The sequence below is a fragment of the Bufo gargarizans genome, chromosome 5 (assembly GCF_014858855.1).
Source record: "Bufo gargarizans isolate SCDJY-AF-19 chromosome 5, ASM1485885v1, whole genome shotgun sequence".
Classification (NCBI taxonomy): domain Eukaryota; kingdom Metazoa; phylum Chordata; class Amphibia; order Anura; family Bufonidae; genus Bufo; species Bufo gargarizans.
The window spans coordinates 489,166,140-489,238,228 of NC_058084.1; the positions used below are offsets into that span (position 1 = coordinate 489,166,140).

The window sequence follows — 72,089 nt, forward strand, 5'->3', positions numbered from 1 at the left end:
ATCTGGGCACAGTGCACGTTTTTTTCCCCCCAGATAGCAAGGTATCGAAGCTGGCAAAGTGGCAAATATTGGCAATCTTGGTATGCTATCCGGCTAAAGTCTCTCTCACTAGAATTTCTGGCTGGTAACTGTAATCTAGCAATTACGGCTGAAGAGTCCACTGCAGCATACTGGTCTATAGAGGCATGTCGGGTGTCTTAACTGTAATCCTTTACAGGCAGCAAAGCCTGGTTATCTGTAGTTACAGGTTACCTTGCTGACTCCTATGCTTGACCATGCAGATTCTACGTTCTTCTTGCTTTCTCTTTTTCTTGCTGTAGCAAAGGCAGTAACTTTCACAGAGATCGGTTAGTCTCTGAATACTGAATCCTGAGGAGAAAGGAACACATTGACTTGCTACTTGCCTCTTCGCACACTAGTTTACTCTCTCTCTAGTCAGGAATGAGAACCAGCCCACTCCTGCCCCTCTAGAGAGCGGTGAAACAGGGTCATCAATCCTGTCCTTGACAACCATACCAGGTTATACTGGGGGTACATAACAATAAATTACATAACTTTACAAACCATTTTCAGTAGGGGTGTAGCTATAGGGGAAGCAGGAAAAGCGGCTGCTTTGGGGCCCAAACGTAGAAGAGGCCCAACCAGGATGAGAACTAAAAGGTTTTATTGTCAAGGCCCCCTCAACAGTATTACAATATGATATTATATACAGAGACACTATAGGAAATGGACAAAGTGGCTGCTGGGCCTCATCTGAGAGAATGATCTTGAATAGCCACAGGAGTGGGGGTTGCACAGGGGGGAGAGGTTTGCAAAAAAGTTTTTGGGGGTCCATTCAAAAATGTATCATTTTTAGGTACAGCACTGATTTGCAGATACACCCTTTACTGGGTTCAGCAATGGCACCAGTGTAAACGGACACTCAGACCAAACATGGATCCTTCATGGACAACTTCACAAAAAATCCCCTGACCATGAACATCCGTAACAAGGTGTGAATAAGGCCAAACAGTGACGACTCTATTTTATGGTTTCCTTAGCTGTATTTCTGCTTAAAGGGGTTCTGCAGTTTGTTCAAACTGATGATCTCGCTGTTTACCGCAGGCCCAGTGACGTCACAACTAGTATCAACTGGCCTGGACGTGGCTAAGCTCCGTTCACTTGAATGGAGCTTAGCTGCGCCCAAGCAAGTTGATACTAGTCGTGACGTCACTGGGCCAGCGGTAAACAGTGAGAAGGCCGCGGCGCTCCTGGAGTGCCACTGCCTTCTCAAACAGCTGATCGGCGGGGGTCCCGGGTGTCGGACCCCCGCCGATCAGATGCTGATGATCTATCCAGAGGATAGATCATCAGTTTAAACAAACTGCAGAACGCCTTTAAGGATGACTTCTTCATGCAAAGCCTGATAGAAGCTTCTGGTGGGTGTCTACTAATTGTGTTTTTTAATAATGATTAAAAAAAAATTCAGAAGATCCAAATGCTGATTTATATGAGTAGAGTACCAGGATGAACCTGAAGTTTATATCTACATCCATGTCTGTTGGTAGGAGGAGGATGTAGTCTGCAGTTCTTCATCGTGGGGCACCTGTCGTCATATAAGGGATAACATCTGGAGTTATGGCAAGTGGGAGAATGGACAGAACAGGCGTTAGATGAAATAGCAGCATTGTGTTACCATTCTGTTAGATAGCAGCCTAGCAACTACTCCTCGTAAGTGTTTGTCATCCATAACAGGCTGACGACATGAGGAGATTCTAAGGTCATAAAGCAAATCTCTATTACAGCATACAGTGACTTGTGCATTCCTATTACCTGCTGATAAACTTTGCCTTTTTCTGTGAATAAATATTTAAAAATAAGCAGTAAAAAATACAATTTCTGGATTATGAAAAACATTTTTCAATTAGGCTATCCTCAGTTAATAGAGGTTCCTGCCCGATCCTAGCATCAGTGTGAGGATTGCCACTGTGAATAACTGTTGCAGCCAGGGCCACTACCACTCCCATCCTCCCATCCTCCGCGGCTTGTGGCACATGGCCTATTGCAGCCCAGTCCCATTCAGGTGAATGACCCTGGGCTGCAATACCGAGCACAGCCACTATCCAATATATGGCACTGTGCTTTGGTTTGCTGTGAGAAGGCCACTGGAACGCTGTGGTCTCTTCACACAGTTAGGGCTCATGCACACAAACGTATTTTTTGTCCGTGTCAGTTTTTTTTTTGTTTGTTTTTTATTCTTCAGTGCACTGAGCTTTACTTACCCAGGTGCTCTTTAAACAGACAGCCCATTCATTTCAGTGGTAACGGTGTAATGCTTCATTTTGCCTGTGGTGGCGCTGCAGAGAAATTAAACCAGTCTCCTGCACAGATTACGGCCGATCCATGGATTTCCCAGCAGCCGTTGAACCTGTCATCAGCTCAGAGTTGTCAGACTTTTCTAATGAAAGCAGATTGGGGCGGAAGGAGGTGTCAGGGGATTCAAACTACTATTTTTTAGATAATCTATTACACCTGCTGTATAAGAGCTTTACCATAGGCCGCATGCACTTGCCTGGGAGTCCGATTACACGTAAGTGCTTGATAAATTGCATTAATGGCGGTTTATGCTCTGCAATTCCTCATACCATCAAATGACAGAGCAGCGCTGATTGCCACAGATTCCTGTATATACAGCTGCTGTTTAGACTCCTGAGAGCGGTGGGGGGTGGGGTGGGGGTGAGATGGCATTTTTTTCAGGTGTCATGGCATTAGCAGCCACTTTAGGAATCCCAGTTACATAGCAACAGTGAAATATTTTTTCCGTCCTCCCCGCTGTATGCTGACTACGGTAAAAGCAAGGAACCTGTTCATGTCTGATTAATAATTGATCGGTCTTTGATGGAAAATCTGGCAGTGATCAGCGGGCGTGCAAGCGCGTTATCGGGGGAAAAGGGGTGAAATACTGTGTAATTGGCACATCTTGGATAATATTTTATATTGTTGATCCCCTGACCAGGGCTGAACTGGGACTGAAATTCAGCTCACACATTTTACAGCCGAAAGGCCCACTTGCTGTGTGGTGAATGTGAAATATGTCTGTGCAACTGCCCCCCCCCCCTCCAATCCTTACGCCCACCCTCACCCCAGTGCTAATGGCATATTTGGATGGACCTTACATTCAGCACTACCAATGCAGCAAGCCCAGTGCGAGCCAGGACAGAGGATGGGAGTGCGAGTGGCTCTGGCTGTTACAGTCAATCACAGTGGCTTTACTAACATCGACATTGTGATCGGGCCCCCCCTTGCAAGTGGCGCACAAGCAATTACCGTATCTTCCAGTTTATAAGTAGTAATAATGCCTCATTGTAACCTAAGCAGCGATAAAGCTCCCTAAAGTGCCGAGGAGAAAAAAGGTCCTGTAAAATGCCCCACAGTAATACACTGAACAAAGATATAAACGCAACACTTTCGCTTTTGCTCCCATTTTGCATGAGCTGAACTCAAAGATCTGAAACATTTTCTACATACACAAAAGACCCATTACTCTCAAATATTGTTCACAAATCTGTCTAAATCTGTGTTAGTGAGCGCTTCTCCTTTGCCGAGATAATCCCTCCCACCTCACAGGTGTGGCATATCACGGTGCTGATTAGACAGCATGAATATTGCACAGGTGTGCCTTAGACTGCCCACAATAAAAGGCCACTCTGAAATGTGCACAGTTTTGCCTTATTGGGGGGGGGGGGGGGGGTGGGGGGGGAGGAAAACCATTTAGTATCTGGTGTGGCCACCATTTGCCTCACGAAGTGCAACACATCTCCATCGCATAGAGTTGATTGTGGCCTGTGGAGTATTGGTCCACTCCTCTTCAATAGCTGTGCGAAGTTGCAGAATATTGTCAGGAACTGGAACACGCTGTCGTATACGCCGACAACTTGATTGGGGGGGTTTCAGAAAACCATTTAGTATCTGGTGTGGCCACCATTTGCCTCACGAAGTGCAACACATCTCCATCGCATAGAGTTGATTGGGGCCTGTGGAAGGTTGGTCCACTCCTCTTCAATAGCTGTGCGAAGTTGCAGAATATTGTCAGGAACTGGAACACGCTGTCGTATACGCCGACAACTTGATGTATACACAGACAACTTGATATTCAGCCTTTGTTTTCCTAGGAAGGTCCATGAAATCGAAACCCCACAACTTCTTCTTCATCACATCTTCTTAAAGATATGTCCTTTCTGCTACAGCTCTCTCCCTATCATATTTCAGGAGGAGGTTTCTGCTGAAGCCCTCTCCCTATAACTGCCCCAGCTTCTAACAGTAGATAGGGCTGTTGGGAGTTGAAGCATGGAACTGAGCATGTGCGACCACCTCAGCCACATGAACAGAGAAGTAAGGGAAATAATAAACAGCAGGTGACGCTTTACAGATAGATTTTTCAGAATAACGCACTAGTTATACTAGATTTTTATTAAATACAAGTACATACGCATGCAGATCCAGGAACTGGTTTGAAAAACGTTGAATATTTTTTGTGGGAAAACCCTTTTAAGCGTATTAATAGCGCTGGGTGTACGGTTTCTTATTATGTGGCCAAAAGAGTCTGCATAGACCACCAGGGCCTTTGTGTGGCTGCGACTCCTGCACCCTCTGTAGATGCGTCCCTGAATGAATAAATGAATGAATTAATGAATAATACGAATTGGTGATTAGCTGTTAGTTGCTATGTGATGGCTGAATGGCAAGGAAATCCTTTTGTAGGAAACATGTCCCCTGTGTCACCACTTTGACTTAAGTGTCACTTGAACATGTCGAAGCTTCTCAGTGTCTTGTCACCGGACTTTACAAGAAGCAAAATTCCTAAGAGCGATAGGAGAGCCATTATTTGCTTTGTTCCATTGGAGATTCTGTTGAAAGGTCCATTCAGTGGTTTTGTGCAGAATAACTTTAAAGCCTTTAATTCTTGGATGTTCCTTCTGTTCGCAGACTCTCAGCACAGGCGAGGAATAACTTCACAGGGCTTTTTATTGGGGAGCCAGGACCAGTTGACTGAGTTGATTTAGGTAGAATTTGCTGCCCATTTATAAGAATTGTGCAGTAAAGTTCTGATAAATAATAGGTAGTGTTGGTCTAGCACCAAAGTGCTCGTGTGCTCGAATAGAACACCTTGGGATGCTCGGGTGCTCTACCGATCACCCGAGCCCAATGGAAGTCAACGGGAGAACCCGAGCATTAAACCAGGCACCCCCTGCTCTGAAGAGGGGAGGGTGTCTGGTTCACAGGAAAAGGTCAGAAATTGATAGAAACACCACTGAAATGGTTCGGGAACAGCATGGGGAGGATGTCTGGATGCTTCTTGGACTGGCAGGTCGCTGCTGGGAACAATGTTGTCCGAGTAGTACGCCACTTTTACAGACTGACAATAATACGCACAAAACCGAAGATAAAATCGATTTTATAGGAAAAATTGTTAGGAAACATTCTTTCCTATAAAGTGCAAGTGCTGCCAAAAATTACAAGGAAGAGGCACTCCAATACAGCCTGTATATTACATAAAGGAGGGCCTCATTCACATTGTGGTACAATTGTTCAGGTAGTGGGACTCCTACACTCATAAAACCTATGCACTAAGAGAAAGGGCTGCCAAAAATTACAAGGAACCAGCACTCCAATACACCCTTTATTACACATAAACAAGGGCATCATACACACCCTTCAAAAATCCTGATTGCTGGCCTGCTAGTAACCCTCATAAACATTAGGAGCAAGGGCCTGCTGGTGACCCTCTAAGACATTAGGGGCGAGGGCCTGCTGCTGATCTGACCATATAAAACATAAGGGTTGAGGGCCTGCTGCTAAACTGACCATTAAATAATTTTGTGGGCAAGGGCCTGCTGCCGAGCTGACCATCTAAAAAAAATTGTGGGCGAGGGCCTGCTGCCGAGCTGATCATCTAAAAAATTTTGTGGGTGAGGGCCTGCTGCCGAGCTGACCCTCTAAATCATTAGGAGCGAGGGCAGCCTAGTAAGCATGTTGATATGATGGAGGAGGAGGACACGAAAAGGGAGATTGAACCATATACCATTTTTAGTGGTGGAAGGGGTGCATGGGAATACAGTGTATTCAGTACACCATAAAAGCCACATTTAGAGTGCCTTAATATTCAGCCGCTTTTCTCTTGTGGAGTAGAGAAATCAGGGGCAATTCAGGCCTTGTTCATTTTTATAAGAATCAACCGTTCAGCATTTTCAGTTGACAGGCGGATGCGCTTATCAGTTATTATGCCCCCAGTAGCACTAAATACACGCTCTGACAGAACGCTTGTGGCGGGGCAGGTTAGCACCTCCAAGGCGTAGAGTGCCAGTTCGTGCCACGTGTTCAGCTTGGACACCCAATAGTTGTAAGGCACACAGGGATTATTGAGGATGCTGACACGGTCTGCTAAGTACTCCTTTACCATCTTCCAAAATGTTTCCCTCCTTGTGACACTAGGCCGCGCATCAGGTTGAGGGTGCTGGCGGGATGTCATAAAACTGTCCCAGGCCTTGGAGAGTGTTGCCCTGCCTCTGTTAAAACTGCTGTGTGTTCCCCTCGTCTCCCTTCTTCGGTTGGCCAAGGGACTACGTACTCTGCAGCCAGTGTTGTCAGCTGGAAATTTTTGGAGACATTTTTCCACAAGGACCTTCTGGTATTGCACAATTTTGCTTGTCTTCTCCACCACAGGAATGAGAGATGAGAAGTTCTCTTCGTAGCGGGGGTCGAGAAGGCTTAACAAACAGTAATCGGTGTTGGCCAAAATGTGCACAACGCGAGGGTCACGGGAAAGGCAGTCTAACATAAAGTCAGCCATGTGTGCCAGAGGCCCAACAGACAAGACTTCGCTGTCCTCATCTGGAGGATGACTCTCAATCTCCTCATCCTCCTCTTCTACTCATCCACTCTGAACAGATGGAATAAAACTTCCATGGGTACTACCCTCTGTAGCGGAGGCAACCGTCTGCTGCACCTTCTCCTCCTCATTATCCAGTTTGCGCTGAGAAGACGAACTGAGGGTGGTCTGGCTATCACCCTGAGTACTTTCTTCCCCAATTTCCACCTCTTCCACATGCAAAGCGTCGGCCTTAATTGTGAACAGCAAGCTTTTGAGTAGACACAGAAGTGGGATATGGTTACGCTGATAATAGCATTATCGCCGCTCACCATCTGTGTTAATTCCTCAAAGTTGCGTAAAACCTCACAGCGGTCAGACATCAATTCCGACTCGTCGCTTGTGAAGAGCGGAAGCTGACTGGAAAGGCGACGACCATATTGCAGCTGGTATTCCACTAATGCCCTCTGCTGCTCACAAAGCCTGGCCAACATGTGTAAGGTCGAGTTCCAGCACGTGCTCACAACGCACAACAGTCGGTGAGCTAGCAATTGCAAGCGCTGCTGCAGCGTTGCCAGACTGGCGGAAGCTGTCGATGACTTGCAGAAATGGGCACACACGTGGCACACCTTCACCAGTAGCTCAGGAAAATTGGGGTAGGTTTAGAGAAACCGCTGAACCACTAGGTTGAACACGTGGGCTAGGCATGGTATGTGTGTGAGCTTGCCGAGCTCCAAAGCCGCCACCAAATTACAGCCATTATCAGACACAACCATGTCTGGTTGTAGGTTGAGTGGCGAGAGCCACAGCTCAGTCTGGTCCCATATCCCCTGCCACAGGTCTGCGGCAGTGTGCTGTTTGTCACCTAAGCAGATTACTTTAAGCACGGCCTGTTGCCGCTTCCCCACTGCAGTGCTACACTTCTTCCAGCTACTGACTGATGGCTGACCCGTGCTGCAAGATGATAATTCAGAGGTGGAAGTGGAGGAGGAGGCGGAGTAGGAAAAGGGGGTGTTGCAGCCACTAACGTAGGTGGCGGCGGAAACCCTGATAGAAGTAGGGCCCGCAATCCTTGCCGTCGGTAGCACCTGTGCCATTCCAGGGTACAACTCGCTCCCGGCCTCCACAATGTTCACCCAGTGTGCCGTCAGGGAAATGTAGCGTCCCTGGCCAAAAGCACTTGTCCATGTGTCTGTCGTTAAGTGGACCTTCCCAATAAATGCATTGGTCAGGGCCACATGCTGGTGTATGGCTGGGACTGCACACGGTAAAAAATAATTACGGCTGGGGACAGAGTACTGCGGGAAAGCCTCAGTGTCCACAAGCCTAAATGGCAACATTTTCAGGGCCAACAATTTGGAAAGGTGCGCATTTAGTGCTTTGGTCTGTGGGTGGGTGGCTGGGTATTTGCACTTTCGTTTAAAGGCCTGGGGTATAGACATCTGTACGCTGCGCTGGGACACAGAAGTGGATGTGCTAGCTGATGGTGCTTGCAAAGGTCCAGGTGCAAGGCAGGAGGCATCCGGGCCTGCGTCTTAGACAGGGGATTGGCCAGCACGTAACACAGGGGAAGAGGAGGCAGTGGTGTGACCCGCAGACACTGGTTGTGGACCAAGGTGTTCGGCCCACCTATTAGGGTGCTTTGATGCCATGTGGCGGCTCATGCTGGTGGGGGTGAGATTGCTAATGTCCATGCCCCTGCTCATTTTGGTACGGCACATGTTGCAAATGACAATTGCGGTGCTGCGGATCCCTCCCCCTCTGTACTGCTGTCCTCGCTCGGCTTGCCACCTTCCCAAGTTGGGTCAGTGACTTCATCGTCCAGCACCTCCTCTTCCAGTTCCTCACTCTGGTCATCCTCCTGACTTGTTGACCTAACAACAACCTCAGTTATTGACAACTGTGTCTCATCCTCATCATGAACGTCTTGAGACACTAATTGTGGTTGACTTATTGGTAACTGTGTCTCATCATCATCATCCACCTCGTGAAACACTAATTGCCGTTCCCCACCATCATCTTCTTCTGACTGTGGATGCGAAAGAGTTTGGGAATCAGGGCACAAGATCGCCTCATGTCCCTCTTCAAGCGGGCTTGGCGAGAAGCCCAAATTAAGGAATGGCAATGAAAACAGCTCCTCGGAATATCCAAGTGTGGGATCACTTGTTTGCCAAGACTCTCCATGGTGGGTGGAAGGAGTATCAGGGTGAGGATTCTGTTGACCAGACTCTTGGCTACTGAGACTGGACTTTGTGGAAGACAGGGTGGTGCTTAACCGACTGGAAGCATTATCTGCTGCAATCCAACTGACCACCTGGTCGCGTTGGTCTGACTTCGAGAGTGGTGTCCTGCACCGCCCTGCAAACTGGGACATGAAACTAGGTATCGTGGATGAGTGTGTTTCTTGTGCTCTGGCAGCAGGCAAAGTTTCACCGTGCCCAGGAACACGGCCTCTGCATGCACCATCAGCAGACCGGCCACTTCCCTTACTGCTCGCCTTGCACATATTGAATGGTATATATGCTTGCAAGTATGTCACACGTACAGTAGTGCAGGTTTTGTAAGTGTATGCACAAATAAAGTACACAGAATATCACAGATATTTTTAGGATACGCACACGTTAAACAGGAGATATAGTGCAAGTAATGTCGCTGTTACCACCGGCTAATAAAAAAATTACACTTAATGAATGTCACTGATTTTTAGGATGCACAAACATTACAGGAAGTATAGCACAAGTAATGTCGCTGTCACCACCGGCAAATAAAAAATTACACTGGATTAATGTCACTGATATTTAGGATGTGCAAACGTTATACAAGAGGTATAGCGCAAGTAATGTCGCTGTCACCACCGCCAAATATGAAATTACAGTGAACTAATTTCCCTGATATTTAGGATGCGCACACATTAAACAGGAGGTAAATCGCAAGTAATGTCGCTGTCACCACCGGCTTATAAAAAATTTAACTGAATGAATGTCACTGATATATTTAGGATGGACAAACGTTATACAGGAAATGTAGCGCAGGTAATGTTGCTGCCACCAGCAGCAAAAAAATGTGACTGAATGTCACTGATATTTTGGATACGCAAACGTTATACAGGAGATGTAGCGGAGGTAATGTAACTGTCCGCAGCAGACACCGTTTACAGAAAAAGTACACTGAATGTCACAGATATTTTTAGGCTGCGCAAACGTTACACAGATAATGTCGCTGTCACTAGCGGCGAAAAAAATTACACTAAATGTCACTGATATTTCGGATGCGCTAACACAGATAATGTCGCTGTCTGCAGCGGCCAAACAATTGCAAGCTATTTAGCACAGGTTGCATTAAATATATATATTGCTGCCAGATACAACTATAGTCCTTAAAGGGACTTTTGGGTCTCTAACAAGTTTTAGTAATTTAGTGCAGGTTGTACTAAAAATATATATTGCTGCCACACACAATAGTCCTATTTTGGGCCTATAACAAGTATAAAAACTAAAATATTGCTATTTAAATCCCTAAACTATCTGTCCCTTCTGCTTTACAGCTCTCCCTGACTAAGACTGAGCCGAACACGTGTCATCGAGTGCTATATAGCACACGATGACGCGTTTCACGGACAGCCAATCACTGTAATGCTATCAGCCAACATGGCTCCGGCATTACAGTGAATGGCAGTACTTACCTGCACGTTTATTAACAAACGTGCGGGGAGGAGACTCGAGCATCGCGCTCGAGCACACGTGGTATTCGGCCGAACACTCGCCCAACACTAATAGTAGGCCATCGGATCAGTGGAGGTCCAAATCCTGGAACCGGATCATCTGACTGAAGGGGCCACGGCTCCTGTTGAATAGGACTTAGATGGAATCAGTACAAAATGTATGGCACTGTGTCTGGTAAACGAAGGGGATGTGGCACTGTGGTAGCGTTCAGATGTCCATAATTAATTTAAAGGGGTTTCCCTGATAATCTTCACTTTAAACTTATGGCCCTTAGCATCTATGACCTAATGAAAGGCTCATACTTACCTGCTACTCGGCACTCTGGTCCTGCACCCTGGCTTCCGTTCAGCCACCCTTCAATCCATAGCTTCTGGCTGGTGTAGATGAATTCAACAGTGACATATGCCATAGCGGTACATGTTGCAGAGAGCAAGGGTGTAGGATTGGGACAGCAAGGAGCAGGTAAGTATGAGTCTTTCATTAGGTCATACACGTTAGGGGCTATAAGTAAATAGTGAAAAATTCCCAGGAAAACCCCTTTAAGGTAGGATAAGCTTGTAAAGGCGTTTTCTGGGATTTTAATATTGATGACCTATCCTCCTGAGGATAGGTCATCAATATTAAAATCCTGGAAAACCCCTATAAGGGGGAGCTGTAACCTCCCTTGACATGTCTCTTTTTTTGACTATTTGCATCTCTTGTGTAATAACAATTCTATAGCATCTTATGGCTTTATGTTGTGCCTTTATTATTCCTTCTAGAAATGTATGAATGAATTACTAGCAGTTTACAGTAAAGGTCCAGATGGGTGTTACCAGCTGGGGGGGGTGTTACTGCACAGTCTGACATTATCCAATTAGTACTGCTATCAGTACTGTGTGAAACTGCGCAGGGACACACTTCCAGCTGGTAACACCTAGCTGAACCTTCATTGCAAACTGCTAGTAATTTATTCATAAAGGAATAATAGAGGAATGAAACAACATAGAGTCATAAGAACAGATGCTTCTGGATTGTTATTACATGGGGAATGCAAGTAGATACTAAACCAGAAATGTCAGGATAGGGGACAGCAGCTCTTTAATGAGTCCTTCATCTGGCAGGAGGATCATGGTTTACCACCATCTAAATGTCACGCCACCCTTAGTAGGGGAAAGAGAAGATTGGGAATAGATTTAGTAGAGTGTTCATGAGATTACTTGTAGTGTGTGCAAAACTAAAGAGCAGATATTAGTAACTGGCAATTGACACAGGAGGAGGGGTCGCTTTATTTGAGACTGTGTTGTCCCCACCTGGGTGCAACCCTAGGCACTAGACCTCTAGTACCTTGGGCAAAATACATGCCTAAACTGACCCTGTTCACCTATGCTAACGGGTTTGTGTATGATAATCCCATTGAAATTGCCAGCATATGTCATCATTACGACTATATTTATGACCTGATGATTTGGTTCTAATCTGATGAAAGTTTTGGCGTTTGCGAATAGAGTAACTGAACTCTTCAGAGGTTCATAGTCTTGTGGCAGAGCAGCAAGTCTAAAGTGCATCTCTATGTGCCAAATATGTGCTACAAATCGGACCGAAGTTAATTTAATTTATTCTGGGAGCTATCATGATCCCCAAGCAGCTAACTGTGAATTAGATTGACACATTGCTATAATTAGAAGCTATAGAGGCCACGGTAATATATATCTGTTGTGTAATTGTGTTCTGTTTCCACTGATAATATACATTTAGTAACGTTCACGTGCTGTGGCAATCCCTATTATATTTTTGCTGCAGATTAATGTATAATTTATTATATGGGCTGTGTCTTCATTGCTAGTTTCCAAAGGAATCTTGAGCAATCTCGTTGTACAAATTAGGACAGACCCCTTTAAATTAGGGCACCCACTAAGGAGTCCTCAGCAATCAATTTGTTGCAAATTAAATTTAGTGCCCTGCTGCTGTTTGGCTAGGTGTGACCAGGTGGCCACATCCACAGAACTTTACCATCTAAGGCTACTTTCACACTAGCGTTCATGGGTCCGTTCGTGAGCTCCGTTTGAAGGAGCTCACGAGCGGACCCAAACGCCTCCGTCCAGCCCTGATGCAGTCTGAATGGAGCGGATCCGCTCAGACTGCATCAGTCTGGCGGCGTTCAGCCTCCGCTCCGCTCGCCTCCGCACGGACAGGCGGACAGCTGAACGCTGCTTGCAGCGTTCAGCTGTCCGCCTGGCCGTGAGGAGGCGAGCGGATCCGTTCAGACTTACAATGTAAGTCAATGGGAACGGATCCGCTTGAAGATGTCACCATATGGCTCAATCTTCAAGCGGATCCGTCCCCCATTGACTTTACATTGAAAGTCTGAACGGATCCGCTCAGGCTGCTTTCACACTTAGAATTTTTTCTAAGTTATTAATGCAGACGGATCCGTACTGAACGGAGCCTCCGTCTGCATTAATATGATCGGATCCGTTCAGAACGGATCCGATCAAGCGCAAGTGTGAAAGTAGCCTAAGAAGTGTCATGAATTTGATCACGTAGTCCTAATGATCCAATGAGCACAGCTGGAACCTCAGGATATGTTCATACAGAGATTTTTTACTGTATGTTGCGATATTGATGCAATTTCCAGGCCAAACAACAGTTTCCGCATGGAAATCACACCAAGAATGAGCATGTCTATTTTGGTGGCCACGTGAGGTCCGGATTAACCCCATTGAACTAAATTTGTGGACAGATCTGCAACGTGCACAACTGATAATCCATGACAGAAATGGGAGTATGCCCTCAGTTTGCTCTTTAGTCATACCCCATATTGGAATTTGGAGTCATCTCAGCAGGGGTGGGAGCAAATGATCTGTCTACTAAAGCCGACTTCTGACCCCCCCCCCCCCCACCTATTAGGAGAATAAGGGTCTCTCTCTCCTCACTCTGGTGGCTGCATCCTGAATAAGTGGATAGGTGGTTGTGCATATGCATGACTTTATCTATTGAGGTCTTCATTTGTGGCCACCTCTCCATTTAGTCTTCTTCTAGATGTGTCCACTACCAGCTATCTTGGTTGGCAGAGGTAGAATTCCTCCCGACAAGCTTTGACTATGACATTTAAGGGGATATCCCATTATTAAAGGGGTTCTCGAGGATTTACATATTGATAGCCTATCCTCAAGAAAGGTTATCAATAGGAGATTGGTGGAGGGTCCGACTCTCGACACTCCTGACGATCAGCTGATTGAGGAAGCTATGTTGCTCACCAGAGCTCTATTAAGCACCATAGCCTCCTCCCAGCTTACCAAGTGCAGTGCCGTACATTGTATATCAGCTGTGCTTGGTATCGCAGCTCAGCCCGATTCACTTAAATGGGGCTTTGCTTTCAGGCCATGTGACCGATGAACATGATGTCACATGGCCTAGAAAGAGGCCTAAGCACTCACAGAGCACTGGGGCCTCTTGGTACAGGGAGTCGGATCCCCGCCAATCTGATATTGATGACCTATGCTGAGGATATTTTTGAGAGGATGGAGAACTGCACTCTACTTAGTAGGTTCTGGTGCCAACCAAGGGCTGGGAGCAGCCAGTATACACGTAGTAAAATTGAGGCACACAGTTTTCAGTGTTGCAATTTCAAAAGGATTTATTCATTCAAATCATATAGTAGTTTCATCCATTTGCCCAATATTTATATTAGGCTACTTTCACACTAGCGTTCGGGTTTCCGTTCGTGAGCTCCGTTTGAAGGAGCTCACGAGCGGACCCGAACGCAGCCGTCCAGCCCTGATGCAGTCTGAATGGAGGCGGATCCGCTCAGACTGCATCAGTCTGGCGGCGTTCAGCCTCCGCTCCGCTCGCCTCCGCACGGACAGGCGGACAGCTGAACGCTGCTTGCAGCGTTCGGGTGTCCGCCTGGCCGTTCGGAGGCGTGCGGATCCGTGCGGATCCGTCCAGACTTTCAATGTAAGTCAATGGGGACGGATCCGTTTGAAGATGCCACAATATGGCTCAATCTTCAAGCGGATCCGTCCCCCATTGACTTTACATTGAAAGTCTGGACGGATCCGTCCCAGGCTATTTTCACACTTAGCTTTTTTTTGCTAATATAATGCAGACGGATCCGTTCTGAACGGAGCCTCCGTCTGCATTATTATGAGCGGATCCGTTCAGAACGGATCCGCCCGAACGCTAGTGTGAAAGTAGCCTTAGTGAGTATGAACAGTATTCTTAGACCGGACGTTTCGGTCACATAGGACCTTCATCTGTGGTCAAATTTTTATCTGTTCTGACGGGTATGAAGGCTTGTGGGGCGCTGAGTGCTGTTCATACTCACTAATATAAATATTGGGCAAATGGATGAAACTACTATATGATTTAAATGAATACTGAAAACTGTGTGCCTCAATTTTACTACGTCTATGCTAAGGATAGGCCATCAATATGTAAGTCTGGTAATACCCCTTTCATTTTAAAGATGAAATTCAGACATCATACAGTACATGGCAACCTCTTTCTAACAAAGCTAGAACCAGCCCTGCACCTCACATGGATCCAGAGATCTCCACATTCATTGCTCCAATATCTCTTCAAGATTTATTCTAAGGTGGTAGTTCAGGGGCCATGTCCTTTCTAAGAGGGGCATGTTCTTTCTCAGAGGGCATGTCCTTTCTTCTGCAGCTCTTTTTTTGTAACTCTCACAACTTCTAACGGTAGATACAACCAGTTACAGTTGAAGGATGGAACTGAGCATGTGCGACCACCTTAGCAATGTGGGCAGAAAAATAAAGCAAAAAACAGACAGCAGGTGGTGCTATACAGACATAACTTTTTGAATAACTCTGTGGCTATAGTAAATAGTATAGTAAAGTAAAGTGTTCCGATCCAGGTGTTGGTTTGAGAAACATACAATATTTTTATGGCATAACCCTTGTAATGTCTAAGGTCTTTAATATAACAGCATAAATACATGCATATACAGGGCCGCTTCTGTCATGAGGCAGGATAAGGATCTTGCCTCAGGCAGAGGTATGCAGGGCCTTTGACGGGGAAGAATCGGCACAGAAGTTGACAAATACTGGCCAATATTTCCTCCTCTGTGCCTGCACACTGCCTTCACACCCTACAAGCGACAGGGCAGGCTTCCTAGTTCCTGCTCTCTGCCCTTTTCCACAGCGCTGACTCTATCAGCATGGGTGGATTATTTCCCTCCCTACCTCGATGACACCTACATCCAATTTGTAGAACAAAACTGATACGCCTTAGAATCTTGGAAAAGACAAGTTGACTGACTGCTGTGCCAAAAAAACATTGGTCGTCTACTCAACTCCTCCAGTAACATAGTGCAGACCCTCCACAGAGACAGACGGTGGGATTACTAGTAAGAACAGGCATGGGGAGTTGGGGGGGTTTGGTACATAGTTTACTTAATAGAAACTATTGGCAACGTATCTGAGCCAACGCTGTCTGTTAATGGTCCTCTGGAAGTGCCTAATCACTACGGGAAATTTTAATGAGCCTCAAGAAATTTTTTGCATAATTGTTCCTCTGATACCAGTGCTGGCACACCTTGCCTCTGGATTAGGAGCAGGGCATAGAAAAGTGATATTTTTTTTCCTAACGTCTTGTATTCTACTTGTGCTGATTAAACGAGAGCAATGCACTGAATTAATGAGATTTGGCAAGGAGACCTGAGCAGCCCACATACATTCACAGTTACCTAGCGTCTCCTCTGACGAGGCAGAGATTTCTCTGCTGGTTCACGGAAAGTGCACTTGGAATTGATTTTAATCAGATATCTGCCATATCCAGCCAAGGAATGTTGTACACCACAACGGCTTCGTGTCCCAAACTACCCGGGACCCCGCTAGACCATAGGAACACGCATTTTTTAAAGATGGTTTCATGTCAGCCAGCAGATTGTTAAAAGGATACATGGCCCAGGCACTGTCCACTGGGGCATCTTAAAGAAAGAAAAGCTGAAGGTTCTCCAACAAAGTGTTTACTTCCAAGATAAAGAGTAAAAAAAATAAAAAATCAGCTACTATTTGGAGGCCTCAATCAAGTCTCCCACAGCGCAGTTCACGAGCGAGTGGCCTCAGTCATAATAAGAATATGGTTAATTAAGGAAAGCCTTTGCTGCTGGATGCTTCTCGAAACTGAATAGTGGTCACAGATCCACAAGAATAATTGCAGTCTAGGAGATGGAAGCAACATACGGAGTCAATTCAAGTATTCATGATGAACTTTTGCTTTGCTGTGGTTATCATCTGCATAAAAGACAAAAGTAACACTGTAGCCATGTAACATCCATATTTGCTCCTTCCATAACAAATTTTAAATCCTTTAGCGCTTCCTGCGAATGGAGCCCACTTGCCTCTGGTGCTCATTTCTAGGTGCCCTCAAAACCATTTAGTAGCATTGATGACCTTTCCCTGTCATTTGCCTAAGATACAAAGGGAGGTCAGCTCACTAAAACCAGGCTTGGCAGTGCACGGAGAGAGGAATCCCAGGTCATCATGGGAGATAACAATGTCTAAAAGTTTGGTACAAATGCTCAGGAGTTTCGAACAGTATCATAGTAACATAGTTTATAAGGCTGAAAAAAGACATCTGTGCATCCAGTTCAGCCTGTTAGACTGAAGAGACGTTCAACATCCCACTCACACAGGGGGTTCTCTATCTATCAAACAAATCAACCGGACCTTATATTTGTGGTAAAAAGGTGGGGGGGAGGCCACAGCTTTATTACAAAGACAGGAGGACCTTGTCTACCCATAAATCCCAAGCCGCTGCACTTTCTTTGTCACCTCGTATGCCTGGTGAGCATGTCTTTGTGGAAACTTCCGGTTACTTCCACTTCTCCATCTTCTTCTTAGACAAGGTCCTCACTCCGCCAGCTGTGACATCTGAAATTACAGGTATATGAGTCAACAAACAACACAAACAATGTAAAGATCTGTAACATATCACTGCAGAATCGGGAAAAATAATAAAAAACACAGGGAGGGAGGGTGGGAAAACCACTTGTTTAGAGGAAGTGGAGGAGTTACCCCATATATACTCCTCCTGAGGCGCGTTCGGCCTGGCGAGACCTCCTCTAAAATTAACCCTTCCCTGCACCCCCTGCCCTTCAGTCAATGGCCCCCACGCTTACACAGCATGGGAGCCACATGACTGAAGAGACGTTCAACATCCCACTCACACAGGGGGTTCTCTATCTATCAAATAAATCAACCGAACCTTATATTTGTGGTAAAAAGGGGGGAGGCCACAGCTTTATTACAAAGACAGGAGGACCTAGTCTACCCATAAATCACAAGCCGCTGCACTTTCTTCGTCACCTTGTATGCCTGGTCACCGTGGCCACGGTGAGCATGTCTTTGTGGAAATTTCAGGTGACTTCCACTTCTCTATCTTCTTCTTAGACAAGGTCTTCCCTCCGCCACCGGAGCCGGGTTTAAGCCTACACCGAGCTCCGACCCCTCCCCCCCAACAAAATGAAGAGGGCTCGGTCAATGGCATCCTGCAACCCCAAAATAAATATGTCCAAATCTATGTCGTTAAGGTACACTGTCCCGTAGCATTAAGTTACGGTTTTCTCCCTCCAACTGACAGTGGCGAACCACTACCCCACCTTTCGACCTAACATGTGTAGACACCTGCATATTCAGCAAGCGGCGTGCCATCTCGATGCCACTGTTGTTCCTAGCGCCGCTCCACAATACACAGGGAACTTACTAGGACCAAACCACAAACAAATCATTAAAGAAGGCCGGGAAATGATCAAAGTACGACCGCATAACGGAAATCAACTCCAAAATCCGAACTGCACATAAATCGTTGCCACTGGCGTGGATAACCAGCACCGTGGACCACGGGATTCCAAACTAATTGTCACCACTTCCGGTAGCACCTGCAGCCATCTAAGACCCCGAACACCTCTCCAGGACACGTCTGCTTGCAAGAAACCCAATTGCAAGCCTCCCGGGCTGTATGATGCCATTTGCACGGCCCAGTAAATGTAAGAGTGACCAAGCAACCACACCGCTGGCCTCATAAAACGTAAAGGAAAAAACAAACAACTGTTAACCAATTAATAAATCAGGCCATATATATCTACGAAAACAATCAGATTTCCAACTCCCAAGTCTCTTAACTTGCGCCTCCGTCATACCCGCCGCATCCGCGACCGTAGCTGCCCCAATGCAAAACGAATGTGTACCAAATTCTGATGGGGACAAACCTGACTTAGCAATACAGTGCAATACAAAAGGAATGACGTCACAAAGTCTCCGTAGTAAAGCAAATGACACAGGTTTGTGAACTGGATGAGATTCCTTCCTCCACCCTTTTATAATCAAGGAAATGGCTAAATCTTTAGTGACGTCATGGATACCCAATAGACAAAATGCAAAGGAGACACCCGATAACCGCTTTTGAACCACGCCCGACGAACACCCCTTATCACCAAGATGACACAAATATAAATGTGTGACCTATGGCAATAGTCAGATGTAAGCAACACGTCCGCCTTAGGCTACTTTCACACTAGCGTTCGTCGGTCCGCTCGTGAGTTCCGTTTGAAGGGGCTCACGAGCGGACCCGAACGCAGCCGTCCAGCCCTGATGCAGTCTGAATGGAGCGGATCCGCTCAGACTGCATCAGTCTGGCGGCGTTCAGCCTCCGCTCCGCTCGCCTCCGCACGGACAGGCGGACAGCTGAACGCTGCTTGCAGCGTTCGGGTGTCCGCCTGGCCGTGCGGAGGCGTGCGGATCCGTGCGGATCCGTCCAGACTTACAATGTAAGTCAATGGGGACGGATCCGTTTGAAGATGCCACAATATGGCTCAATCTTCAGGCGGATCCGTCCCCCATTGACTTTACATTGAAAGTCTGGACGGATCCGTACGAGGCTATTTTCACACTTAGGCTGTTATATGCTAAAATAATGCAGACGGATCCGTACTGAACGGAGCCTCCGTCTGCATTATTATGATCGGATCCGTTCAGAACGGATCCGATCGAACGCTAGTGTGAAAGTAGCCTAAGCCAATGCCAATCATTCAAACCATGCCTTACCATGACTGGACCAGGTGGCAGGAGCCACTACATTCTGAATCAGCGGCCTTAACCACGCCTTGAAAACCACATTATGCAATAAACATGTTAGAACAAGCTGACGCAACAGCCCCAGTACAGGCAGAGAATGAGAGGTTAAACTATTAATCGCTATAACTGCCCCTTCATTGTCCGACCAAAAGTGAATACGCTTGTTCCTAATCTGAGGACCCCTTACTTCCATCGCCACCACAATCGGGAAGAGTTCCAAAAAGGTATGATTTTTTGTCAAACCGCGATCCAACCAATCTAAAGGTCAAGGCGCTGCCGACCAGCGATCTCCAAATATCGCAGCGTAGCCCAAAGAACCTGCCGCATCAGTAAAAAGGTGAAGTGCGTCGCTGTCGATTTCCGGTTCTGGAAAACACAAAACACCGTCGTAGAAATGCAGGAACCGCAACCAAACTTGAAGGTCATCCTTTAAAGGTTTTGGTAATCAGATAAAATGGTGGGGCTGCCGAACGCCCGCCGTCGCCAGCACCAAATGCTGTGAAAAAACACGCCCCATCGGAAAAATACGGCATGCAAAGGCTAACTGACCTAGGAGCAACTGCAATTCCCTAAGCGTAATATTTTGTGCATCCAGACAGTTATTGATGGCAGCACTCAAGCGCATCAGCTTATCCTGTGGCAAACTAAGCAAGCCCCTCTCTGTGTCAATTTGGATACCTAGGAAGGAAAGACAACGCGTGGGACCTTCAGTCTTTCCTCGGCTAACGGAACTCTGAACCGTGCTGCGAAAAAAACGAAAAGTCATCAGCGTTGACACCCAGACCTCAGACCCGCTCGGACCGTTAAAAAGGAAGTCGTCCAGATAATGTGCAACCAAAATATTCCCAGTCTCAACTTTTACTACCCACTCTAAAAAACAACTAAACATCTCAAAGTACTTACAAGAAATGGAGTAACCCATGGGAAGGCACATGTCGAAGTAGAAGAAACCATTTAACTGATAACCAAAGAGATGGAAGCAATCCAGGTGGACCGGCAGAAGCCGAAAGGCTGATTCTATGTCTGTTTTTGCCAAGCGGGCCCCCGGGCCAGCTTTCACGATTAGGCGTGAAGCCGCATCAAAAGAGGTATATGAGACAGCCGCCTCTTCCTTTGGGATCGCATCATTGACGGAATCGCCTTCCGGAAATGATAAATGGTGTATCAATCTAAATTTTCCCGGCTCTTTTTTTGGGCACCACGCCAAGAGGGGACACCCGTAAATTGTGAAACGGGGGCTCCTCGAAAGGACCAGCCATACGACCCAGAGCAACCTCCTTGCCTACTTTCACTTGCGCCTCCCCAGGGTGCTCCAAAACTGACTTCAGATTACCTGTGAACACAATCGAGTGATGGGGTAGATGTAAGGAATCCAGAAACCGGACTCAAAACCTTTAAGAAGCCTGAAGGCCTCCTGTCGCCTGGGATACCGTTCGACCCACTGGCGCATCCTTTGCACGTTTACTGGGGTCCTCCGCTCTGGTAGGAACCGCCCTGACCGCGAAAGTATTTTTTTTAAGCACCTGAGGGCCGAATGGGACCCACTGCAGAGGGAGCACTCATGCCGGAATTTGCATGATGCAAAGAAGCGACAGTGATCTTCGTTGAAGAGCCAACAAGCTCCAGGCCGGCGACCTCCTTCTGCGGGGTCATAGGAACCCACAGCGTGAGGTGTCTGAAAGAACGAGGAAGGGCTGGATGACAACATTAATTGGATCCAGACATCAGTGGCTTTTGACGCCCAACCAACCACGGGTCTCAATGCCAGATGGTGTCTGAACTCCTCGTCATAACGCCACCACGCCGTACCACCATGTAACTTGTGAGCCGAATAAATTGAGTCAACATAAGTGAATAAATCCCACGCTTTGTCTGGACTATATATCCCAGCCAATATAGAAAAAGCCTGTAACCAGTTGCCAAACGTCTTGGCGACCTTGGGCTTCCTATCATCAGATTGCTCTACATGTTTTTCCTTATCGACAGTCAATTGATCGACTGCCAACAAGGACCAAATATCCACGTACTCACAGTTACCTATTTATTCCTTAACCTCCTGAGTGACCTGACTACTTAACGGGGCCACTCCACAAAAATAAGCATCACGAAACAAAAGGCCGGATGCATCCAAACCACTCGCAGGCAGTGGAGGGGCCACCCCTGGCATCGGCACTGAACTTTCCAACTTGGCAACCAATGTATTAAAAACAGCATATCCCCGAACCAGATACACTCCCACCTACCCACAAGCAGACTGACCTCTTGGCGGTAGTGCGGCGGCAGCCAGAACGGGAACCGGAGGGGAAGGCAGCACAGGAGTGTCAGGAGCCATAACCACAGGCGCGGACCTAGTCACCTGCGAAGGGCTGTGAGAACGCCTCCCACGACTTCGTCTCCGTCTGCGACGATCCCTCCTGGAAGAATGACCACGATATTCCACACTGGAACACGAGGAAACCGACTGATCTCTGTGCCTCCTGGAGCAACGGGACCTGCGGTTTCTGTGACCAAGGCACAACTGCCCACCGTGGTCCGACCTCCGGCTGTAAGAACTACGGACTGCGCTCCGGCTGCGAGATACGCTACTGACCGAGTCCGATGATGATGATGCAGAGCGACGCGCGCCCCGACGACTTAGGCCACTGACTATGCTAAATCCCTGCACACCAACGTGCGGCTGTCTATAGGAATTGACGATGTCCTATCTTGTGGTGTGCCAGGGACAGCTTCAAATTCAAAGAATTCCTCACTGCTGTCATTAACAGCCGAGAGCTCTCTCTGGGGGCCAACAGGAGTAATTGCAGCCCCAGACTCAGAACGAGCAGGAGCTGCAACAGGAGGCGGTAAGTCACCCTGTGGGGCTGTTGCTGGGGGGGGGGGGCCAGAGGAGGGGTGGATTAAAAACAGCAGGTGGAGAAGGCACTGGTTGGCATCTAAACCATCTTGCCAGCCTGCCTGGTGGGTTCTTATCAGGCTGCACGGCCCCAGTAGGAAAAACAGGCTGTGCAACCTGCAACACAGCCGGGGGTTCCACAGCCACGCCGTCTCCCGGGGGACATGTAATCGGGGCTGTACATTGCTGGGCGGCAGGCCCGTAGGTGCCCTGGGCACGTCCATGCCGGCGACTGCCTGACTAGGGAAGTGGACAGGGGGGCGCGAGGATAGCACTGGGCGTGCGGCAGGAGGGGCAGCAGCCGCCTGAGGGGATACAGAGCTCCCCGGCGCACTGGCTGAGAGCAGGGGAGCTAACCATGAGGAACCTTTCCTGGCAACCTTCTCCTGTAGGGGAGCCAGGAGGTCCGCTTTGTTTAAATCTGCCATAATTGCTGCTTCACCTGGTGCAGAAAACCTTTGTAGGCTGAGCGCACACCAAGAAGAAGGGGAGGATGAGTTAACCCTATATATATACTCCCCCTGAGGCGCGCTCGGCGAGACCTTCCCTATAATTAACCCTTCCCTGCACCCACCTGCCCTTCAGTCAATGGCCCCCATGCTTACACAACATGGGAGTCACACTCCTGCAAGTTGATCCAGAGGAAGGCAAAAAAAAAAATGTGAGGTAGAAGCCAATTTTCCTCACTTCAGGGGAAAAAAATTCCTTCCCGACTCCAATCAGATCAAAAGCTAAAGGTTCTCCAGCAAAGTGTTCACTCTTTAAGAGTAAAAAAAAAACTGCTACTATTTGGAGGCCTCAATCAATCTCCCACAGGGCGGTTAACGAGCAGAATAATTCCCTAGGTCAACGATCTCTCTAGTATCTATAGCCTGTAATATTATTACACTTCAGAAATACATCCAGGCCCCTCTTGAATTCCTTTATTGTACTCACCATCACCACCTCCTCAGGCAGAGAGTTCCATAGTCTCACTGCTCTTACCGTAAAGAATCCTCTTCTATGTTTGTGTACAAACCTTCTTTCCTCCAGACGCAGAGGATGTCCCCTCGTCACAGTCACAGTCCTGGGGATAACCAGATGATGGGAGAGATCTCTGTACTGACCCCTGATATATTTATACATGGTTATTAGATCTCCCCTCAGTTGTCTTTTTTCTAAACTGAATAACCCTAATTTTGATAATCTTTCAGGGTACTGTAGTCCGCCAATTCCAGTTATTACTTTAATTGCCCTTCTCTGAACCCTCTCCAGCTCTGCTATGTTTGCCTTGTTCACAGGAGCCCAGAACTGTACACAGTCCTCCATGTGTGGTCTGACTAGTGTAAAGTGGCAGGACTATGTTCTCATCACGGCATCATTGCCCCTTTTGATGCAACCCAGTAAAATCCATTTTCTTAATCGTAGCAAAAGTGTGCCAATAAAGTGTAAAATAAAAGCTTGATATTTATTCTGGTGCTGGAAGGACCATCTTTTTGTTGTTTTGGACATTTGCAAGATGCAGAGAGGGCAAATGGGTTTAGCTATGGGGGGTGTTGAGGTAATAGTTGCACCAAGGCTCCTTTCTTTCCCAAACCAGTATTATAAACGTAGATATTGCATTAAAGTGGTTGTCCAGGCCTGGCTGCAGATATTAATGACTTATCCTCTGGCTAGCTCATCAACGTCAGATTGGTGGAGTCCAACACTTGACACCACCACCCATTAGCCTGTTTGGGCAGCAGCTGTGCCAGTACATGGTATAGTGGCCATACAGGGGTACTGCAGCTCAGCTCCCTTCCACTTCCGTTCCATACACTATATAGTTCCCAGCGCCACAGCTGCCCGAAACAGCTGATTGGTGGAGTTGCCGAGTTGTCCTTACAGGAAACTACCCTCAAATAGGGCACATCGCATGGCTGTCCAGATGGGATCCAGTTTAAACATGCAAAACGAACAAAAAACAGTCATTAAGAACCTAAATTGCTGTGATCATCACACTCTGGTAGCAGTATTATGATTTTTGCTCCGAAGCCAAGTATTTCTTCTCTTATCGTGCGTTATATGCTGCTTGTGAGGTCATGTGGTCACAATAGGGTCACTGTGACATTTCATCCCAATCTGGACCATTGGCTAGCGCGTTTTCCAGTCAGCCTGCGTCCGGGCTGGGGCTTTACGTGTGTTTTAAACACAAGACGCTTGGATCTTTTAAGGCAGTCATTCTTTCCTGTCTGCAGCTACTGCACAAATCTGGCACAAACACTTCAACTGTAGCCGCATTGTGTATTATACTTTGTTTCAAGAGATTCCACAGGCATTAAATAATGGGAACGACTCTCTGGATATCATTTTACATAGGTTTACGTTGCAAGGAGGAACAAAAAAAAAATGAAGTAATGCACAGTTCTCATATAGCACAACATATTGTGCTTTATATAGACATAAGTGCACTGATTCATACATTCACTCTAATTAAAGGGGCAGTAAATAATATTTCTTTAATATTACACCTTCAATGGCAGGTGAAACTGTCTTAAAAGAGAAGTTGCCTGTGTGGCCCATAGCAACCAATCACAGCACAGCTTTCAATTCACAGTCTGCTCTTGAAAAATGAAAGCTGCCCTGTGATTGGTTGCTATGGGCAATCCAGTTTCATACATTTGCCTCAATGTGTTTAATATAATATATGCTGCAAATGGGTTCCTGAGGGGAAATTTTAGAGGCCATAGGTTCTTTTGGGAAACGGGTTTAGGAGATATACATAAAGCATTGGGGGAGAGTTATCAAAAGTGGTGTAAAGGAAAACGTGCTTAGTTGCCCATAGCAACCAATCCGATTCCACCATTCATTTTTCAGAGCTCCTTGAGCGGGCAAATTAGTGACGGCCCATTTGGTTGCATTAAAGGGGTTCTCCGGGCTTTTAATAGTCATCAGGATAGGTCATTAATATCAGATCGGCGGGGATCGGACACCCAACACCCCCACCATTCAGCTATTTAAAGAGACGGCGTGTGAAGTGTGCACGTTCCGTCTCCCTTCTTTCTTCCTGCTGCTGTTATGTCTATGGCAAAGCAGCCAGCAGGAAGAGAGACAGCTGATCGGCAGGGATGCCAGGCGTCAGACCCCGGCGATCTAATATTGATGACCTAACCTGAGGTCATCAATATTAAAAGCCCGGAGAACCCCTTAAATAATGTCTTTCTTTACTGAATAGATAATGGGTGTAACAGTTCTTACAGCAGCAAAGGCACAGTTGTGAAGTATATCACAAAGTGGTATTTTCCCAATGGTTGTGTGTAAGCAGCAATAATGGTAGTAGTAGTACTCCCTGTCTCTTTCTAAGTACACTTTGCAGTCTCTTTAAATGACAATAGGCACCCAATCTCGTTCTTATTAGGCTACTTTCACACTGGCGTTTTGGCTTTCCGTTCCATTCAGGGCTCTCACAAGCGGTCCAAAACTGATCAGTTTTGATCTAATGCATTCGGAATGGAAAAAGATCTGTTCAGAATGCATCAGTTTGCCTCATTTTGCCTCTACGTTCCTTTTTTGGAGGCAGACACCAAAACGCTGCTTGCAGCGTTTTGGTGTCCGTCTGACGAGACTGAGCCAAACGGATCCATTCTGACACACAATGTAAGTCAATGGGGATGGATCCTTTTCTATGACACAATCTGGGACAATAGAAAACGGATCCGTCCTCCATTGACTTTCAATGGTGTTCAAGACGGATCTGTCTCGGCTATGTTAAAGATAATACAAACGGATCCGTTCTGAACGGATGCAGATGGATGTATTATCTGAACGGATCCGTCTGTACAGATCCATAACGGATCTGCACCAAAAGTGTGAATTACCTGTATGCAATTTCCAGTCTGAGGGGTGGAGATCTAAGATCCAGATGGCCAGTCCATCTCAAAGTGTGGTGGGCCCCAAAGCAATATATCTTTCCCTCAGCAGTGAAGTCTTTTGCCATAAACGATCAGTTACCTTACTGGCTTTTCCTGCATGGCCTTTATGGTTTTTGACCTTCTATGGTATTCTGTTCTCTTTCTCAGGGGTACTTTTCAGTCTCAGGATTGGTGTTTTCACGGACGAGTCTTCACTTCGAGCCTAGTCAGTAGGAGCTCAGACATGCACATCTTACATCTAGCTCTGAAGACTAGACACTCTCCAGGAGGTGGCACCAGTCCCATATCCAAGAAACTAACTACAAGCCTGTCAGACTTAACTCTACGCTGCCCATAATTAACCATTTGGGTTACATAGTGCATAAAGACAAACCATATTTTTTGGACTATAGGACGCACTTTTTTTGCAAGAAAAAAATCTTGCTAAAAAGTCCTTGTGCCTTATAGTACGCGGTCAGGATGCTACAGCAGTGCCAGACTTCCTGACTGCTTCCTTAAGGTTTCAGAAGCGCACTCATACAACACTCTGCTACTGGATTAATTAGAGAGGTGAGTGTCTGCACAATTTTCTCTTTCCCTGCCTGATGCTGTGCGATCAGTGCAGGCGGCAGAGAAGAATGACTGATCTGTTCAGCACATGGTGAGGAAGATCCTAACCTGCACTGAAAGGAGATAAAAACTCCAAGTTAGTGCAGCTGAAGTCCTTTAATGATGTCATCAGTAGGAGGGGCCAAACCAGGAAGAGGATAAATGGGAGTTTTTATTAAAGGGGTTTCCGCAAAATATTTTAAACCATCTCCTGGATCTGAATTCTTTTGTAATTGCATGTAATTAAAAATTTAGCAAGGTCACTGACGTATTGTTTCTTTTCTTATTTCTTTGTCCTGCTCACTGAGATGCGGACTGCAAAGCACGGCACAGACGTGTATATGCCCCCCTATTCTGTGTATTGCAAAAACTACATGATGGGGTTTCCTGTTTCCAGACACAGTGTTATGTTGTTAATAAAGTACTGCTAAAAAGAAAAGGCAGGAAGGGGTGGAGCCTGGCTGCACATGTACAGAGAGAGAGCGGAGAGAGAAGAAAGCCAGAAGCAGATGTGCTGAGATTCTGATTAGGGATGAGCGAATCGACATTCGCATAAAACTTTGTTTCAATACTGTACGGAGCGAGCGCTTCACGTCTGATCGAAACCTGATTCATCTGCTGCCAACAGTGTGTTTGTGTGTATAATATACATACTGCAGAGCTGTGTGTGTATGTAGTAGAGTTGTGTTTTATATGTATGCAGCAGAGCTGTGTGTGTGTATAATATGCATACTGCAGACCTGTGTGCAGTGTTGTGCCTACGGTGTATGGCGCCTTTCTCTGGCACCCCCAAAAATACTTTAAAATATTGTGCCCCCTCACAGTTGTTATGCTGCCATTGTGCCTCCCCTCCCCAGTAGTAATGCCATCATTGCACCCCTTCACAGTAGTTGGGCCTACATTGTTCCCCCTCACAGTAGTTACGCCCACATTGTGCCCCTTCACAGTAGTTATGCCCACACTGTGCCCCTTCACAGTAGTTATGCCCTCATTGTGCCCCCTTCGCAGTAGTTATGCCCTCATTGTGCCCCCTCACAGTAGTTATGCCCTATCTGTGCCCCTTCACAGTAGTTATGCCCACATTGTGCCCCTCAGTGTTAATAAAATTAATTTAAAAAAAATAGTAACTATCACCTTGTCCCGTTCCTGATGCTCAGATCCAGCTCTCCCCTGCAGGCACAGATTCCTCTGCAGCACTGTGTGGGAGGAGCACAGGCAGATTCCCGGGCTGCAGGCTCCTCCCACACAGTGTGTCAATGCAATCTGTGCCTGCAGGTGCAGCATGCCGGGTCTGCAGGGGAAAACACGTGAGGCTCACTGTGTGCTGATGGGGGTAGTAGTTTATGTACTCACGGTTAGCAGAGCCTCCCTGGGCGGGCAGTGCAGTGGATGGGAAGACAGCACTAAATCCTGTGGGGCACTCTCGATTGCAGGGCACGCCAGCCAGATGGAAGTTAAGGTGCCCTTGATGGTGTAGTGTTTAGGGTGCTTTGGTTGCTAGGCCCCTGAGTTCGTGACGCCAGCACCGTAAGGTGCAAATGTTGAGTGTAGTAGTAGTAATGAATGAGTCAGTTGTTGTAAAACAGTTGAACATTTACTTGAATCAATAGTCTCAAGGCAGATGGTACAGTCCATCAATAAAGTGCATTCATATGGCACCAGTAATGATTCAGATGTTAAGGTAATTGTAATTCTTATATCAGGTTTAGGCAATTGTCAATGGATGGATTTTCTAATGCTGTTACTTGACAGGCAAAGAGTATATTTACTATAAGTCCCAACTATAGCACTCTGGTACTAAATATGCTGTTGTCTACTTATCTTGAGCTATCCAATAAGGGCGTTCTCCCTCGTGGCAGGCATCAGTCTTCTGCTACATTATTTTCAGGATGCTCTCCTGAAATAATCAGGTTTTTAGGTTTCCACTATATCCCAGAAGGCTTCTAGTGAATAAGGACAATTCTGCGCACTAATTATCCATTTGAGTCCCGACACTCGGAAAGTTACTCTCAGGCACTTGTGCTGATGAAGTCCAAAAGCTAGATTCAGCTGTAACCCTCACTAGGCTTACTTCATATTTAGACGTAGACTTACTGTCTGGTGCTTGGCTGCAGTAAGTACTCTTGGTTTGTCCTCTCCAGGATTGATCAGGTCCCGGAGGAAAGAAATTGCAGCTACATCGTGGATAAGGCCTGTTTCTCTCCTCCATACACTTGCTTTCCTCCTCCCACTAACTCCTTCATTTCCTGTTCTCTACTAGACACACCCAAGCTATATATATTATATGGTGCCAGCACCACCTAGGGGCGATTTGGTGTAATGACATTGCCAGCCTGATAAATAGTAAATACCATACATTGCAAATACATAGGCAGATGTTTAAAGTGTCCCATTTACACACATATGTGGGATGCTGCACAGGGCTGAATGGTGAAGCAAGGAACAGACAGCTCCCTGCTTCACCATTCAATCTGCTGGTCTGCAGGTGGGAAGGTGCACGTTGAGCTGAGTGGTTTGTAAGTGAAAGGACCACAGCAACCCTGCACTCTAGCAATGAGCACTTCCACCTGTATGGAAGCGCTAATTGCATCTGGTACCCTGACAGCTGCCACCCGGGACTGCACCCCCCCACCCCCTGCTACGCCACGCCACTGCCTGTGTGTGTATAATTTTTCTCAGCAATGTAGGCACATATTAACATGGGACCAACACGGATGCCTTTAGCTGCCAAGCGCACATGCAACAGGTCAGCCAGTTTCATAGGTGCAAAACTGCTGACAGATGCCCTTTAAAGGAATTGTCCAGACAAAACTAATATGCTTAGCGGAGGTCCTGAAGATCTACAACAGGGTAGTTTTTTTCTCTCTTTCAGTCCCTGTGTCACGCACCACCCCTCAGGCCCTGCACTAAGTATAACACATTTTTGCCTAGAGTGTTCCTTCATAATGGCGGTGGATTCTATTGTGGATTTGTGGTGCAGACTTTTATAGCAAATCACCACACTACACTTGTGGTTGAGTATAGAACCTGCCATGATATATAGGCAATTGGTAAGAAAACAATTCCCTAATACATTGCAGGTTGAAAGGAGGCACACTTTATACAGTATATTGTGATTTTCTACTCCAATACATGAGATATTGGGGCTCTCCTTGTATTTTGGCTTTCTTCTTTTCTCAAGCAATTGATAGGACTCAAGAATGGAGGATCCAGGAATTCTCTAGATGCCTGGGATGACACTTTAGGAAGACTTGTTTATGTTCGTAAAATTAGAACAGCCTAATGCATAATGGTGTGAATAGTGCCCTGGATGGCTTTGTTTCTTAAAATAAGCAGAGAATTCTTTAGATAACCAGACACATTGTCTGAATGTATTTTGTTTACTTCTGGTAACTCTGCCTTGACCTCTGCATTGAGATATTGAGATGCTTTGATAAGATATTGAGCGTTCCTCTCTGTCCATAACCTTCATTCGTGGGACATATTTGTTAAATCCATGTGAATCTCGAGAAAATCCTGCAGGGGCAAATTTACCAAACAAAATTTCTGGCATGTGTGAATTTTTTATCACTTTTCATAAGATTTTTTGCAAGAGTGACCAAAAAAAGGCAATTACCGTAAGCCTTTTTTTTCATTATGCCGTTTACCATGAGAAATACTTTTATATTTTAATGCTTTTCATATCCTGCAATGCCAAATATGTTAATTTTTTTTTCTAAAATGTGAAAAGGAGGTGATTTGGTTATTTTTCATTTTTTTTAAACATTTTTTAAAACAGTTTTTATTTATTTATTTATTTTTACTCAACCTAGGGGACTTCAACATGCGATCATTAGATGGCTTATACCATAGACTGCAATGGTTTACGGGAAAAATCACTGTGTACATATTAATCCCTGCCAGAGGCAGGGCTTAATAGGAACTTTACTATGGCAGGCCTGGGAGACTTCAGAAGGCCCCAGACTGCCATAGCCATCAAATTGCTCCCATGATCTCATTACAGGGGGCCTTTCAGTCACTTACCTCAACTTTTCCTGATATTTGACTGCTCAGTTGCCATGGTTACAGTTGCCCACAACACCTTAGGGGTTAAAAGTCTGTGATCAGAGTTAACTCCCATCACAAATGTTGCAACCGGGTGTCCATGTAAAACAGCAGGCACCCACAGGCTATGTTGCCCACTCAGGTTGTGGGAAGACATGAATTCACGAGCTTTGGAACCCACTGAGCTCCATATTGGGTGTTATCTTTAAAGACCCAGCATCTGCCATTTATGTATGGGGTGAAAAGAAGAAAAAAGAAAGTTACATTAACATGAAGCGCACCATTGTTTTTGTGGTCAAATCTTTTGCCAGTTTGATGTGTTATACACCTACTTTACCATCTGAAAAAAATGGAATTGAATAAAGATGGCATAGTCGTTAACACCCAGGGCAGTGATGGCTAACCTCTGACACCAGTGGTGGTAAAACTATGACTCCCATCATGTTCCATTCATTTCTGTGGAGTTCTGAGAACAGCCAAGCAAGAGGCATCTTGGAAATCATAGTTTTACCACAGCTGGAGTGCCAGGGGTTAGTCATCACAGACCTAGGGGTATAACTGCAAGGCATACAAAGAAAGACATGAGGTTTTAGCAGACACATACCTTGAAGAATTTTTGTTTTAAACCAGGAGCTGCCCACAATTCATGATAAAGTTGGGGAATTACCAAAACTTGCAAAGAACCATGAGGCTACTGTAAAAAAAATTGGGCCATGAAATTTTTTGGAAGGGCAAACCGTATTGAACTTGAAGGACCATAACATGGACCAAATGTTTTTAACATTGTCACTGAGGGTGTCATTTTAACTGTCTGTGAGAACATTTTACATATAAAGCAAGTTCATTTCAAATTTTGAGGTCGTCACTTTACTCCGCTTACACAGGGATGGCGTGGAGGAAACTGCAGTCTAATACGGTGGAATTAATGAACCGTGTCACATTATTGAAAGCTGTAAATTCAGCTGAAACGTGGAATTATGTCAGATGTTCCCTGGAGACATTGAAGCCGTGTTGGTATTTAAAGGGTTATTAAGTGCTCAAGTAACATTGTGCTAATACTTCTGCAGGCCCCGCTGGACAGATGTTGTATGATCTGTAAAACATGTCAGCAGCATGGGGTTTACATATCTGTTTCATTTCCTCACATGACATCATAGACGCTTGCTCACAATAGTCATCGACAGATATGTAAGTTATGTGAAAAGTGAGCGCTTTGGAAAAAAAAAATAAATGTCTATGCCAGGTTCCTCCTCCTGGAAACATCTTGTAAGGCCATTACCCATGCATAGGAATACAGTGGCAGTAAGTTCCTTTCCACAGAGACGCACGTACAGCGTGGACTGGAATGTGCACTGTATTCAGGTATATCCTCTCGAGGAGTTCAGAAGTCGCCGACAGTATAAAGTTTTTGTAGTCTTGTATCAACGTGAATCTTGGCTGCAGGTCCTCGGATCAGGAATGCTGATGTCTGTGTGTTTTCCACTGCCAAGAACTATGTCTAGGTACACGGTCAGAAGTCAAATAAAACTAAGGTGAAAAAGGCAGGAAAAGATGTAGATGTGATACATAAAGCAGATCAAAGCCACATAACAACTGTGTGGATATATTACTAATGGAAGTTAGTGGATTGATGCTGTACCTCTTAGTCCAAAGTGTCCCTATAAAAACACCTCGTAGGAGTGCTATCATTTTTTATTAAAGATTAGCGAATCTCGCAAAATTAGTTTCAGGTGTGATTCACCAAATTTTTCAAGATAATTCAGTTTGGGTCCAAGTTGATTCTAACCATATGAAAGGTATTATGAGAGTGAGATATGCAAGCCAGTTCTCTTTCCAAAAGGACAAGAGTACTGAATGTCCTATGTTTCTCTGAATGACACATGCAAATCAGTTCTCCTTCCAAAAGGACATGAAAAGGAGCATCTCAATGCAAAATTGCCATAGTTAGCTCAAAGGCCTTTGTTGTGGTCTTGGGGGTGCATTTTCTCATTAGGGAGACCATCTGGTATGCATGAGGCACATTGTAGTCCAGCCAATTCTGCTCAGCATTTCTGAGAAGAATAGCATATTATGCAAATTAGCATATCTTGATTTTACTAGCATCAGATGGGCTTAGTATTCTTTTCATTTTGGAAGAAAGGCTAAAGGCTTTCCCAGAAACCCAAAGGTATGCAAATTAGTTTTCCTTTTTGAAAAAGCCCTGATTGAACAGTTAGCTTTGAACTGTTCAACCAGTGCCTTTTTTATTATATGACTTTTCCCTGGGCATAGCCTTTTTCATATTAATATTTTCCCCTAATGGTAGCCTCAAACTGCTCAATCAGCTCAATCAGCTCAATCAGTGCAGTGCTTTATCATAAAGGAAAGCTAATTTACATACCTTTGGTTTCAGGGAAAGATATTCAAAATTGCTTTTCTTACGAAAAGAACACTAAGCCTGTTTGATGCCAGTAGAAGATTGATGTGTTAATTTGCATATACTGTATTTTCCCAGAAATGTAGAGCAGCATTAGCTGGACTACAATATGTTTCATGAATACTAGGTGGTCTCCCTAACGAGAAAGGGCTCCCCCAAGACCCTGACAAAGGCCACTCAGCTAACAAGGGCAATTTTCTCTGGAGACACCCATTTTTCTTGTCCTTTTTGGAAAGAGAACTGGCTTGTGTATGTCATTTGGAGAAGTATTATATGTGATCCTTCAGATTTGCCTGAAATGAATTACAAGAGCTTTGGGTTTGGTAGACTCTAATTTCTTTTAGGATGTTCAGAACAGTTACTGAATCAGTAGAACTGATTTGCTTGTCTCTGTTTTTGATTATATGAATGGTAAATATGTGATTGTAAATGCAAACACTTTACGTTTATGGCCTTATCGTTTCATAAATTTGCTGCCATCTGGTGTTGACTTTTCTCCACACCTTTTAACTGTGATTTCTATTGTATCTATCTAACATGTAATACATAAATATTTTAATATGTTCGCTTTTCATGGCCTCTGCTGAGTATGAAGTTAAATCTGATTACTCTGGGGAAACTACTTCACTTTCCCTTTGCATTATGCTCACAAATCCCCCTCATTGTCACTCATTTATGGACATTGTGATCAATAAGTGAGATTTCCCCAAGTAGGTTAAAAACTGCAAAACAATCAATTTTTTAAATTTTTTCATGGATGCCTTTCTGATAGACAGCCATTAAAAAATGACCCCATCGGTCCATGAAAATAGACAAAATAAGACATGTTTACTTTTTTATGGCAATTAAAAAAACAGCCATGTGAATAGACCAATAGAACTCAATGATTCTGAAAATGACCATGTGATGGCCCATAAAAAATAGTGGGCACACAACTGTTTTTAACGTTCTTGTGAATGTACCCCTAGGTTACAGAATTAGAACAGACCACATGTGATATTTAGTTTATAGGTATGTGCTGACCTAAGGAAAAGGCCATAACCAAAGCTTTGATACCCTGTCACTTCAGTCAATTAAAGTATGGACCATTTCCAAGGTTAGACTTCCTTTTTCCTGTAATTGTGATTGAATTGTGAGTTCAGCATCATTTTCTCAGTAATGTGTTACCAAAGTTCATGTTTTATCGTTCTTATGGGTGTGACAACATTTCACAGGCACTTTTCATGGTGGGATTATACTTGGATCACCTATTAGCATTCCTTAGAAACCACTAATTGAAAGGGATCTCACCGGGCAGAGTATTAAGGTGTAACGTTCACCACTGGAATTTCCCATGGAATTCCTTTGCTGCGGACAGGTCCTTGGTGCAGGTATGTTAAATCAATGGACGTTGTCAGGTCATTTCACCAGCCCCTTGATATTTGAAGCTTCATAACCACTTACAAGTAACCACTAGAAGATGTCTTATGTAGCTGTCTTCCAGCGCAGGTCATGCTACTGAACTTAAGCTAAAGCTGGTGGCCATACACATTAGAATCTAAGAACATCCTAAATTGAACTCAACGGATTAAAAAAGTAAAGAGATCTGATGACCATATTGATCACCCTGTTGGCAAACACTAAACCGGGGCTGGCCATCAGAAATGAATAATTTTACAAACTATGAATGGTATAAATTATGGAAGTTGGGCATTTCAGAAGACTTTCATCAAATGCATACGACCAGTTATTGAGTAAAGTTAAAAAATAAATTGTACCATGTTATGATGTAATGACACGACTTTTCTCCTCTTTGCTTACACTTTCAGTTACTATAGCATGAACGAGTTATATAGGCAGAGAAGTAACTTGTAGCTTGTGGGCCCCAATGCAAAATCTGTCATGGGTCCCTCAAACTAAGATGCTACAAATAATACTGGTGACATCCTTAGGTACCAGAATATGGGTGCAACTGCTACTACTAACCCCTATAGCATCACAAGATTATTATGAAACATAACGATTGCAAAGATGTTGCATTACTAATAAAAATGGGAATCGTAATGGAACGGAAACCTTACTACTACAATCTTCTCTTCCGGTTATGGCTGCCAATGAGCGGAATATGGCAGCTGAGACCCAGTGTTGAATTATGAATTATGGTGTAATGTCTCCTCCGTGATTTGACCAGAGCTGTTTGATCAGGCGATTGCTGTGGGTCCAGCTCCTAAAGCTGGCCATATACATGATATAGCTATTTGGCAAATTCTCACACAGCTTTTTCTCCCGATCCTCCCATACATATCCATGCATGGCTCAGATGAACGTGTGTATATAGTGAATGAGAGAAGGGAGAAAGCTGATGATAGACTCCTCTGCCAATGGCTTATCTCCCCAAGAACAAAAAGATTGGTGCAGTTGAATTTCAATATGCTTGAACCTTATCTCCCGCCTTATGAGCCATTGGGGGAGAGTCAGAAGGTCCCATGCACATTAGATGGTCAGCCGAACATGTTTCATTGGGTTTGTCCAATACACATCTAATGTATGGTAAGCTATTGGGTGGCCATACAGATAAGATAGCTGTCTGAAAAGCACTCATTCGACTAACAGCTATCACTCCAGATCTCTAAATACAGACACATGCATATGTTCTCAGTAGGAGGAGGGGAAGAACTGCAGTGACCTACAGGCTATTGCTAATAATAGAGATTTGCACATGTCAAGTTTTTGTAATGTATGGTTAGATCTAAAAACTATGTTGTTTAATTGTTATGTAACAGATGGCTGACAGATGGCCCTAGCAGCCATCACTAGGCAGGGATAGGTCCAGCCCCCTGAGGAAAATAAATCATTTACAGAAGGTTAAGCAGCCAAATTAGAGGGTGTGAAGCGTCCGACAGTGGCAAAGGGTCCCTTTAAGAAATGTTTGTGATGCCAGTTGCAGTGAAGCAACAACTGGACAGAGTCTTTTTAAGAAATGGTGTTGGTGGTGGTACCCAGGTGTAGGAATGACAGAGTGGTATAGAGTGGCCTACAAAGTCCCTTAAAGTAATGTTGTGTCACGGTGCTCCTACCTGGATAGGCTGGACCCCAGGCGTTGTCTTCCGCAGCAGAAAAAGGGGAAAAGTTAACTTGGGGATGAAGAATAAATTGAGTCCAGACCTTGTAATGCTTTACTTTACATAAACGTTTCTCCAAACGGTCTACAGACTTTATCTTGGTTCCAGCAGGCTTTAGCATTAAAACTGTGGCAGACAAACTCGTCACTGCTACATCTGTTGCTCTCCGGCTCTGCTGTAGTAACAGGGTAGCTGTATAACTTAGATTCCTCTGGATGCTGCAACTTCTCTCGGTAGTCTGTCTCTTAAGTACGGTAGTACAAGGAACTCTACTTCCTGGCTTCTGAGGCTTCAGACTGTGGCCTCCATATCCAGCAGAGCTGAAGGTGCTCTAGCTGGCTTAAGGGCACGTCCATAGGGACATGCTCCTGCACAACCTCCCTTATCAGGGGTTAAGCTGGAACTAACTTCTAAATAACTAGTCCTTCCCTTCCTTAGAGGGAGAGTTATAATGGAAAGAAGGGTTCCATTCTCTCTAACTGTAGCACTGCCATGCTTGCTGCAACCTACTGGTGAACCAGGTACATTACACTTGAACTTAACAGTTACAAAATAGGAAATGCACAGTGTTTGGACCTGAAATAAATACACATGATGACATGAGGTTAACCAATAAAGACAGTAGCAAGGTGCAAAGACGGTTGTGCCACTCTGGGGCGTTACAGGTGCGAGGGAAAAGACTGTGAAGGTAATACTAGTGTTTTGGCTACTAGACTTCACAGCCCCTTGGCTGGGTTTAAAGGCCACAGGTTCTCAGTCATACCAGAGAGACAGATTATAAGTCATTTTAAGGTCTACACCCCGCAGTGAGCACTGTAGAGACACTGTAGAGACATACTTACTTCAGTTGCTTCAGTCAGGAATTTACTGACATTGTGTGTACATTTGAAAATGAATGTATGTAGAAAAACAATGGCTCTTTAGTAAACGTTGGTTACATGTTAAAATGCCCTGGTCGTTCCATCTCCTTCATTGGTGCACCCCCTCCTCACTTCATGCCCTCAGGGGAGCAATGGAACCGGACGACCACCTCCATGAGTAGCCACATCATCTGTAATGACTACCACTCCCATCCTGCACTTTTCCACCACTGTGGATGCTGGACACCTCTGTGAATGTTTTTTTTCCCCAAAAACAAAAGAATTGGGAATTTGAAACTCAAATTGCCCATTCCCCATCTCTCCTGACATGCTATGCTTCCGGATAATCAGTAGGTAACTTGAATGACATACTCAGCTTTGCTCGATCTCTACAAAACACATTTTATACTTTTTGTACCTACTACGTTCAACCACTGCTGTAGTTTTGCCTCAAGCAAATCCGAATGAACTGAGAATTTTTTTTCCCCATGGCCGGTGGCGTCAGATGCCTTTTCAAGAAAAAAAAAAAATCTTTTGAGAAATCATCCACTAACTGTTTACATTACTTCAAGGATTTGCAGTAACCACAGGAGGAAAGCAAAGTGTCTTCAAGAGAGAAGAATTAGGACATGTTTTCTTTGCTCGGAAAATAAGATCTTCACATCTGATAGATCCTTTTTCTATCAAGGAGTTTTGCTCTTATCTCAGTCATCTTACAAGATTCTGCAGGTAACGGGAAGTGTCTTCTCTCTGATACATTTAAATGATGTCTCGGCCAAGTCTATTTCTGCTTGATGAGTCTCTTGATATCAACATGCAGTGCAGTCACTTTCCTTCCTTCCTGTAATTAAGCTGAATAAGCTCCTGGATGGGCTCTGTCGATAGCATCATATGAGGAGCAATACATCACTTGGGAGATATGACACTGATAGGCTCCCTAATGTTAAGCATCAACTTAACCGTGCATCCTGCCAGATGTCATAACAGCCAATAATATGCCTACATCATACAGGGAGAGGGGTAATTAATTATAGCGTACTAATTTGACCAGCATCGTGACCCTTGGAAGCTGGAGCTTTCAACAGGTCCAAATGCAACGGGTGCCGCCCCCCTAGGGCCCTCTATATTTCGCGCGTCGATTTCGATTTAACCTGAAATAGTGTAAAAAACGAAAAAAAAAATCATAGTTACCGCCTCAATTTGCTCCCGACGGGCCGCCAGCCGCCATCTTGATTAAAGATCTAGCCCGAAATCCTGTGCGTGGTGACGTATGACGTCGGCGTGATGATGTAATCTTGTGCCGCTCGAGATTTCACACCAGATCTTCAAGCAAGATGGCGGCGGCCGGCCCGTTGCGAGCAAATAGAGGCGGTAAGTTTGATTTAACTTGGCATCTGAGCGGTGACGAAGTAATTCGCCACGAAGCAAATTTGTTAGTAAAATTTGGGGAATCAGCTGCATTGAACTTTTTAAAAATTCGCTCAGCTCTTCTAAACATACATATCCACAAGGCTGCGCACTAAGCCACACACCAAAGTAGGAGGAGGAGCCGGTTCTCTCCCAGAACTCCCACGAGGGTTGATCCCTCTAAACACACATTTTAGCAGCGGGGTTACCCTTGACGTTATTAGATCTGCTTGTGGCGTATATTAACGTCCTCAGAGGCAGTCCATATCAGCAATAAAGGATGCTAGCTATCTGGCTAAGGCCTCATGCACACGAACGTATTTTCATTCTGCGTCCATTCCATTTTTTTTGCGGACCGTATACAGAACCATTCATTTCAATGGGTCTGCAAAAAAACCTGAAGGTACTCTGTGTGAATTCCGTTTCCTTATGTCTGTATTTCCGTTCCGCAAAAAAATAGAACATGTCCTATTATTGTCAGCATTATGGACAAGGATAATACTGTTCTATTAGGGGCCAGCTGTTCCGTTCAGCGAAATATGGAATGCACATGGATGTCATCCGTATTTTCTGCTAATCTGTTTTTTGCGGACTGCAAAATACATACGGTTGTGTGCATGAGACCTAAAAGTATGAAGTCCAAAGTCCATTCAAAAGTGCAAAAGTTAACAGTGTTGTACCTGTAAAAGAGTACATACAATGGGCAAAATACGATGCAGAACCTGTAAAACAGAAGTGCAAAAATACTGCAAATATAAAATGCAATACCATAGTGCAATCAAATTCACTTTAGAGTCTTTTCCTTTAATGCTGGCGGATCAAGTGCACCAAACTGGAACAAATAGTGCCAAAGTCATTTGTATTCCACATTGGTATAATACAAAAGAGCAGCAATGGTAATGAGAACCCTTTGAGCAAAAGGGGATTCTCTCTTAACCTGAGAAGGGAGGAAAAAGGAATTTGGTGCAGACGTGCGCAACTTGGAGGTATTTTCCGCAGATGGGGGGAGTCCTGACAAGCATGTCCATCCAGATGAGAGCCAAACAAGGGCAACAAAACAAACAGAATGGCCAACAAATCCTCAACCTTCAAAAAACTGTCCATGATGTGACTCCCATTAGTCCTTAATTTTTTTTTCAGGATGCACTAGAGGGGCTCCTTAGAGGAGGCGTCGAAAATCCTTCTCGCTGCTGGAGCTGCTGAATGACATTAGAGGGCGCTCCTGCCTCTAGGCCAAACTCGCTGCCATGGTGGTGCTCCGCTGACCTCTAGTGGAGGACCTCCGTAGTGACCGGGTGGTCACACTGGCTATGGCGGCAGACACATTTTCCTTTGCAGTACCGGAACCTCCTGCCGGGACAGGGGAGTACAGGATCTCTGGCTGTAGGGGCTGTGGCCAGGGATCTCCATTGGTGGTGATGGAGAATTGGTCCCTCTTACTGCGGCCGATGCCATCTTCCATGGTAACTCGCAATAGACCACTGTTAGGTGGTAGGAAAAGGCGGCGGTTGACAGGCATCCCAGCTGGACAATTGGGGTAGACTTGGGTTCAGAAGCTCCAGCTGTGGCTGTGGATTTTATGGGAAGCGGCGACTGGATCCTCCTGCCTGGACTCGACAGGAGGGTCAGCTCAGTGGCAAATGGTCCCTTGAGGGAGCCCATGGGGGTCTACTCCATGTGATCCCCCGGGTATAAGCTATGTCGGGCCTAGGGCGTTTCACAGACTTGCGTCCCACAAATAGTTCTTCACCACTCTCGTCGTCCACCAGGAAACTGGGACAATGGGGTTCAACCAGAAGAACGAACCACTCTTCACTCCAGCAGCCTCCACTGCACCAGCCGGCGTGGCGGACACCTCCCATCCTCACTTAGAATTCTGCTGTACTTGCGACAGCAAATCGTCTCTGGGGCAACTTGTACTTCGGGGTCGCTACTAGTGACAATCGAGCATGCTCGGCCGAACACCTGTTTGGCTCGAGCATCTTGATGCTCGGCACATGGCAGTACTCGGCCGAGTACCGCATGTCCTCGAACGCCATGCTCGAATCTCCTCTGTCTCCATGCCCTCACTGAAATGCCAGTAGCCATATTGGCTACTGACATTACAGTGATTGGCTGCCCGGAACGCAACATCGGGTGTTATATAGCTCATTCGTAGTCAGGGAGAGCTGAGCATAGGAAGGGACAGAGAGTGTAGGGAGTGTAATTGAATATTTTTTGTACAAAAATGTTTTAGAGACCCAAAAGTCCTTGTAAAGACTATTGTGTGTGACAGCAGCAATATTTGTTTGTAGCGCAAACATGCGCTAAATTGCTCAGCGTTAGAAAGAGGTGTGCATAGGAAGGGACAGACAGTGTAGGGAGTGTAATAGGAAGATTTTTATGCAAAATACTTTTCAGAGACCCAAAAGTACTTTTAAGGACTATTGTGTGTGACAGCAGCAATATATACTTTCAGCGCATCTTGCGCTAAATACCGTGTAATAGGCTGCTGCGGACAGTTAAATTATTCTCCTGTTTAACGTGTGCGCATCCCTAAAATATCAGTGACATCCAGTGCACTTTTTCCGTAGATGGTGTCCGCTGCAGACAGTTAAATTATCCGCGCCATATCTCTTGTTTATAGTGTGCGCATCCCCAAAATATCAGTGACATCCAGTACACTTTTCCGTAGACGGTGTCTGCTGCGGACAGTTAAATTATCCGCGCCACATCTCCTTTTTAAAATGTGCGCATCCCTATAATATCAGTGACATCCAGTACACTTTTTCCGTAGACACTGCGAACAGTGACATTACCTGTGGTACCTGTCCTGTATAACGTTTCCTCATCACAAATACCTTTGTAAATTTTTTTGCGCATACACTTCCAAATCCTACGCTACTGTACGTGTGACATACTTTTAAGCATATATCACATTTAAAATGAAGAAGGCGAGCAGTAAGGGACGGGAAAGTGGCCGTGCGACCAGGTGGTCGGTTGGATTGCAGAAGATAATGCTTCCAGTCGGTTAAGCACTACCCTGTCTTCCACTAAGTCCAGTCTCAGTAGACAGGAGTCTGGTCAACAGAATCCTCACCCTAATCCTCCTTCCTCCCACCATGTACGTACAGTCTGGCCAAACAAGTGATCCCACACTCGGATATTCCAAGGACCTCTTTTCATCGCCATTACTTGATTTGGCCCTCTCGCCAAGCACGCTTGAAGAGGGACATGAGATCTTGTGCGCTGATTCCCAACCTCTTGAGCATCCACAGTCACAAAAACATGACGGTGGGGAACGGAAATTAGTGTTTAATGAGGTGGATGATAATGAGACACAGTTGCCAATGAGTCAACCGCAATTACTGTCTTAAGAGGTTGATGAAGAGCATAAGACACAGTTGTCAATCACTGGGGTTGTGGTTAGCTCAACAAATCAGGAGGATGATCAGAGTGAGAAAGTGGAAGAGGAGGTGGTGGACGAATAGGTCACTATCCCAACCTGGGAAGGTGGAAAGCCGAGCGAGGACAGCAGTACAGAGGGGGAGGTATCTGTAGCACCGCAACAGGCTGGAAGAGGCAATGGGGTGCCAAAAGGGAGAAGGCAGGCCACACCAAACAGACCCGCAACTGTTCCACGGAGCACCCCCTTGTGGAAATTTCCCTTGCTAAGGGGTAGATGTTCCGCAGTTTGGCACTTTTTTGAGGAAAGTGCGGACAACAAAAGAATAGTAGTTTGCAACCTGTGCCATACGAAAATAAGCCAGGGCGTGAACACTAGCAACCTCACCACCACCAGTATGATCCGCCACATGGCAACCAAGCACCGTAATAAGTGGGACGAACGCCTGGGTCCACAATCTTTGTCTGTGGGTCACACCACTGCCTCATCTTCCCGTATTTTACGTGCTGGACAATCCCCTGTCGAAGGCGCAGGCCTGGATGCCTCCCACCCTGCACCTGGACCTTTGCTAGCACCATCAGCAACCACTTCCACTTCCGTTTCCCAGCGCAGCGTCCAAATGTCCTTACACCAGGAAATTAAACGCAAGCGAAAATACCCAGCCACCCACCCTCAGGCCATAGCACTAAATATGCAGCTTTACAAATTACTGGCCCTGGAAATGTTGCCATTTAAGCTTGTGGACACTGAGGCTTTCCGCAGCCTGATGTCAGCGGCTGTCCTGCGTTACATAGTCCCCAGCCGCCACTATTTTTCAAAGTGTTCCGTGCCCGCCTTAGACCAACATGTGTTCAATAACATCACACGTGCCAGATACGCAGTTACTGGGAAGGTCCACTTAACCACGGACACATGGACAAGTGCATTCGGCCAGGGATGCTACATTTCCCTGACAGCACACTGGGTGAATGTTGTGGAGTCCGGGAGCGAGTAATACCCTGGGATGGCACAGGTACTACCAACGCCAAAGATTGCGGGCCCTACATTGATCAGGGTTTCCGCCAGCACCTATGTTAGTGGCTCCAAACCCCACTTTTCCTCCTCTGCCTCCTCTTCCACTTCCACCTCCGATTTATCCATGTGCAGCACCAGTCAGTCATCAGTCGGTAGCTGGAAGCAGTGTAACATTGCAGTGGGGAAGCGGCAACAGGCCGTGCTGAGGCTGATGTGCTTAGGGGACAAACAACACACTGCTGCAGAGCTGTGGCAGGGGATAAGAGACCAGACTGAGCTGTGGCTCTCGCCACTCAACCTACAACCAGGCATGGTTGTGTCTAATAATGGCCGTAACTTGGTGATGGCTTTGGAGCTTGGCAAACTCAAACACATCCCATGCCTAGCCCACATGTTCAACCTTGTGGTTCAGCAGTTTCTCAAAACCTACCCCAATTTGCCTGAGCTACTGGTGAAGGTGCTCCGCGTGTGTGCACATTTCCGCAAGTCATCGACAGTTTCAGCTGGTCTGTCTATGCTACAGCTGCCCTTGAAATTGCCAGCTCACTGGCTGTTGTGCGACGTGAGCACGTGCTGGAACTCCACGTTCCACATGTTGGCCAGGCTTTGTGAGCAGCAGAGGGCAGTAGTGGAATACCAGCTGCAACATGGTTGTAGCCTTTCCAGTCAGCTTCAGCTATTCACAAGCGAGGATTGGGCATGGATGTCTGACCTCTGTGAGGTTTTAAGAAACTTTGAGGAATCAACACAGATGGTGAGCGGCGATAACGCTATTATCAGCGTAGCCATCCCAATCCTGTGTCTACTCAAACATTTGCTGCTCACAATTAAGGACGACGCTTTGCATGTGGAAGAGGTGGAAATGGGGGAAGACATTACACAGGGTGATAGCTAGACCACCCTCAGTTCGTATTCTCAGCGCGAATTGGACGCTGAAGAGGAGGAGGAGCAGGAGACGGTTGCCTCCGCTACAGAGGGTAGTACCCATGGAAGTTTAATTCCATCTGTTCAGCGTGAGTAGGCAGAAGTCGAGGAAGAGGATGAGGAGATTAAGAGTGATCCTCCTGATGATGACAGCGAAATCGCCTATTGGTACTCTAGCACACATGGCTGACTTCATGATAGGCTGCCTTTCCAGCGACCCGCGCGTTATACGCATTTTAGACAACACGGATTACTGGTTCTCGACCCCCGCTACAAAGTGAACTTCTCATCTCTCATTCCTCTGGTGGAGAGGATGAGCAAAACAGTACAATACCAGAAGATCCTTGTTGAAAAATTGCTGACAACGTCCGTAGTTCCTTGGCCAACCGAGGAGGGGAGAAAAAGGGAACACACAGCAGTTCCAACAGAGGCAGGGCAACACTCTCCAAAGCCTGGGACAGTTTCATGACACCCCGCCAGCACCATCACCCTGATGCGCTGCCTAGTTTCCCAAGGAGGGAAAAATTTTGGAAGCTGGTGAAGGAGTACATAGCAGACCATGTCAGCATCCTCAATGATCCCTCAGTGCCTTACAACTACTGGGTGACCAAGCTGGACACGTGGCACAAACTGGCGCTCTACGCCTTAGAGGTGCTGGCCTGCCCCACCGCCAGCGTTTTGTCTGAGCGGGTATTTAGTGCTGCTGGTGGCATTATAACAGATAAGCGTATACGCCTGTCAACTGAAAATGCTGACAGGTTGACTCTTGTAAAAATGAACAAGGCCTGGATTGACCATGACTTCTCGACTCCACCAGAGTAAAGATGATGAACATAAAGGCACTTTAAATGTGTTGTTTATAATGTACTGAATACACTGTATTCCCATGCACCCCCTTCCACCACAAACAAGGGTATATGGTTGAATCTTTATTTTCTCCTTCTCCTCTTCCATCATATAAACACATGCTTATTCGTTGCATATAATGCCCTCACATACAGACGTGGACAAAATTGTTGGTACCCTTTGGTCAATGAAAGAAAAAGTCACAATGGTCACAGAAATAACTTTAATCTGACAAAAGTAATAATAAATTAAAATTCTATAAATGTTAACCAATGAAAGTCAGACATTGTTTTTCAACCATGCTTCAACAGAATTATGTAAAAAAATAAACTCATGAAACAGGCATGGACAAAAATGATGGTACCCCTAGAAAACACAGAACATAATGTGACCAAAGGGACATGTTAATTCAAGGTGTGTCCACTAATTAGCATCACAGGTGTCTACAACCTTGTAATCAGCCATTGGGCCTATATATATGGCTCCAGGTAATCACTGTGTTGTTTGGTGATATGGTGTGTACCACACTCGACATGGACCAGAGGAAGCAAAGGAAAGAGCTGTCTCAAGAGATCAGAAAGAAAATTATAGACAAGCATGTTAAAGGTAAAGGCTATAAGACCATCTCCAAGCAACTAGATGTTCCTGTGAGTACAGTTGCACATATTATTCATAAGTTTAAGATCCATGGGACTGTAGCCAACCTCCCTGGACGTGGCCGCAGGAGGAAAATTGATGACAAATCTAAGAGACGGATAATCCGAATGGTAACAAAAGAGCCTAGAAAGACTTCTAAAGAGATTCAAGGTGAACTTCATGCTCAAGGAACATCAGTGTCAGATCGCACCATCCGTCGTTGTTTGAGCCAAAGTGGACTACATGGGAGACGACCAAGGAGGACACCATTGTTGAAAACGAATCATAAAAAAGCAAGACTGGAATATGCCAAACTACATGTTGACAAGCCACAAAGCTTCTGGGAGAATGTCCTGTGGACAGATGAGACAAAAATCGAAGTTTTTGCCAAGGCACATCAGCTGTATGTTCACAGACGAAAAAATGAAGCATATCAAGAAAAGAACACTGTCCCTACTGTGAAACATGGAGGAGGCTCTGTTATGTTCTGGGGCTGCTTTGCTGCGTCTGGCACAGGGTGTCTTGAATCTGTGCAGGGTACAATGAAATCTCAAGACTATCAAGGAATTCTAGAGAGAAATGTACTAGCCAGTGTCAGAAAGCTTGGTCTCAGTCGCAGGTCATGGGTCTTGCAACAGGACAATGACCCAAAACACACCGCTAAAAACACCCAAGAATGGCTAAGAGGAAAAAATTGGACTATTCTAAAGTGGCCTTCTATGAGCCCTGACCTCAATCCTATTGAGCATCTTTGGAAGGAGCTGAAACATGCAGTCTGGAAAAGGCACCCTTCAAACCGGACACAACTGGAGCAGTTTGCTCATGAGGAGTGGGCCAAAATACCTGCTGAGAGGTGCAGATGTCTCATTGACAGTTACAGGAAGCGTTTGATTGCAGTGATTGCCTCAAAAGGTTGCGCAACAAAATATTAAGTTAGGGGTACCATCATTTTTGTCCATGCCTGTTTCATGAGTTTATTTTTTTACATAATTCTGTTGAAGCATGGTTGAAAAACAATGTCTGACTTTCATTGGTTAACATTTATAGAATTTTAATTTATTATTACTTTTGTCAGATTAAAGTTATTTCTGTGACCATTGTGACTTTTTCTTTCATTGACCAAAGGGTACCAACAATTTTGTCCACGTCTGTATATGCCCTTCGCATATAATGTTTTACAGGGTCAGCTCAGCTACAGGCCCTCGCATATAATTTTTTAAAGGGTCAGGGTCAGCTCACCAGCAGGCCCTCGCATATAATTTTTTAGAGGGTCAGCTCACCAGCAGGCCCTCGCACATAATGTTTTACAGGGTCAGCTCACCAGCAGGCTCTCGCATATAATTTTTTAGAAGGGTCAGCTTTCACCAGCAGGCCCTCGCATATAATGTTTTACAGGGTCAAGCCTTCACCTGCAATCTTTTACAGGGTCAGCTTACCTGAAGGCCCTTGCATATAATGTTTTAGAGGGTCAGCTCACGTGCAGGCCCTCACCTTCAACCTTTTAGAGGGTCAGCTCACCAGCAGGCCTGCACCTAAAAACTTTTACAGGGTCAGCTTATTAGAAGGCCCGCACCTAAAGTATTTTACAGGGTCAGCTCACCAGCAGGCCCGCACCTCAAATCTTTTACAGGGTCAGCTCACCTGAAGGCCCTAGCATATAATGTTTTAGAGGGTCAGCTCACGTGCAGGCCCTCACCTACAACCTTTAAGAGGGTCAGCTCACCAGCAGGCCCTAGCATATAATTTTTTACAGGGTCAGCTCACCAGCAGGTCCTCATATATAATTTTTTTACAGGGTCAGCTCACCAGCAGGCTTTCACCTACAATCTTTTAAATGGGTCAACTCACCAGCAGGCCCGCACCGAAAATCTTTTACAGGGTCAGCTCACCTGCAGGCCCTCACCTAATTATACCTGTCACGAATACCATGCCTCGTGCCCGCTTGATGTCACCTACGTCGAGCTCACGAGAGCGGTATGGTCATGGGTTACCAGAAGCTTGACGTTACGCCCTCCGGAGAAGCAGGTAAGGTCAGCTTGGTAGAGTTTACACAGACCCCTCCTGTCCGCGTGGGCACAGAGAGGCAACAAGCTGAGAGAGCCTTTTTACTGCTGCAGTGAAAACAGCACCTCCTCAGTCCGGGAAATCTGGCACCAGCTTCTTGTTTGATATAAGCCCAGTCCACTAACGGGATTATATAGGGTGAGAAACTAACCTACGGTAGCTTATAACTAGGCCGAAACATGGACATGGGGATTTCTGATCGAGATACAAGACAGCATAAGATTTAATTATATATTTGACCATCTTAAGGGCACACTAAATATAACACTATACACACAGAGAATTTATACAGTGGTCTGAGAAAAGTTGCGGCCCGCTGGCTTGCATGGGCTTATGACCTGTAGCTGGCCGCTCCCCTCCTGGCCTATGGGTAGGGTCCACCCCTTCTCCTCTGGTGTTGGCAGCACATGACCCATAAAACCCCTTAGGGCTCATAGCCCCAGATCAGAATGTTGCAGAAAGGTGGTTCCGGGCCCAATTGATCCGCCTGGGATCCGGCTACAACTAGAGTCCAAACACGGTGCTGCTATGTGGTTTCTGTGTGGAGTTATGTATATCTCTCCTCCCGGGCATCCTAGCCTCAAGCCAGAACTATGTGGACATTCGGCTTTGCCCCAGGATCGCAAAAATATAACCGAATTATGCCTGGGATTGATGGACGATTCATAATTCCTTATGAAATGTAGGTGCCAACATGTCTGGGAGGTATCATTCATCACCCCAGTTGGGCCGCAGAGGTCGCGCCATTTTGTCTTCCTCTGTCTCTCCGACACACATTGGTAAAAGGTGCATACTCTTGGAGGTGGAGTCTTCACTTCCTAAACTTTCATTGGTGCAGTTCCCGGTGGGCAGGGATGTCGCTTCCCGCTCTTGGGCTGGGAGTTTCTCTGTTTTCCCGCTCTTGAGGTAAAAGAAGAACATACGCCATCACTGGCAAAGATGGTGGATTAACCCCTCGGTCGCCGGCGCTCACTTTACTGCACCTGCCGCTTCGCAATGAATATAGTGAAGTCATTTTTAGAGGGTTCTCTGACAATTCTGTAGGCCTTGTAGTATAAAGACACAAAGGTCAATCCTGTTTGTGACGCCAACATTGCAACGGGAGCCTTCTCATAGGGCCCTCTATATATAGTGCGTCCCAGGTGTAGGAAATTCCGAGTGGTATGTTGCGGCCTAAAATGTCTCTTTATGTGTGTCACGGTGCTCCTACCTGGATACCGCTGGACCCAAGGCTTTGGCTCCAAAGCAATAAATAGGGGGAATAATTGAGGGATAAAAGAATAACTGGAATCCAGACCTTGAGATGAAGTTCAATGGCAGCTTTACTTTGCATAAACATTCTCTAAAATGGTTTACAGGTTTTGTCTTGGTTCCAGCAGGCTTTAGCATTAAAATGGCAGGCAAACTCCACTCTGCTATATCTGTTACTCTCTGACTCTGCTGTACTTACAGGCTGGCTGTATAACTCAGCTTCTTCTGTATGCTGCACTTGACTTTATAGTCTGAATCTAGGTCAGAGGAGCACAACCTGTGGTCCGCGGGCCGCATGTGGCCCCCAGAGCCAAGGTTTGCGGCCCCGTCCTGCTGGACAGAACACAGCTGATCAGCTGTTTTTCTTCCTGGATGACAGAGTGGTGGAGCCGAGGAGAAGGCCGGCGCAGTTTATCAGCACTTCTGCTTTCTTCTCAAAAAGTGCTCTGCAGAAGTGGCGTACTAAGGGAGGGGGGGGCGGTCCGCTCCGGGTGCCGCTCTAACGGGGGTGCCAGAAGCAATGAGAGATTCCATCAATACAGATGGAAGCGCTTATTGCTGAAGCACAGGGAGCTGCGGTCCTGTCACTCACCACTCCACGCTCCTCCCCTCCTTCAGTCCGGCGGCGCTCTGAATGGTAAAGCAGGAAGACTTCTCTCCGCTCCATCATTCAGCCTGCAGACACGGATTGCGCTGCCATCCTATGTGGGTAGAGCCTGCAGCCCAGGAATCTGCATAAGCTCCACCCACACATTGCTGCAGAGCGATCTGTGTCGGCAGAGAAGAGAGGTATGTGAGCTTCCGCAACGGGACAAGGTGCATAGGTACTGTGTTTTTTTTGTTGTTTTTTTTAAACACAGAGCAATGGTCATTGCTAATGTGAAGGGGCACAATGGGCATTTCTACACTGGAGGGTGGACAATGGGCATTGCTAATGTGAAGGTGGCACAATGGGCATTTCTTCTCTGGAGGGGGCACAATGGGCATTTCTTCTCTGGTGTGGGCACAATGGTCATTGCTAATGTGAAGGGGCACAATGGGCATTTCTACTCTGGAGGGGGCACAGAGGACATTGCTAATGTGAAGGTGACACAATGGGCATTTCTACTATTGAGGGGGCACAGTGCACAGAGGGCATTGCTACTCTGAAGGGTGCACAGAGGGCATTGCTACTCTGAAGGGTGCACAGAGGGCATAACTACTGTGAAGGGAGCACAATGGACTTTACTAGCACAGAGGGCATTACTACTATTAAGGGGCAGAATGGGGATTTCTACTATGGAGGGGACACAGAGGGCACTATTACTGTGAAGGGGGCAGAATGGGCATTATTACTATGAATGGGGACACAATGGGCATTAATACTGTGAAGGGGGCACAATGGACATTATTACTATTAAGGGGCGAACAATGGGCATTATTACTATTAAGGAGGAACAATGGGCATTATTACCGTGAAGGGGGACAATGGGCATTACTACTTTTAGGGTCATTATTACTGTGAAGGAGGCACAATGGGGCTTATTACTGTGAGGGGGGCACAAAGAAGGCATTACAACTGTGAAGGGGCACAGATAGGGCATTACTACTGTGAAAGGGGCACAGAGAGGGCATAACTACTGTTAGAGGGGCACAATGAGGGCATAACCGCCCCAGGTGCCAAACAGCCTAGGCACGCCACTGCCGGTGATCAGCTGGTAAACAAGCGATTACTTGTTTTTTAGTTGATTTACATGTTTTATCAGGATGAAAGACGTACAATTATTGTCAGCATATCTCACCATGTAATCAGAAATGTGCTGCCAATAATCAACAGAACTAAAAAAGGGAGCAGTGACTGTGGTAGCGATCATTCCTCCACATTTACTTTGCATCAGCCTGTGTAATAGGCTGATGCAAACAAGTGCTGATTAACTTTTTATTTTTTGCGGCCCCTTGAAATAGAGCAATGTGACAATGCGGCCCTGAGACCAAAAAAAGTTGTGCACCCCTGCTCTAGGTTATGCCAGGGAACTTTCCTCCTGGCTCCTGAGGCTTCAAGCTTTGGCCTCCATGACAAGCAGAGCTTAGGGTGCTCTGGCTGGCGTGGGCATGTCCAGCAGAGACATGTTCCTGCACACCCTTCCCTTAGCAGGGGGTAAGCTAGACTGACTAGAACTTCTACCCCACCCTTCCTGCAGGAAGTAGGACTCGCCCACCTCTCTCCAGGGGGGGGGGGGGGGGTTAGAAGGTTCCATTCTATCTAAGTACAGCTCTGCAGTGTTTGCTGCCACCTGCTGGTGAACCAGGCATATTACATGAACATAACAGTTGCAAACAGATTAGAAATGCACATTGTGGAGGACCTGGAAAGACATACATAAGATGACATTATTTTAGCCCATTAGAGATAGTAGCAGGGTGCAGTAGTCATAACACCACTCTGGGGTGTTACACAAACTACCTGATAGAGAGGGTGAAAGTCATCTCCTGATGGCACTGACCCAGTCTGCCATGCCCTGTTTCTTGAACTTAAAAATATCTGGATTTTTTTTTGTCTTTCATACCTAAGTGGTTCACTAAACTTCTTTTGTAACTTCTTTTAATCGCTTACAAAGATGCGCGTCTTCTCCTTTAAAGGAAACCTGTCACCATGATTTAGCGCATAGAGCTGGGGACATGGGCTGCTAGATGGCCACTAGCACATCTGCAGTACCCAGGTCCCATAGCTCTCTGCGCTTTTATGGTGTTAAAATACCGTTTTTAGTGATATGCAAATTACCTCCTATGTGTCCTGTAGCCGGAGATGAGTCCAGCGGAAGGGAGCCCAGCACCGCCCCGCGTCCGCCGAATCTCCTCCTTGCCTGCTGACGTCATAGAGCTGCAGTGCCGAAATCTCGCGATGCGCGAGCTAGCGCATGCGTAGTTCGTTCCCTGTGCTGATTCCAGTACAGGGAATGAACATGATGCCGAGACTGCGCATGCGCTAGCTCGCGCATCGCGAGATTTCGGCACTGCAGCTCTATGACGTCAGCAGGCAAGGAGGAGATTCGGCGGACGCGGGGCGGTGCTGGGCTCCCTTCCGCTGGACTCATCTCCGGCTACAGGACACATAGGAGGTAATTTGCATATCACTAAAAACGGTATTTTAACACCATAAAAGCGCAGAGAGCTATGGGACCTGGGTACTGCAGATGTGCTAGTGGCCATCTAGCAGCCCATGTCCCCAGCTCTATGCGCTAAATCATGGTGACAGGTTCCCTTTAAGTCCTGTTTGATCCTGGCATCAGACACAAAAGATAGCCCTTAATGGATTTTGTTTCATCTCATTCCAGCACTCACTGTGCACATTACTATAAACTTGATGCCCTAGAACAATCTTGCTAATTGCACCAGTTCATTGGTACCTGCATATAATTTAATGGGTGGGGGTGTGGGGGTTCATAAGTACAATTCTTAGCATGCATTTAATCTTTACGAGACAGATTACCATCTCATATAAAGTGGAAATCAGACTGGTGACCACTAGAGTTCTGGTGGAGATCACAATGAATATCAAAGCCTATTCGTTTCTCGGTTTTCATGAGATCATCGTCATTGTAAGGTGGATATCATCAAACGTATTGGTGTGAAGCTCTGCCAATGCTGCGTCATCACATCATCTGCAAAGGGCGTGATTGCATGCACACTGTTGAAAATAAATGGTGGTGAATGATAGTTGGAAGCAGATTTAGGATGGGCTATAGTACGCCAGCTGTTCTGCTAAAGTGTAAGTTAAGGGGTATGCCATGTCAACATTACAGGCACACGCCACTAGGGCAGTACCTCAGAATTTGGTGGCTAAAACTCAGTTACTAATGAGGGGTGCTTTTGAAATTTTTCTTAAAATTTTTCGACATTTGGATTTTTGCTTTTATACTGCAAGAGTAAAAAAATTGTCATACAGCCATTAAGTTTACTGCTGTATGGCCTCCGTATCCATATGCATGGGCGCTCAAAGGGGTTGTCCAGATATGGGAATATGGAAAAAAAAACGTATGCACCTGCTAATTCCCCTTGCCACTTCTTTATCGCTTCTCTGGTGATCCCCACTGTTGTTTGTTTACCTGGCACAGTGATCACATGACCAAGTCTCCACATGACCTCTGCAGCCAGTCACGGACCTTAACGGTCTCATGTCATACATGGAAACATCACTTATGATGCTGGTGATTGGCTGAAATGGTCACGTGGATGTATGGTACATCATGGCTACAGCAAAGTAAACAAAGACTGGCGGGGACCACCGGAACGACAGCACTATAACCGTGAGGGATTTAACTGGTAAGTTAAATTTTTTTACATTTTATCACATTCCCTGGTCTTATAAAAAAAAAAATTATGGACAACCCTGTTAAGTTAGTTCCTTTTGTAGATCTAAACGAGATAGGCGAGTCTCCAGTTGTACAAATGTATTGTTTAGTGTAGGGACCCATCTGAATGAGGCTACCTTGGCCTGACAGATTGGCTCACAAGACCTTCTTAAAATGAAATGAAAAATAATGCAGTTTAAGATCATTCAAAAATTTCCAAATAATCATGTCCTATGAAGATATTTATTTGTCAAATGGAGAGGGAAATAAGATGCTACTAACACTTTTGGTAGAACTTATCTCCCAGCGAAAGAAGCATCTCAAATGTTCAAGGGATATTCTCATCTCAGACAATGGGGAAAATCGCTAGGATATGCCCCCATTGTCTTATAGGTGTGGGTCCCAGCACCTGTACCGGGAAGAGAGCCCCGCAAAGTGGTGGCTGGAGGACACCAGCCCGGCCCCTACCAAGCACTCTCCCCATAGAAGTGAATGGGAACACACTGCACATGACCGGCCACCGCTCCCATTCACTTTCGGCAGCCCCATAGAAAATGAATGAAGGCCGGCTGCGCATGCCCAGTGTGCCTGGCCTCCACCACTTTCGGGGCTCTATTCTCGATAAAGGTGTGGATCCCATTATAAGACAATGGGGGCATATCCTAGCCATATGCCCCCATTGTCTGAGATGAGACAACCCCTTTAAGGCCAATGTGCAGATCATTCTTTCCCCATATTGTCACATTTCTTCATACATTAGACTTTTGGTTGATCCTGTGAACATACTGTACATCTAATGTGTTCCAGTTGAACGACTTAAAATCAGACATGGAATGAATATGTTGGATCTTTTCAGCCTGAAGGAAGTCATTTTTTGGCACATGCTTGAGAACCGATATCGCACTTTGTCCTTAAGGAACCAAGTCAACGATAGACTAAACCACTGCCAATCAGTTCACAAAGCTAGAACATAACAGCTCTGATTCTGTACAATGTGATATGTTGAATGAGGCCAAGCTTATATAGGACATGGAAACTACCATATTAGGGTTGAGGGTATCAAGTGATAGGCCGGTGACAGAAGGTGGAAGTAGAAGATTACCTCAACGGAACAGATCAATGATGTGATGATTGCAGAAATAAAGTAATGACTTTGCTCAAATTGTTAAGAACCCTGTTCTTCTACATCATGACTACTTTATTACTATCCTTATGCCTTGTATTTGCCTTTTCTATTTCATCTGCTGTCTGAAACCAAAGTGTTTCCATCCAGGTTATTTTGTCTAGAACATACCTCATTGAGCAAGCAGTCACTTTAAACATGATATTTCTGAGAAAACGATTTAACTTGCTACTAGTACACAATGAAATATTCCTACGCGTACGTTTGCAATCAAGAATGTTTTTCTTTTATTGACCCTGACAAAAAAAAATGACATTATGGAAACACGTGCAACTGGACCCACAATGCTCTGCAGTAAGTTCCCCTTTTGTAAAGGATTGTTTATCTTGTAAGGGGAAACCCTACTTGTGCGGAGATTTCCTCGGTTGATTACTCGTCCTCCCGTTCTTCTACCTTCAACAAAAATCACACACCTAATAAAATATTTGTAAGGATTAAACAAATGTTTCCTGTAATAGGTACAACAAGAAGACAAGACGTCTCTTTGTGCAAAGAATGAAATGCATAGATATGACCTCTGGAATGATAAGCTTGAAAATAAATTACTGGATTTTCCCCGGTGTTGAAGAACATCTTGCAGATTTATTTGGGAACCTGCCTGTTCTAGCCTGTCCACCTGATATTTCTAGTTTTACCCTTCTTTGATACTTGTAAAATTATCATAACTTGTATTATCTGTCCATGTCAATCAAGATCTCTGGCAAATTGTTCAAGTTTTATATATCCTCTTGTGCTTGTTTAAGTCATCACGTTCTTAGATTTAATGAGAAAACCCTTTATGCTTCTTGACGTGGTGGGAGGTGAAAATGATGATCGAAACATATTCAGGAACTATAGACTTCCTAGAAGAATGTTAAGAGACACGACAGGGTGGAGACATATGTCAGTTACAGGATATGTATTAAAGGGACACTTCTTTTAAAAAGGGTTATTTTTCTAAGCTGAATGTTCCTAGAAAACTTTTTTTTTTTTTTAAATGGTTATACTTTTTAATTCGGGCACACTTGAAAATTAAATACAAAATATTGTCCTTTTGTAGCAGCTAGCACAGAGCAATACAACGCCTATATAGATAGGTAATCCAGTGTTCGTTTACTGCTGCTGTGAGGGGAAGATGTTATTTGCTAGTATAATAGTAGGTGTAGAATTGGGATAACAGTATGACAGCAATATTGTTCTCTTTATAGGACTAGATAAAGATACCCAAGGAAGAGTATGGCACCCACCGATTAATGTGATTCTCTTATTGAGTCACTCATCCACCTTCCTTCTCTGGCCGCAGTGATGGTCTGAATGAGACAGTTAAGCAAGATTGTCTGCCATGCTTAAAGTTCAAATAAATGAGGAAGTTAAGAGCCAGGACAGGAAGATGAATACACGGAGTGACATAAAAAATATATCCGCGTGAGGGATACCACGCCTCGTGCCCTCTTGACGTCACCTACGTCGAGCTCACGGACGCAGTATGGTCACTTGTTACCAAAGCATGATGTTACGCCCTCCTGGAGGAGCTTGTAAGGTCAGCTTGGTACAGTTTACACAGACACCTCCTGTTCACGCGGGCACAGAGAGGCAACAAGATGAGAGAGCCTTTTCACTGCCGCAGTGAAAACAGCGATGTCTCAGCCTAGGTAATCTGCAACCAGCTTCTCGTTTGATGTAAGCCCGGTCCGCTAACGGGATTATATAGGGTGAGAAACGAACCCGCGGTAGCTTATAACTAGGCCGAAACACGGACGTGGGGATTCGTGTTCGAGATACAAGACAGCACAAGAATAAATTATATATTTAATTGCCTTAAGGGCACACTAGATATAACACTATACACACAGAATACTGTATACAGTGGTCTGAGGTTACAAATACAGGTAATATGGTACACACAGGATTACACAGAGTACAAGTCAGTTACCGGGCAGATAAATGTTCCTTTGGGTTAGGCTGGTGTAATAGTCCTTGGCAGTGGCATAGCTAGAAATGACTGGGCCCCACAGCATATTTTTGAATGAGGCCCCCCTCCCCCAGTAATTTTTTCGCAACGCCTTCCTTTCATGCCGCCCCCATTTCTTGTGGCTTGTAAAGATCGCTCTCTCAGAACAGGCCTGTCAGCTGTTCCATCCGTTTTCTACACTGTCTATACTGTTTAGGGGGCCCTGACAAAATCTTTTAGTCCACCATTCCCTAGATGGGCCCCTTTGGGGCCAGGGCCCCAAAGCAGCCGCTTCCCTTGCTTCCCCTATAGTTACGCCCCTGGTCCTTGGCTGCAGTCACGTGGGGGGCAGTAATGTCAGCTGTTTCCAGGTCTCTCCAAACACATGGCACGATGTGACCCCCTTTGAGAAAAAGACACGCCCGCTTGCGGGCGCAAGCCTTTTAACCTGTAGTCGGCCCCTCCCCTCCTGGCCTCTGGGAGTGGTCCCCCCCTCCCTGCTGATCCTGGCAGCTCAATGACCCACAAAACCCTTTAGGGTTCATAGCTCCAGACCAGAACATCCCAGGGGGATGGTTCTGGGACCAACAGATCCGCCTGGGTTCCGGGTACAAGTAGAGTCCACTGTTATTGGGTTTCTGGGGGGAAATATGTATATCTCCCTTCCCTGGCATCCCACCACCAAACTAAGACCATGGGCATGTACATCGTGGCCACTGGGACACAAATATGTATCCGGTTTGCGCCTGTGATGGCCGGGTGATTCATAATTCCTTATAAATCGCAGGTTCCATGCTGTCTGCTAGATTTGATTGAACTGGGGCATGGCTAAGACCCCCTGCAGGATCCGTACTGTGTGAACGGAGGTGTGAAATTTAACCAAATGTGGCATGCTAGGAGTTTTCTGCTATTTGGCTTTGAAGCAGGGTCCTCCTGTGGAGTTTACTACCTCTGCTATCTTTCAGCAAATAGCGGGTGTGGGGACATGGCTGTCAGTAAATATTAATCCATATTCCTCACAATCCAAAATAATTTTCTGGTGGTTAATATGTGCTACACACATGGTAGTGAGTTAGCGACCCTTTAAATTAGGGCACAGGGCTGTGTCTGGTATTGCAGCTGAAGATAGGTCATCAATATTTTACACACAGAAAACCCCTTTAAAGGAAGACTTGCAATAACAGGAGGCAGGAGAGAGCTTCTGAATCCTTAAAGAAGATCTGGCAGCTCTCCTACATGTCTGTTTTAGTAAATATTTGTGCTGTTCATATGGAGTTCCTGTCCATAAAATAGCTGCTGATGAAGAGTCATGTGACCAGGAAAATCACTCTGATCCTTAGAAACAGCTGATTAATGGGGGTGCCAGGAGTTAATCTGATATTGATGAACTATTGATTATCTAAGTATAGGCCATCAATATTATACTACCGGAAAACCCCTTTAAAGAAAGAGGCTTTCAGGATATACTGCAGTGAAGGAGTCTACATGCTCCATATTCTTAGTGGCCTCTTGTTTACGCTAATTGTGTGTGTAATACTTCAGACCTGGGGGGGTGCTACAAACTTGTATAAAGTTTTGTATTGTTTTATATTGTTATGTATTTTGTATTGTATTACATGGCTGATATGGATGGCAAGGGTTAACAAGGAAAAGGGTTAACCACCCTGTTCCTCCCCTCTTGGTTGGAGTGGGCTAGTGCTGCTTCCTGCTAGGAGGGGGAGGTTCTGTGCAACTACAGAGTGGAGAGGAAGCTTACACCTGAGCTCCTGCTACTAAAGATGATTCTCCAGAGAGATCAACTTACTCTAAGCGTCACGTGAAGCCTTGAAAAGCTATACAGCAGAGTGATCAGCTAAATCCAGCATTTGAAGACATTGTGAGGTGAGGTACTACAGAGAAGACACCCATCACCAGATTACCACTAGGCTACATAGTGCTAAACTGCAGCCATCCAACTTGCCTCCATATTCCTTTATGAGAGAAGACTGCACTTAAAATCTGTTGCTACTGAATGTATTTGAAGTTCTACATTGCATTTAGAATAAAAGGCTTTGTTACGTTTGTTTCTGGCCTCCTCTTTCAACACTATATTTCCACTGCACCGATCCACAGGAAGCCACGGTCTGAGGGAGTACTCCCTGACACACCACTTCTTTAGGGCTACTGCCACTCCCATCCTCTTCACAGGCTTCTCTGGGCTTGCTGCATGTGGATCCAAACTGATCATGCCTCCTGTGGATAGGCCATCAATGTCATATGCAGATAAATCTCATAGCTTCTCATGTTGGCTCCAGTAGTGGACCCATAGGCTGGTGGCACCATAGATATGCATCACATTGAAGCATTCCTCAGTAGAATGGTTGTGTTTTCAATTCTATGTGGCAAAGAACCAAACAATTGACATGGAACTTCTGGTTTTCTCAGAACAAGTTAATATAGATGACTGTCTGGGTCTGTATCTGGCTCTTTTCTGTCGAGTACACCCCTAGCCTGAGGTAATACGATTCATTTTCTTTGTGGAAGGTATATTCAGACATACATAGGCTTTTTAATCAGCCAGAGACAAGCTGAGCTATGCAGGATTAATGAGTCAAACTAATGCAGATGGCTGTTCAAAAGGCCGAGAACAAAAATCTTAATAATTTAGTCTATGAAAAAAAAATCCCCATCTTTCTCCTTTTATATCTTTACTGTGACTTATGCCAAGTGTAATGTTGGTGTGGATCCATACTCCTTTCACCCTTGACAGGAACTGTTCATTTTTTTGGCAGAGATAACCAAGAAAAATTAAAAGCTCTGAACATTAGCCTATTGTGCTGGATGCCAAATGATACTTATACTGCCTTTCACGGAAAAATAGGTTAAGTAACACTCAAAAAACTCTTTGAAGAAATCTACTGTATTTTCAGAGTAGTTACCATGTTAATAAGGCATCTTGATGTCCATGTTGTGTCCTAATAGAGTCCTTTTAGTCATTTATCACTAGTGATGAGCAGCATAGGCATTATTCAAATTCACAATATTTAGCAAATTTTCAGCTGAATATTCGAGATTGCAAAAATCGCCAATGTAATATGCACGTATTGCACACACAATTTCATTACCTATACCAATCTATCTATCTATGAGACAGGTACAGTCAGCACACCTTACAATGGCAGCCTTGTGCACTATGAGACATTCAAGACCAGCTCTCTACCCACACAGACTTCAGAGCCAGCAAGCCTCAAAGTTGCTTGAATTTTGTTGGATGGCTTGGGGGGGTCTTGTGCACCTAGATCATTATCATTAGGGTGCCAAAAATTGAAAATTATTATTTTTTGGATGCCAGCAACTCTTCTCTCACTACTTAGGAGGGCTTCATAAAAAAAGGTTCAGTTTTCTAATTGTCCTAACATTTATATTCAATAACCTTTCTATACTGTTTTGTCATTTAAACTAATTTACATAAACATAGGCATATAGGAAAGACATGCAAATTAGCAAAGTCTGCCTTGTTTTTCAGCTGAAACACTATTTACATGTCTTTCCCATATGCCCATGTTTATGCAAATGCATTTATATGACAAAACAGTATAGAAAGGTTATTGAATGTAAATGTTAGGACAATTCGAAAACTGAACCTTTTTATGAGAGAAGAGCTAGCTGGCATAAAAAAAATATATATTACATTTTTGGCACCCTAATGATAATGATCCAGGTGTGCAGGTCACCCAAGCCATCCAATGACCCAATCAGTCAATCTAGATACAAGCATGCACATACACTTTTTTGCTCTCATTTATCGGAGCAGCAGTGCAGAAATTTTAGGATATTTCAAAGTTGAGTAAGGTTTTTTCTTTATTTTTTACCTTCCACTGCCTTTTTTTTTTATCTTGGAAAGCCCTTTCAAGGTTCATTTCATTTGAAGAAGCATCTTCTTGATAACCTACGAACATTAGGGAATAGGGCAGGCAGAATACATAGCTGCTAAATTTGACCACACATAATTTGTTTGTAGTCTGTAACTATAAATACGCATAGATCTGCATAGGAACTGTATATGCCATGCAAGAGATTTTTTTTTTTTTTAAGAAAAATATTTTCCTTTTATTATTTTTTGATCTTAATTCTATTTTAGTTTTGTTGAGGTCACTTTATCCTTACATTCTGCAGAAAAGTGAAAATAATTGGTAAGATGGAGTATGGTCGATAGTTTTATCAGGCTGCATCATCGTTAAGAAATTCGCTGGTTAATCTTTTTTTTTAACTCACTTCAGATGTGATAAAGACTTTTCCATTAGTTTTTTTTTATTATTATTGAGTAGTCAATTCAAAGATGTCACTTGATGCTTGTAGAAATGATGCTAAGAAGCCCCACTCTGAGCCCTGAGGTCTGACAACACATTGCAGAACTTAGTTTCAATCCCTTGCAGGACAAGCGAGACTTAAACATTTAATCTGATGTTGAGCCTTTAAAAGCTTATCAATTAATTCAGAAAGCAGCAGAGAACCCGGTGTTTAAGCTGCAATGACTTCAAGGAAACAATACAGCTGACTCAGTCTGTAAAAATGGGTCTTCTCATGATAGAGATTTCAAGCGATGTTCTGCAGAAGGTTTACTGTTCTTGGTAGATAGTTATATGCAAGCTAAATAGGTTACACTAGGGCAAACATCACAGAGGCAAAATCAGCTACGACTTCAGTAGAAGATCCTTGATTTCCACAAAAGAAAGTACTGTAGGGGGCCAAGAAGGATGTGTTTGCTGATGGGGTTTGCACATGGTGCCTCTGGCAAAACCCCTCTGCCTCATAAGAAGACATCAGTATTACAAATAGATCATGGTAGGTGGAGCAGAGGGGGGGGTTGCCAAAACAGATTTTTCATCAGGTTATGCCTTTGCCACAGGTTTAATGAGCTGAAAATGTCCCAGTTTTTGTTTCTTAAAGATCCAGTCAACGGTATACATAGTTACACCGAAGACTATTTTACAGCCACGAAGGTGCAATGTTGGAAGCAGCAATCACCAAGAAGAAGAGGAGCTACCTACTTTAGAAGGAACAGTGGCGCCAATCGGGTGGGGGTTAAACAGTCACAAGACTTGACGGTCCTTGCCTATTGTCTAACTAGATTTTTTATTTTTTTATTTCAAGCTGGTAGTTTAGAGTATTCTTTCTGCTGCAGCTGGTGGACGTTGAAGGATGGAACTGAGCATGTGCTTCCACCTCAGTGAGCAGGACAGAGAAATTAGAAAAAGAACAACCAGCAGGTGGTGCTATACAGATAGACTCCAGTGAATAACTCAGTGATTACATTTTTAATTACATGCAATTACAAAAGTATTCAGATCCAGGTGAAAAATTTAGAATATTTTTGGTGGTTTTCAGGGTGTCTGTAATGAGCAGGGCTGTTTCTAGTGGTCAATTCTCACATACGCTGAGTATGGTCCATTCTCACAAGCTGGCAAACCACAATAGTGGATGGCAGTATTGATGGACATTGCAATAACCCTCCCTCAGCCAAAGGTGTACCTAGAAGAATGGGGCCCAACAGCAAAGTATCCCCATAGCATTTCTAATACCCTACCCCTATTATGATGCTGGATTTTTCCAACCAGAAAAGAAGGGTCTGGTATTTGTTTCCCCCTCTTTCCATGACAATTGGGTCAATTCCCTACCCTGTTGTATGAAAAAATGCACGTTCTTTGGAGTAGGTGGTAGCCACTCAATAGTAAATGCAATGGGACCAAGGACAATTCCCACATGACCACAAGGACAATGACCGGAAAGTCTGCCTCTATGGCACATATGTCTAGCCTCTCTGCATAACCATTGGATGTAGACCGCAGGTTCTGATTAGTGTTGGGCGCGAATATATTCGAATACCGAATATTAATCGCGAATATCGGCACCTCGAGAATTCGCGACTATATAGAATATAGTGATATATATTCGTAATTTTGAATATTCTAGATTTTTTTTTTCATCAGTAACCGCCCTTCTTGCTTGTGGGCCAATGAGAAGCCTGCAATGTCTTTGTCTGAGCTTAGTAACATCCCAACCTCTTGCTATATAAGAACCTCCCCAGCAGCCATTTTCTACAGTTTTTTAAAGTTCTGAGAGAGACAGCAGTGTCATTGCCATGCTCTGTGCTTTCCACACTACATTAGATAGATAGTTAGATTATATATATAATACAGATAGTTAGTGGGAGATAGTCAGTGTAGGTTAGATAGTGATGTAGTGTAGCTGTTGCAGTGCAGTGTGTTAGGTAGTGTGAAAGGTTCTGTCCATACATACATGCAGACCTGCTAGAAAGTGAAATTTCACGTATTGCACCAAAATATTTGCATCATTAGTGCCGATTAGCGCAATAGCAAATATATTGGGGCACTCTATCTGCATATAAAGCCATTTTTAATGTTCTGCCGTGCCAACCATTTTCTCCAGTCTCAGGAAACTTCTAGCAGCTTGGAAAATGTAGCAAAAGTGACCCACGCCTGTATTCCGCGAATATTACAATGCTGATTTTTCGCACTCAAGAAAATAATCTCAAATTTGCGAATATATGACGAATATTCGCCCAAATATTCGTGAAATATCGCGAATTAGAATATAGCCCCTGCCGCTCATCACTAGTTATGATATACAAAATTTCTTCATCTGCAGACCAACATCTCAGGACAGGACTACTAATATAAAAACAGCTGTCCCATATTGGCCCCTTGGTTATACAGGTCTATCAATGTGGTCCCTGCCATGGACTTTTTACCGTATGTCTGCCCAAAATAGCAATTGTTTAATCGCTTTGATTTGTTTGGTCACATAATTTATTGGTTGATTACGATGTCATTATACATCCTCTTAGGCTATGCCAAGCACATGTACAAGAAACTGCACTGTATTAATAATTCTGCAGATTGAGCTGGCAAATCCTCAGCGCAGACACCTGGTGCTCAGCTGATTAGGTTCCCAGATGTACAGTCTCTTCCTGCCCTTATAAATGCTAAATTCTCGCTTTTCCATTTTCAAAAGATACGCTATTAGGTAGGAGGGTGTGCATGAAAAATGTAATTTCCCCGCAGTATTAAAATGCTGTTACCTAAGAGCTCGTACCTGCACCATGCAATGCAAAGGAACAATAATTCATTTCTTTGCACGAAAAAATATTATAATGTCCTGGGGGTGTAATATCCACAATATATGACAGAGAGAGCTTATCTACATAATACAGACTGCAGGTCACTCGCTGCAAAATTCCCAATAGACACATTTCCTAGAAATACCAATCTTCAAACAAACCTGCATACTAACATACGTCTTATAAATTATATACTGCAGCTTAATTCCTCCTGGTATTATCATCTTAAAGTTATAAGTCCAATGCCTAAAACAACTCTGATTTACCCTCTGATTTTACTGCTGCTTGGGCCGGTCATTGGCCGTGACCAGGGGTGTAGCTACTATGGAAGCAGGGGAAGTGGCTGCTATGGGGCATGGACACAGGAAGGGGCCCTGGGAGGAGGACAAATGGATTTATTTTTAGGGCCCAGGGAGCAGTGAGTATAGTGCTGCTAGTCCTAGCTCTGGTATTACTCACTGCTCTTCTGCTTCAGGACAGGACACAGTGTGTGTAGTAGCCCACTATGACCTCACGCTGTGCAACGTCAAGTCACAGTGTAGTGCGTGCCTAGACGCCGCTCTGAATGAAGAGCGGAAGGAGAAGAGAGGTGAGTATATTTGTTTGGTCCAGTCTAAGGTCTGCATTAAGGAGACAGAGGGGGCGAGGGGGCGAGGGGGCGGGGGGGGGTGTTCAAAAATTTGCAATGGGACCCAGTCTTTTCTAGTTATGCCCCTACTGTGACCCCTTACGAACAGAACCAGGGTGCAGGACCATTGTGGCAAGGGATTCTTTCATTAGGTACCACACGCTTCAGGGGCTAATAAAAAAAAAAGACCAACTTCTGGAAAGCCCCTTTAAGACTGGGTTTCCACAGTCAGGTTTTTTTTTAAGCAAAGACAGGACTTGATTCAAAAAGGATAAGACTTGGCTTTTCCTTTTATATGTCTCCTCTGTTTATGATCCATGGCTTATTACCACTCTTCACTCTGGCTCGTGAAGGGGAGTCTTGGGTGGTGAACATCCTCCAGATGATGCATAAACCACCTGGCCATAGTTGATCAGACATTTCCTCTGTCGTGGTCGCTGCCAGGGTAATATAGTATAACCAGGAAAGTTTGAGCGTACCAGAGTAGGAGCGTTCGAACTTCTGGCTCGTGCATATGTCCCAATGGTGGCTCAGTGATTAGAACTGTTTCCTTGCAGCATGGGGTCTTGGGTTCACATCCTATCAAAGGATACACCTGCTTGGATTTTGAATGTTCTTTGCTAATCATCTAGATCAGGGCTGGCCAACCTGCGGCTCTCCAGCTGTAGTAAAACTACAATTCCCACCATGCCCTGCTGTAGGCTGATAGCTGTAAGCAGTCTAGGCATGCTGGGAGTTGTAGTTTTGCAACAGCTGGAGAGCCGCAGGTTGGCCAGCCCTGATCTAGATGGTGTAAACTTAGACCTGCACCAGATTTATCAGGGGCTCAGGCTTGACAATAGATGTGGCACATGGATAGACACGTTTGTCTAGCACTACGGGGGACATTTCTCAATTGCAGTTGTTTTTGTGTCAGTTTAAGCCTGTCCTTGCTTTGTGCGCCTGCACCAAATTTCTGAAACGGTGCACCTTAATAATATATTTGGAGTGAGTGCAATGTGGTATATACCTTTAGATGCAAAAGTAGACCAGGGGGTTGGGTGCCTGGCGTAGGTTGCGACTTTTTTGCAACTTTTGCAAAAGTTGCACATAGTAAATGAGCCATGATCCAGGTCTAATCTCACTTTTAGCTCTGAAACATAGACCACTTTAAAAAGTGGTGAGCATCACCAAATGTTGCAAAAATTGACCAAATGCTGCAGAAAACGTCGCAGTTGCCCTGACTTGCGACTTTTTAAAGCCACAAAACTGACACATCTGATTTGATAAATGTCCTGCTATATCAGCTTTTGTTTGGCTCAGGGCTCATGCACACGGCCGTTCCGTGCATTGGGGACCACAATATGCGGTCCCCAATGCACGAGCAACGTCTATGCGGTTTCCGCAGACGGACGCACACCCATTCAACTTAAATGGGTCCGTGATCTGTCCGCACCGCAAAAAAATAAAATATATGTTCTATTTTTTTTGCGGTGCGGAGGCACGGAGAGAAACCGCAGGTAGGCACTCCGTAGTGCTTCCTCTGTTCTGCACTGCACTTTCCGGATTGCGGACCCATTCAAGCGCTATGTAAATGAATTAAATAAATATAGGCAAGGTTTCCCTTTATGGAACAACTCCTAAGAGGTTAAGGCCAGGAGTAAAAATTTGTGCCCGAGTTTGAAAAAATTTGCAGGATTGAGAAAATGAATTTGTCCGTTTTTCCGGGTTCTGCGGCTTCAGTGAAATCTAAATAGCAAAATCAACATTTACAAGGATATAAGAAAATCTGATGGGTGTACAGAGGGGAATTCACTCCAAGAGACAAGTGGCCGTCTGGAAGATGAGTTCCAGGGAGAAGACATGTGGTTCCAACATGTGTACTGTCTACCGTAGCTGTGGTTGGGATTGTCATACACCTGTGAATTCAATCTCGGAAAAATAACACTGACATGTATAATATTACATTAATTAGAGCCTAGGTTCTCCACTGGTGGTACATGTACCCCGAGGGGTGCAGCAGCTAAATATACAGTGTGCTCCAGTCTGCTATCTGGAACATATGTAAAGCAGTACATGTATTTGTAAGTCATCTAGCATGCGCACTGTGCTTTCTTTTATAGGGTATTTAGGGTTTAGTTGGTAAATGATTTATTACATGTATGTTTTTTGTGCATTTCTTTGGCACTGAATGTTTTGTAAACTCATTTAAGACAATAAAATGCTTTCTGTTTAAGGCCTCCTGCTGCCCGTTGCCGTATTGTGGACCGCATTTGCGGATCTGCAATACACGGGCACCGTTCCGTGGGCATTCCGCATTGAAGCAAATCAGGAGATGAGGAACGGAACCCTACGGAAGCACTTCCGGGGGGTTTCGTCCTGTACTTCCGTTCCGCAAAAAGATAGAACATGTCTGATCTTTTTGTGGGACGGGCGGATCGCGGACCCATTAAAGTGGATGGGTCCGCGATCCGCTGCGGCTGCCCCACGGTCGGTGTTCGTGCATTGCAGCCCGCAGCACGGCCATGGGGAGCACACGTTTGTGTGCAAGAGGCCTAAATGTGAGATAGGAAAAAAATAATCCACATTTTCCCGAGAAGTAGCGCCACTCCTAGCCATAGGCTGTGTCTGGTATTGCAGCACAAGTAAATGGCATTGAGTTTCATAACAGGCATAGCCCATAGACAATAGTAGTGCTGTTTTTACAATACATCTTCTATGTACTGCTGCTACTTTGAAACCATTAATAAGCAGCATACTTGTCACTGATAGATATTATTTAGCTTCAATTTTATTATAATACTAATAGCACGGTAGAACTGGTGCTTTGCAGCGCTGGGGTCTTGGCTTTGAATCTGACAATGACAACATCTGCATGGAGTTTGTATGTTCTCCCCACAGATAAAATTTATCTGTATAGCGCCACCTGCTGTTTTCTCATTTCCTTATTTCTCTGTCCACCTTGCTGAGGTGGTCACACACGCTCAGTTCCATCCTTCAACTGCCACTAGCCCTATCTACTGTTAAAAGAACTTGCTCCTTAGATGTAATAGGGAGAGAGATGCACCAGGAAGGACACAACCCTGGGCTGTGATAGGGATTGAGCTGCAGCAGAAATGGACACACACCTGAGCTGTGATAAGGAGAGAGCTGCAGCAGAAAGGACACCCCCCTGAGAAAGGACACACCTCCTGAGCTGCCAGCTTGAAATAAATCAAGCAGAGAAATTGGTGGCCCAATTAGTAGCATCTAGCTCCAAAGTGGTGCCAAAGTTCTGGCCAGATTTATTATGCAGCCTGTGCCACTGTGATAGATTGTGTGCATGTCTATTGACCCTGTCTACATTTACACTGTCTGCAGGTTTAGTAAATCTGCCCCACTGTATGCAAAAAAAATCAAAAAAAAAATCTGGTCAGATAGCACCACTCTTGACCATAGGTTGTGCCTGGTACTACAGCTCAGTCACTTTAAAGTGAATTGAGCTTGGTTGTAATACGTGATTCAACCCAAGGACAAGTGTGGCACTGTTTCTGATTAAAGAAACTTAAAAATGTTACCTATTTTTGCTGCATCACATGCACGTTTCTATTAATGTAATTTTGCATTAATGCTGCAGTTCTGAATATCACTTCGACTATATGGAAAACATCTGTATTGCTTTACAAATTTGATTTCAATGACTCAGAGAAATGTATCTGCTATTTCTATTTCCTTTTCAGAATGTCACATTTCCAAAACGGATTTTTGGGGTATAATATTTGCATTAAAAAAAATAAAAAATCTGTACATTTTGTTCTATTTTATCTAATCATATTAGCAAATGCAAAGCACTGAGGATATCGCAGGAACAATAGGCAAAAGTTAAACCTCTTTCCCACGTCCTTGTCCATCATGACATCAGTGATAAGATGGTCAGTGGTTCATATGTGAAGAATCTGTGTTTGCTCATTTTTTTGCCCTCGTTGTATCATTCATATTCCACGGACACTGCTAGGCTGAAAATGAATTTCCAGAGCATCTCCTAGCATTGACCAGTGAAAACCACAGACCAAACATGGATGGCATCCGTCTTGTGTCCTTGGTCTTCATGGACCCATAGACTATAATGTGAATGTGGGATCTGCAATCGTGGCCAAAAACAGGGCAGGAATCCGTGGTCCATGGAAAAACACTGACGTGTGTATACACGCATTAAAGTCAATGGATAGGTCTATGGACATATCCGTTTTCTATTGTGGCAGAGAAAACTGATATGTCCCCATTGACTTGCATTGGGGGTCATGCCGGATCCGTCTTGCTCCGCATCCCAGCACGGAAAGCAAACTACAACATGTTGCGGTTGGCTCTCCGGTCTGGGAATGCAACTAAACGGAACAGAATGCATTTTGGAGCACTCCGTTCTGTTCAGTTCAGTTTTGTCCTCATTGAAACTTAAACGCTAGTGTGAAAGTAGCCTAAGCTAAATGCCCCATAAATATTAAGTTATTAAGTGTTTTAGACACTTATGCAGCCCACTAGATAAGGGGCATAACTTATGGGGCAAGGGTGGGGCCTAGGAGGAAGAGGCGTGGCTTAAGTGTGACAATGTGCACCAAAATTTAGCCAAACAATAGGTGATGTAAAGTTAGGCAAATGATCCACTTGATTCTAATTCCAATGATTTGTGACCTGCCGCCATTAGTATATAGTGAACTTCTTTTACTGTAAATCCATGGCCAGTCCATCAACTTGTGATCGGCAGCAGTCAAACTCCCAGGATCCTTCCAGTCCCTAGAAGAAAGGGGTCCACTATGCATGGATGCTCATGGAACAGCAAGGGTTTGCAGTGCTCCAGTGAGAGCAGGGTCTCTATCATTTTCATTGAGTTCGAACGCATTCATGTCCTGTCCTAAGGATAGGCAATCGATTGAAAATCCTTGGAAAACCACTGTGTGTAAAATCAAATGCTGCAGACATCCAATAATGGCTAATAGACTTTGCTCAGGGATCCAGTTTTACATGAAATCAAGAATTTCCAAAAACATTTTAGTATTGTTTCTTTGATTCATATTTAATTCTGTAAATTTTGTTTTGATTATAAATAGTGTTGAGCGAATCAAAGCCAAACAAATTGTCTTCGATCCAAATTTTAGAAAAAATTTGATTTGCAGCGAAGCCGAATTTCCTTGTATTTTGTGGTAACTAATCTATTTTTCCTGAAATGGCATTAAAAAAACATACCTCATCCATTTGCGCGCAAATAGGCTATCGTGGCCATCTTGATTGCACTTCTGGGCATGTGACGCCATCATGTCACCACGCAAGGTTTTGAGCGTTGTCTTCAATCAAGATGGCTTTGAAGGCCTCTTTGCATGCAAATGGGTGAGGTGAGTATTTATTTATTATTTTACCCTGATTAACCCCTGAAAGGCCAAATTTGTAGCCTCAGGGGCCATGATCATCGATGAATGTGGCATCGCCGTTCACCATCATTGCCCGGCTACATACAAAGGAATGCGCTTTGTAATAAAGCAATTTGTCACAAATCGAATTTCTTTGTGAAATTTGTCGAATCAGCCAAATCTAATTTTTCATAACTTCGCTCGTCTCCAATTATAAAGTTTTATCATGTCACATTCCTTAAAATAATTTTAAATTAGACTAATAGAATATTAAAGATTGTAACATAATTAATTTTTTCTAATAGAACAAATGTTGCCAAAACGGGTTTATTCAGATTTTTGTAGGTGCTTATTTTTAAATAGCCGGCATGATCCAAGGGATTTTATTGGTACTGTTTGTAGCCCATATGCATTAATAGGTTGAATTTAAAAACTTACGTTCCATTCGTGTATAGTTCACGTGTGTATCATCCGAAATTTTGAATTTACGCAGCTTAGCAAAAACAGCGAAAAATGAAGTTAATCCTTTAACAACAAAAAAAAGAACAAATACGGATGAAAAATTGACAATTCAGAGCAAAATACGGAAGAAAAACAGACCAAGTGCAGAAATGAAAATGGAACAGTTCGTGTTTGTGCTGGATTTTCACACTGAAGTCTGAATGAGCCCTTAGAAAACATGACAGTGGTAACATTGGTAACGTGAAGACGTGGATCCTACCAGTAGGAAAAAAAATAAGACTTGGATGGCCATAAAATGGCTTAAAAATAAACTAACTTCTGTTTACCTCACTCAGTCAGGAAATATTTGGCAATGCTGCTCAGCCAATCACTGGCTGCAGCAAAGACCCGCCTCAGCCAGTGATTGGCTGAGCTGCATTCCTAGCCATTTCCTGCTGCGTCGAGACGTCAACAGGCGGTGGAGCGCAGAGGAAATCCCAGGCACCATTGGAAAGGCAGCTGCAAGGGATCGGTGATGGGAGTAGAGGTTGTTTATTTTTCTTAACCATTTCATGGCCATCCAAGATCTTTTTTTTTCTAGTGGAATATCCCTTTAAATTAAAATTTAAAAAAATTGCTTAATTTGATAGATTTGATTATTTCTGTAATAATTTTTAGTTTATTTGTAACCAAATCTCATTTACAATTTGAACTTAACTTCGTAATATAGAAATTAAATAACTTACTAACTAAGCACAAATGGCACACAATGGAAAATAACAGAGAAGTCCAATGGTCTTCGCGCCGGAGTGAATTGGGTCAGATCTGGGGACGAGGACACATAGGTGTTAACTCGCTGCTGACTGACCTGAAAGTGGCTGAAATATAGAGGAGAAGAAAGATTTCTTTCATCCTCCTTACTCTCATGGATCTTGTATTCCTTTTAATCCAGTTGTGCCAGGAAACTGGTGTTTGTTTTTATAAATGGGATATTTATGGAGACTTGGGGTCAAAGTATTAGAAAATTACAAAGTTAATGGCGATATACAAACAGACTAGTTAGAGTTTCTCAAGGAAATGACATCTTTGTCCTTACTACTCCTGGGACTCTCTCTGTTTTTGCTAGAATAACACAGTTATTCTAAGTATAACGTTTGCTTCAATGGTGAATAAAGCACTTGAAACATTAATGTCTGCAGGATTTTGTCTGCACCACGTCCTGGGTTATTCCTTTATGGCATTAAAAAAATAACATTTTTCTCCTCCGCCCCCCCGCCGGCAAATCCGTCACTAATAAGTCCTAATGAAATGAAACAGGGCCATGTATAATAAGAAATGCCATTGAAGTTTTATGATGACACAAAAAATGAAGGAAGTGGAGCCCAAAAGTCCCATGTTAACTATAAAAAAAAGAGAGAAATAAAAACCGGATGGCGCTAGTGAGCCAGACAGAGAGATCAAAGTGTCATCCCCTTGTCAATGCTATTTTTCCTAATCTATTTGGTTGTAATCTTGAAGCACTTCTTTAGTGGGAACTAAAGGGCAGCAGCAAGGGACGGATGGCGGTGCTCATGCGCCATCCAGCACCACAAAAAAAATAGAACATGGCATGGAGAGAAACCCCCTGTAGTGCTTCTGTGGGGTTCCGTGCCTCTGTTCCGTGCTTCCTTCCAGATTGCAGACCCATTCAGGTGAATTAGTCAGCATCTGTGATGCGGTGCAAAAACTGCTGGGGCCAGTATATTGCGGACCCGCTGTTTACGGGCCGCAATACGGGCCCAGCCGACACACCCTCATATGCATGCGCCCTTCCAAGACAGTTTTTTACAGGTAAGGTATGGTAATGTTTCGTGGCACCTACCTTACATGGTGGTATGCTTAATTGTAAAATGCTTTTGGAGGGGAAGACTCTCTTTAGGAGCAAACCTAGAGTAGAGAGGTGATAGAGATGAGGTGGTGGACTTATTACTGGTGAATGCCCAAGATTATATCACCATCAATATCAAAATCACTTTTAATGGGAGTAAGCTGCAATACCAGATATAGACAAGAATGGTAATTTTATGGTAAAAAAAAAAAAAAGTATCATACAACCCTTTTCAACACAAGCATTTTTTGTCGAGAA

At 44.8% G+C, this 72,089-nt stretch overlaps 1 protein-coding gene across 1 annotated transcript; it reads right to left on the bottom strand.

Moving 5' to 3' along the window:
- Positions 1-17,367: 17,367 nt before the first annotated feature.
- On the bottom strand, positions 17,368-40,890 carry LOC122939543 (pre-mRNA-splicing factor CWC22 homolog). The gene is made up of 3 exons (XM_044295609.1): positions 40,871-40,890; positions 21,912-22,333; positions 17,368-17,450 (listed from the first exon to the last, which is right to left on the bottom strand). The coding sequence occupies exons 1-3, from the start codon at positions 40,888-40,890 to the stop codon at positions 17,392-17,394; spliced, it is 501 nt and encodes a 166-aa protein (XP_044151544.1). The 3' UTR covers positions 17,368-17,391.
- Between the last annotated feature and the right edge of the window lie 31,199 nt (positions 40,891-72,089).

What these genes read in the sequence shown, in the direction of transcription:
- LOC122939543 (XM_044295609.1), bottom strand. Translation starts at nt 40,890, where the DNA reads ATGGCGTTCGAGGACATGCG. An exon ending in ATGGCGTTCGAGGACATGCG is followed by an intron (nt 22,334 to 40,870) that starts GTACTCGGCCGA and finishes CAATTCCTATAG; the next exon opens with ACAGCCGCACGTTGGTGTGC. An exon ending in CGCCGCACTACCGCCAAGAG is followed by an intron (nt 17,451 to 21,911) that starts GTCAGTCTGCTT and finishes CTGTAATTTCAG; the next exon opens with ATGTCACAGCTGGCGGAGTG.